Raw genomic sequence first — 72,089 nt, forward strand, 5'->3', positions numbered from 1 at the left:
ACAGATTTCATCGGAAATTAAATAAAATTAAATTTTTAATATTAATTTCCGACAGATTTGGTTGGAAATTTCAAAAAAATAAATAATATTCAATAGTTTTCAACGGATTCTGTCGGAAAATAAATAAAATTTAATTATTAATTATTAATTTTCCTTGTATTATTACGACTGATTCAGTCGGTAAATTCCGACCACTTTAGTCAAAAAGGTGAATTATTTGGTAGTCTGACCTTTTTGAAATTTGCGACCACTTTAGTCGGAAATCACCGACGGATTCGGTCGGAAATTGTTTTCCGACCAACTTTTTTCCGACCGACCAAATTCGGTCGAAAAGTAGTCGGAAATACGTGATTTCCGACCGAATTCCGACCGTTTTGGCCGTCGGAAATCTGCCATTTTCTAGTAGTGAGGAATCTCAATTCTCCATATATAGTTATAACTTGGTAAATTTTGAAATAGGATTTGAATTTATACAATAGGATGCATATATGTTTGCATTTGAATTTATTTATAACGTTAGTGTTCGAGTCATCTTGCACGTATCTCTAACATCCACAACAAATTTATGTAAAATTTTAGGAAACATTCAATGTTAACATAATGTAGTTTAAAATTTTCATCACCTAATAATGGGGGGAAATCATGAATAGCCAGATTTACAACAAGTAATTGAAAAATAGCCGCATGTTCGAATATAATCAAAATTTAGTCACTTTTTCATATAAAGATAAAATCTAAACAAAAAAACCCTAAAAATTCGAAAATTTTCGAGCATAATATGCTGGAATTCAAAATTTTTACATATGAGATTCCAGCATGATATGTTGGAATTTCACGATGTGTTGGAGTTTCAACATAATATGCTAGAAGTTTATACGCAGGAGCTCCATAATCCAGCATATTATTCTAGAACTTTCCGTATTTCAGCAAAATAGTAGCTATTTTTCAATTACCAGTCCGAAAACTGGCTAGCCCGTACTATTCTAACCTTGATAATTTCAATCTTTACCACTAAGTAGAACATAAAAAATAATTTTATTTACGTTGAATAGTTCAACGCTATAAAAGAAAACGCTTCATGTTTTTTCCTCAAAATACTTATCAACTTTTTATTGGTCAAACCAAAATATTATTGCACTAATAGTTGAACTAGTTAGAGAGCCTGCTATGTTTGCTCGCATGCTGGTTTCCACAAAAGGAGGAGTAGCTAGGTTAAGTTGCTTGTTGATACTGGTAAGCTTGGAACATTCCTTTAGCATCCTTTCCTAAATGATACACTACTTGGTTAGCTTTCCGAAAGCTATGCCTGAGCTCTGGGTTCTTCAGCTGGAGCATTAGCCACATACAAGATTTAATGATATGGAGTAATTAAATACCAAATATTTTGTGTTTAAGAGTTTTATTACCTCAATCGCAATCTCAAGTAGCATTAGCTGTTGTTCGTGGGCAAGCTTCACTCCATGCTAAGAAGCCAATAATTTTGAATATGTAAGATTATATACAGACATAATGTCAATAATTTCATATATTTGAGTATTTCAAATATATTTTAAAGTGAAACAAAGGCTTGATCCACTTGGGACATTTAATATTTTAGGCCTAAAATAATTTTATTGGCCAGGCGTGAGCCGGCCTTGTCTAGAACTTTCAATATTTGAATATTATATTTATTAATTTTGAAATAAAAATAAATTATTTAAATTAGATGCTGAAAAAACAGTCTTAATTATGTTAATGTTCATATCCACTACTGAAAAATAGTTCCTTTCCGACCAAAATCGATCGAAGGCTGTCGATTTTGAATGATTACCGACCAAAAGCCGGCCGAATTGGATGGGTCGAAAAAATGCTGGTCACTAGCAAAAATCGACCGATAAAAACTTACAAATTTCTGTCGGACAATTAAATTTTCATACTCGATAAAACAATGCCAAAATTTCTAATCGATTTTAATTATATAATTAAAAAATTCGCCTTCTGGTTCAGCCATTTTTAAAAAAAATTATACAATTCAAAAATACAACTTCTGAAAATTAGACTGAGGTATGTACCATTTCAGGATACCATTAAACCACTAAATGATTTGGTGCTTGTAGTTTAAAGACTTTCATTATTTTTATTGATATTCTTTAATGACATTTTAGCACAAAAATAATCGATCAATTTCAGTCAATTTTTCAAGTATTAATTTTAATTTATTTTAAATAAACAATCGATTGAAGTTGGTCGGTTTCTCGAAAAATATATTTTCCGATATGCATTATCGATTGAATCAGTCGAAAAAATAATTTCTCGCATTTTGGTGCTAATTTCGGTCTGTTTCGTAAAAACTTAGAAAAAGTTCGATCAGTATTGTTAGTTGTTTTCTTTTTGTCTAAAAAACGCTTTTGTTTAATAACGATATCCAAATACAAAATCTCAATATTCGGATGTGTATTTAGATTCGAATATTTTAATCTTAATAAAAAATAAAAGATCTTAGTGTCACGATCCAATTCCCGAACCCGATCGTGATGACGCCTCTCGTGAAGACAAGGCCAGCCAGACCAAAACGGAACACCTCTTTAAGCAGTTAATTATCATAAGCAGTAATAAACATAATATAATATCCATAGAATGCGAAAATTTAACGATCACAACAGTGGAAACCATTCCGACACAGCCCAAACTGGGGTGTCACAAGTCATGAGCAACTAAGAAATCCGGTTACAAGTCTACTGAACACTAATCTGATACAATAGTTCTAAAAACATGAAAATGATAAGATAAGGGAGGCACGGGGCTGCGAACGCCAACAACTACCTCGTAGTCTCCGAATCACTGCCTGGACTGGGAGAATCAACACTCAAGAGCGGATTCTGCGATGCCTGAATCTGCACACATGGTGCAGGGAGTAATGTGAGTACTCCGATTCAGTGAGTAACAATTATATATAATGGCTGAAAGTATGAAAACACGTAAAGGCACAAAGCAATTCCATATCAAGCAGTAAAATCACTTAAAGTAGTAAATCAGTGAAGAAATCAAATGATATTCCTTTTTAAAAACAAGTAAAACAGGTAATTTAACAGGTAAATAACAAGTAGAAATTCGCCTCTCAGGCACAGTATCAATCGCACAAAATAGTATCAGCCCCTCGGGCTCACTCTCAGTACAGTATCAGCCCTCGGGCTCAGTATCAATCACTCAGAACAGTATCAGCCCCTCGGGCTCACTCTCAGATCATAATGGGTACCCGCGCTCACTGTGGGTGTGCAGACTCCAGAGGGGCCCCTTACGGCCCAAGCGCTATATCAAGCCACCTCGTGGCATCATCACTCGACACTCGGCCTCACATCACTCAACATATCCTCACATATGGCCCTCGGCCTCACTCAGTCGAAAAATCATCACAAGCCCCTTGGGCATTAGTAAAACAGTAGTTCTCAGCCCAAAACATGATGTAGAAATATCATTTAAGTTTCAAATATGAGTAAAAGTGGCTGAGTTTGTAAAACAGTAGATATCAACAGGACTGAGTTCAAATAATAAGTCAAGCAGTGAGGAAACAGTGATAAAAATCCTTGAAGGGTTCAAATAGTTGGCATGAAGCCCAAATATGGCAATCAACCCAAATCATGATGATAACAAATGAATTTCAGTCAAATACGCGGTAAAATCATCAATCGGGACGGACCAAGTCGTAATCCCCAGTAGTAAAAGACCTCACGCTCATCATCCAGCGCATATCTTGCCTCAATATAGCACTACGATGTGCAATCCAGGGTTTTAAACCCTCAGTACATCATTTACAATCATTACTCACCTCGAATCGGCAAATTCTCTAGCTCGTGATGCCTTTGCCCCTCGAATTGGCCTCCACGCGCGTCGAATCTATCCAAAATCAAAACGAATATGTCACAATATGCTAAGGGAACAAAGCCCAAGCGAAAACATTCAAAAAATATCAAAAATTCTGAAATTAGCAAAACCCGAGCCCCGGGCCCACGTCTCGGAATCGGGTAAAATTTACATTTTTCAGAATCCTCATACCCTCACGAGTCTAACCATACCAAAATTATCCAATTCTGATACCATTTGGTCCTTCAAATCATCATTTTACATTTTTGAAAGGTTTCACAATTTTCTTCCCAAATTTCATCCCAAATCACGAATTAAATGATGAATTCAGTGATAGATTCATGTATTCTAGCCAAATCTGAGTTAAAATCACTTACCCCGATGAATTTCTTGAAAAACCTTCGAAAAATTGCCAAAATTCGAGCTCTCTAGGTCAAAATATTAAATAAAATCCAAAACCTCGTATTTATAGAGTACCCCTCAGATTTCAGCCTCCGCGGGCCGCACAAGCCAGTGCGGTCCGCGCAAAAACAACCGCGGCCGCACAGGCCTTCCTCTGCAGTAACATGCTTTAGTATTTTGGCCATAACTCTTTTCTACAAATGTCCAAATTGGCGATATCTTTACCTTTCTGGAAACTAGACACGAAGGGCTACGACTTTCGTTTTTGAATCATCTCGAAATTACTTGTAGATCAAAAGATATGAGCTTCCGAAGTAGGACCAGCGAATCGTTCCCCATCGCGGCCGCACTTCTTTTTGTGCGGTCCGCATGACACCTACCGCAACCGCACTTCTTTTTGTGCGGACTGCGCGAGTGGTTTCCAAGGCCTGCAACCCTCATGGACCTGCTACAGCTATGATTTTCGGCCTAAAACATCCCGGAACCTACCTGGGACCCCCGAAACTTCAAACTAATTGTACCAACACATCCCATGACATCGTTCAAACTTGTTCAACACTTTAGATTGCCTACAACAACATCAAATCACCAATTTAACATAAGATTCAAGCCTAAGAACTTCAAGAACTCTTAAATTATGCTTTCGCTCAAAAGGTCTATCAAATCTCGTCCGAATGACCTGAAATTTTGCACACACACCCCAAATGACACAACGAAGCTACTGCAACTCTCGGAATTCTATTCTGACCCTTATATCAAAATCTCGCCTATCAACCAGAAATTGCCAAAATATCAATTTCGCCAATTCAAGCCTAAATCTTCTCTACAACTCCAAAACCCATTCCGATCGCGCTCCTAAGTCATAAATCACCTCCCAAAGCTAACCGAACCATCAGAACTCACATCTGAGCCCTCTAACTCATAAGTCAACATCCGGTTGACTTTTCCAACTTAAGCCTTCTTAAAAGAGACTAAGTGTCTCATTTCTTACCAAAACCACACCAAACGCAAACCAAATCAACTCGACCACATAAAACACGGATAACGAAGCATAAAGAAGCAAAAATGGGGAAACGGAGCGGTAACTCATGAGACGACTGACCGGGTCGTCACACTTAGCCTAACTAGATTATGAATTATGTCATAATACCTTTATTGACTCAGTCCATTTTAATACATCCAAATGTGATCTAATAACATACCTACAAGTAATTTTACATCGTTCATCTACACTATTTAATGGAAAATATTCAAATCTTAGGTCTTTGAGAAGAAATAATTCAATATAATCCTTTATAGTTTGAATAATGACTCTATCAAATTTTGTTGTATTTTATTTTTCGGTGAAAATATAAAACTAAAGAAAATTTATAATGGATCACAAACCGATTGACCTGACATTTGAGCCTCACTAACACTCTGTATAGATCATTGTTCCCCATCGTTTTATAATGTATTGTATCGTATCGTTTTATGAATACAATGTTTTGATAGATTATATTGTTTGTTATTGTTAAATAATTTTTTTGTTGTTTGGTTTGACTGTATCATACTGTACTGTAACTGATAAGTTTACAAAGCCCCATACGGAGCCATCTGAATACTCGACCGGTAGCTATTGTTGTAAGCAAACTCGGCAAGCGGTAGATACTCATACCATGAACCTCCAAAGTCAATAACACAAGCACGCAACATGTCCTCCAATATCTGAATCGTACGCTCGGACTGTCCGTCCGTTTGAGGATGAAATGCTGTGCTCAACTCCACCTGAGTACCCAACTCTCTCTGCACGGCTCTCCAAAACTGCGAAGTAAAATGAGTACCTCTATCTGAGATGATGGAAACCGGCACACCATACAACCGAACAATCTTCCGGATATAAATCCCTGCCTACCGCTCTGAAGAATAGGTAGTACACATAGGAATGAAGTGCGCGGACTTGGTCAGCCGATCCACAATCACCCAAATAGCATCAAACTTCTTCAAAGTCTGAGGAAGTCTAACCACAAAGTCTATAGTGATTCTCTCCCACTTCCACTTGGGATAACCATCTGCTGAAGCAAGCCACCCGGTCTCTGATGCTCATATTTTACCTGCTGACAGTTGAGACACCGAGCTACAAATCCTACAATATCTTTCTTCATTCTTCTCCACCAATAGTGCTGCCTCAAATCCTGGTACATCTTTGCGGCACCCGGATGGATAGAATACCGCGAGCTATGGGCCTCCTCCAGAATCAACTATCTAAGCCCATCCACATTGGGAACACAAATCCGGCCCTGCATCCTCAACACACCATCGTCAGCTATAGTCACATCTCTGGCATCATCATGCTGAACTCTGTCCTTAAGGACAAGCAAATGCGGATCATCATACTGGCGCTCTCTGATGCGATCATATAAGGAAGACCGAGAAACCACACATGCTAACACCCGACTGGGCTCCGAAATATCCAACCTCACGAACCGATTGGCCAAGGCCTGAACATCAACAGCAAGAGGTCTCTCCCCAACTGGGATGTATGCCAAACTCCCATACTCACTGCCTTTCGACTCAAAGCATCGGCCACCACATTGGCCTTTTCCGGATGGTACAATATAGTGATATCATAATCCTTAAGCAACTCTAACCATCTCCGCTGCCTCAAATTAAGATATTTTTGCTTGAACAAATGTTGAAGACCGCGATGATCGGTGAATACCTCAGAAGATACACCATACAAATAATGCCTCCAAATCTTCAATGCATGAACTACGGCAGCCAACTCCAAATCATGAACAGGGTAGTTCTTCTCATGGGGTTTCAATTGACGAGAAGCATAAGCAATAACTCTACCTTCCTACATCAATACATAACCAATCCCAACTCTCGAAGCATCACAATACACGGTATATGAACCTGAAGCTGATGGCAAAACGAACATTGGAGCTATGGTCAAGGCTGTCTTGAGTTTCTGGAAGCTCTCCTCACACTCGTCTGACCATACAAATGGAACACCCTTCTGAGTCAACTTGATCAAGAGAGATGCGATAGATGAGAATACCTAAACAAACCGGCGATAATAGCCTGCCCATCCAAGAAAGCTACGAATCTCTGTGGCTGAGGACGGTCTAGGCCAACTCAGAACCTCCTCTATCTTATTTGGATCAACCTAAATACCCTTGCTGGACACCACGTGCCCCAAGAAAGCCACTGAACTGAGCCAAAACTCACACTTGGAGAATTTTGTATAAAGCTTCTCCTCCCTCAATCTCTGCAACACAACTCTCAAATGCTCCGCGTGCTCCTCCTGACTACGCGAGTACACCATAATATCATCAATAAATATAATAACAAACGAATCCAGATAAGGCCGGAACACGTTGTTTATCAAATGCATGAATGTTGCTAGGGCATTGGTTAGCCCGAAAGACATCACAGGGAACTCATAATGACCATATCTGGTCCTGAAGGCAGTCTTAAGAATATCTGAATCCCTGATCTTCAACTGGTGATAACCAGAATAGAGATCAATCTTGGAGAACACTCTCGCTCCCTGAAGCTGATCAAATAAATCATCAATGCGAGGCAAGGGATAGTTGTTCTTAATTGTTACTTTGTTCAATTGCCTATAATCAATGCACATTCTCATCGTGCCATCCTTTTTCTTCACAAACAAAACTGGTGCACCCTAAGGTGACACACTAGGCCGAATGAACCCCTTATCTTGAGTTCCTGAAGCTGTTCTTTCAATTCCTTCAATTCTGCTGGTGCCATACGATATGGAAGAACAGAAATGAGCTGAGTTCCCGGCACCAGGTCAATACCAAAATCAATATCCCTATTCGGTGGCATGCTCGACAGGTCTGCAGGAAACACAAAAATCCCTCACAACTGGGACAGAATCGATACTAGGAGTCTCAGCTCCAACATCCCTCACAAACGCTAGATATGAAAGACAACCCTTCCCAACCATACGTTGGGCCTTCAAGAAAGATATAACTCTATTAGGAACATAATCAATCACACCATGCCACTCGATCCCCAGTACACCCGGCATAGCCAAAGTGACTGTCTTAGCATGATAGTCTAGAATAGCACAACACGTAGATAGCCAATCCATGCCCAAAATGATATCAAAATCCACCATGTTCAATAGCAATAGATCTACTCGGGTTTCCAGACCCCTAATAGTCACCATACTTGACTGGTACACACGGTCTACAATAACAGTATCGCCCACCGGGGTAGATACATGAACAAGTAAAGCAAGAAACTCATGGGGCGTACCCAAATAACGAGCAAAGTATGATGACACATAAGAAAAGGTGGAACCGGGATCAAATAATACAGAGGCATCTCTATGGCAAACTGAAACAATACCTGTAATGACAACATATGAAGCAATAGCATCTGGCCTGCCTGAAAGTGCATAGAAACGGGCTTGACTGCCCCATGATCGACCTCCCCCTCTGGGGTGACCCCTGGCTGCCTGACCTCCACCTCGAGCTGGCTGAGTGGGTGGTGAGGTAATTGAAGCAGAAGTCGAGGGCTGACCCCTCTGCTGAGATAAAATAGCAATATGACGAGGACACTGCCTCCACACATGTCCAAACTCTCTACACTCAAAACAACTCCCAAGTGCTGGAGAAGGGGACTGAAGGGAACCCCTCGCACCGGAGTGACCAACTGATGCACTCGACATAGAAGAACCTTGAGCTGACGGGGCATGAGATGAACTCTGGGCGGGAACGACACTAAGTGATGACTGGTCCTGCTAAGTACCGTGATAACCATAACCCGAATATGCCCCACGATAACTTGGGCGAGCTAACTGAGCAGGCCTGAAAGAACGGCCTCTACCATGCTAAAACTGACCCCTCAAAGGAGCACCACTGTAACTGCCAGATCCTCGAGGCCTCTTGGCCTCCCTCTCCTCTCGATCCTGACAGCGAACCGTCTCAATCTCGCAAGCGATATCGACCACCTCCTCGAACGTAGCACCCAACACCCTCTCTCGAGTCATAAGAATACGAGATGATAGTTAAGGCCATCAAAAAATCTCCTAATCCTCTCACGATCTGTCGGAACCATCCAAACGGCATGATGATCCAACTTAGAAAACCTTGACTCATACTGTGACATAGTCATATCCCCTTGTCGCAACCACTCAAACTGTCTATGCAGCTCCTCTATGCGGGACTGCGGTACATACTTCTCCAAGAAGAGAGTGGAGAACTCATGCCAAGTAAGGGGCACTGCTCTAACCGGCCTAGGCCTCTCATACGCCTCCCACCAAGTGAAGGCAGCTCCAGTAAACTAAAAGGTGGTAAATGCCACACCACTAGTCTTAAGAATCCCTACTATACGGAGCATCTGCTGACACTTATCAAGAAAGCCCTGGGCATCCTCGCCCTCAGCACCACTGAATGACGGAGGTTGGAGTCTACCAAACCTCTCAAAACGACGCTGCTCATCATACGACATAATTGGCACAACAAACTCCTGAGCTGGTGCAACTGGCTGAGATGGAGGTGCCCCCGGTGTCTGTAGTCCCTGTACTACCTGCTCAGGTGTGCGAGCAGCGGGGATCTGATTGCCTCCCCCGGCCTGTGAAGTAGTTGCTGCTGTAGTGGCTGAAACTGCCTGAGCCAGGCCAGTGCAAACTGATAAGATCTATGCTAAGGCCTCCTGAAGACCCGGAATCACGATGGGCACAGCTGGTGCCTGAACTGGTGCTGCTGGAGCATCCATAGCTGGAGCCTGATCCAGAGCTAAGGCGGATGGTGGATCTACAGGTGCTGCCCTCGCTGCTCTGCCTCTACCACGACCACGACCGCGTCCACGGCCTCTGATGGCCTCAGTGGGTGGTAATAGTGGTCGTCCACCTCGTCCGATAGCTCGTGTCCTCACCATCTATGAGAGAATGGAATAACAGAAGTTTAGTACTCGGACCAACACGTTCACACGACAAGAGTTTCAAGGAAATGAAGTTTTTTCTAAAAAGGTTCTGTAGCCTCTCGAGGATAAATACAGACATCTCCGTACCGATCCGCGAGACTCTACTAAACCCGCTCATGACTCGTGAGACCTATGTAACCTAGGCTCTAATACCAACTTATCACGACCCAATTCCCGAATGCGGTCGTGATGGCGCCTCTCGTGAAGACAAGGCCAGCCAGACCAAAACGGAACACCTCTTTAATCAGTTAATTATCATAAACAGTAATAAACATAATATAATATCCATAGATTGCGAAAATTTAACGATAACAGCAGTGGAAACCATCCCGACATAGCCCAAACCGGGGTGTCACAAGTCATGAGCAACTAAGAAATCCGGTTACAAGTCTACTAAACACTAAATCCGATACAATAGTTCTAAAAACATGAAAATGATAAGATAAGGGAGGCACGGGGCTGCGAACACCAACAGCTACCTCGTAGTCTCCGAATCACTGTCTGGACTGGGAGAATCAGCATTCAAGAGCGGACTTTGCGATGCCTGAATCTGCACACATGGTACAGGGAGTAATGTAGGTACTCCGACTTAGTGAGTAACAATTATATATAATGGTTGAAAGTATGAAAACACGTAAAGGCACAAAGCAATTCCATATCAAGCAGTAAAATCACTTAAAGCAGTAAATCAGTGAAGAAATCAAATGATATTCCTTTTTAAAAACAAGTAAAACAGGTAATTTAACAGGTAAATAACAAGTAGAAATCCGCCCCTCGGGCACAGTATCAATCGCTCAGAACAGTATCAGCCCCTTGGGCTCACTCTCAGTACAGTATCAGCCCCTCGGTCTCACTCTCAGATCATAATGGGTACCCGCGCTCACTGTGGGTGTGCATACTCCGGAGGGGCCCTTTACGGCCCAAGCGCGATATCAAGCCACCTCGTGGCATCATCACTCGGCACTGGACCTCACATCACTCGGCATTCAGCCTCACATCACTCAACATATCCTCACATATGGCCCTCGGCCTCACTCAGTCCAAAAATCATCACAAGCCCCTTGGGCATTAGTAAAAAGTAGTTCTCAGCCCAAAACATGAGTAGATATATCATTTAAGTTTCAAATCTGAGTAAAAGTGGCTGAGTTTGTAAAACAGTAGATATCAAAAGGACTGAGTTCATATAATAAGTCAAGCAGTGAGAAAACAGTGATAAAAATCCCTGAAGGGTTCAAATAGTTGGCACGAAGCCCAAATATGACAATCAGCCCAAATCATGATGATAACAAATGAACTTCAGTCAAATACGCGGTAAAATCATCAATCGGGACGGACCAAGTCACAATCCCCAGTAGTAAAAGACCCCACACTCATCATCCAGCGCGTATCTTGCCTCGATATAGCACTACGATATGCAATTCGGGGTTTCAAACCATCAGAACATCATTTACAATCATTGCTCACCTCGAACCAGCAAATTCTCTAGCTCTCGACGCCTTTGCCCCTCGAATTGGCCTCCGCGTACGTCGAATCTATCCAAAATCAGAACAAATATGTCACAATATACTAAGGGAACAAAGCCCAAGCGAAAACATTCGAAAAATATAAAAAATCCTGAAATTAGCAAAACCCGAGCCTCGGGCCCACGTCTTGGAATTGGGTAAAATTTACATTTTCAGAATCCTCATACCCTCATGAGTCTAACCATACCAAAATTATCCAATTCTGATACCATTTGGTCCTTCAAATCATCATTTTTATTTTTGAAAGGTTTCACAATTTTTTCCCCAAATTCCATCCCAAATCACGAATTAAATGATGAATTCAGTGATAGATTCATGTATTCTAGCCAAATCTGAGTTAAAATCACTTACCCCGATGAATTTCTTGAAAAACCTTTAAAAATCGCCTAAATTCGAGCTCTCTAGGTCAAAATATTAAATAAAACCCAAAACCTCGTATTTATAGAGTACGCCTCAAATTTCAGCCTCCGCGGGCCGCACCAAATTGGCCGCAGTCCGCACAAACTAGTGCGGTCCGCGCAAAAACAACTGCGGCCGCACAGGCCTTCCTCTGCAGTGACAGGCTTTAGTATTTTGGCCATAACGTTTATATACAGATGTCAAATTGCGATATCTTTATCTTTTTGGGAACTAGACACGAAGGGCTACAACTTTCATTTTTGAATCATCTCGAAATTCCTTGTAGATCAAAAGATATGAGCTTCCGAAGTAGGACCAGCGAATCATTCCCCACCGCGACCGCACACCATTTTGTGCGGTCCGCATGACACCTACTGCGGCCGCACTTCTTTTTGTGCGGTCCTCACAACACATACCGCGGCCACACTTCTTTTTGTGCGGACCGCGCGGGTGGTTTCCGAGGCCTGCAACCCTCCTGGACCTGCTACAGCTATGATTTTCGGCCTAAAACATCCCGGAACCTACCCGGGACCCCCGAAACTTCAAACTAATTGTACCAACACATCCCATGACATCGTTCAAACTTGTTCAACACTTCGGAATGCTTACAACAACATCAAATTACCAATTTAACATAGGATTCAAGCCTAAGAACTCCAAGAACTCTTAAATTATGCTTTCGCTCAAAAAGTCTATCAAATCTCGTCCGAATGACCTGAAATTTTGCACACACATCCAAAATGACACAACGAAGCTACTGCAACTCTCGGAATTCCATTCCGACCCTTATATCAAAATCTCTCCTATCAACCAGAAATTGCCAAAATATCAATTTCGCCAATTCAAGGCTAAATCTTCTCTACAACTCCAAAACCCATTCCGATCGCGCTCCTAAGTCACAAATCACCTCCCGAAGCTAACCGAACCATCGGAACTCACATCCGAGCACTCTAACTCATAAGTCATCATCCGGTTGACTTTTCCAACTTAAGCTTTCTTAAAAGAGACTAAGTGTCTCATTTCTTACCAAAACCACACCAAACGCAAACCAAATCAACTCGACCACATAAAACACGGATAACGAAGCATAAAGAAGCAGAAATGGGGAAATAGAGCGGTAACTCATGAGAGGACTGACCGGGTCGTCACACTTAGCCTAACTAGATTATGAATTATGTCATAATACCTTTATTGACTCAGTCCATTTTAACATATCCAAATGTGATCTAATAACATACCTACAAGTAATTTTACATCGTTCATCTACACTATTTAATGGAAAATATTCAAATCTTAGGTCTTTGAGAAGAAATAATTCAATATAATCCTTTATAGTTTGAATAATGACTTTATCAAATTTTGTTGTATTTTATTTTTCGGTGAAAATATAAAACTAAAGAAAATTTATAACGGATCACAAACCGATTGAGCCGACATTTGAGCCTCACTAACACTCTGTTTGGATCATTGTTCCCCATCGTTTTATAATGTATTGTATCGTATCGTTTTATGAATACAATATTTGGATAGATTATATTGTTTGTTATTGTTAAATAATTTTTTGCTGTTTGGTTTGACTGTATCATACTGTACTGTAACTGATAAATTTATTAAAATATCTCAATTGTTTAAATATTAAATTTATCAAAAATTATGCATAAAAATAATTTTAAAAAATAAAATAGAAGAAGGCAAAACACCTTAAGAAAGTAAAACAAAGGAGTGAGACAGAAGAAGGCAAAACAAAGAGCTCATGTAGGCATATAAATTTTATTAGAATTAAATATGTGGCGCGCCAAGTCAAGCGGAAGAGCCAATGGGATCATGCCACGGGTCAAAACGACAAGGCATGCCAAGTCACACTAAAAGGCCAATGAATCGCGCCATGTGTGCAAGTGACATGTTCTGGCCAATCAAATGCGGTCATGTCACACTTCAATTTGATTGATCAGAAAAAGTTTGTTCTTATCATAACTCTTCCCTTACACAACTATAAATAGGGTTCTTCATAACTCATAAAAGGGACCAGAAGTTATAACAAGAAGCAAGAAAGAGCTCGTGGATCAAACGGTGCAAATTCCTCCACAAGTTTCAAGCTTCAAGAAACCAAGTTCAAGTTCAAGAACGAAGAACAAATCAAGTATTCAAGCTCAAGAACAAAGAACAATTCAAGTATTCAAAATCAAGAACAAAGTCAAATCAAATACAAGGAGTTCAAGATCAAGGCTACGTGTTCGTGATACAATTCGTGGCAACAATCAAAGTGTTCGCGATGGTTAAATCAAATTCAAATTCAAGATCAAGCTCAAAGGCCCTTGAATTTATACTAAAAAAGTAGAATTAGAGGAATCATAGATACTGTACACTCATATTATTGAAATCAAATACTACGATTGTTGTGATATTTTCGGTCTTGATTTTATTTTCTCAACGAAATTTATTGTCTACAAATTCTGGCACGCCCAGTGGAACAATCTATACCTCTCATCTCAACTTTTCAATCACCAAAGTCCGAGAACATTGAAATGGCTTCAAAGAAAATCAACTTCGGTTCAACTTCATCCAAGGCTGCTAACTCCAGGTTCTACGCTGATGTGGAAAGCATTCTCGATGTTACCTTTGGAAGCTTCGGACCAGTTACGAAGAGCAAAGCAAGCTCTTTAAGACAACAAGCACCCCAAGTGTCGTCCGTATCAACCCCTATTTTTGGATCTTCATCCTCAAAAGGAGCAAGATCTTCCACAAACGCATCTGAAGGAGGAAGCGATATTGCTGAAAAGATCAAGAAAACTCTTGCTCTGCTTGACCTCTCCGGATCCAAGCACTCTGCTGTGAAGGAAGATGATGATGCTTCAAGTGATGGATCCTACCCATTTACACCACATAGCGTGAGCCAATCAAGGATTAATCTGTGAAAATTCATGCTACTCTCCGTCGTCCACGATAATCATGCAAGCCATGGTGACAAACACTTCATCTATGGAGGAGTAGTTGGAAAACTTGATGGAAGCAATCGCTGGCTTGGCCTAAGGTTGTATTGTGGTCCTGTCCCAAGCCTAAATAGGCTAAACGGGCCTGACTAAACGGTCGGGCCCATAGGCCTAAGTGTTCCGGGCTATTGTTTTTTGAATTTTTTTTTATCTAAGGCAATTTCTTGTAAATTATATTATATAATTGTGACTTAAATCTTCTAATTCAAATTTAAACACAAAAAAATTGTAAAGGAATATTCAAGGGAATGCCTTATAATTTTTATTATTATGACATTAACAAAAAATGACAATATCTTTCTTAGTCTTCCTCCCTACAATGGAATGAGCACAACAAGGTGCTAATACCACCATTAAAAGGAAAAAAACTAATGAAGATGTACCAAAATACAAGTTTCATATTAGTCTATGTATTATCTCTAACAAATTTCATAAATCCTTCAAGGTTCGGAGGAATTTCCATTGGTGGTGGCGGAAAAGAAGCTTGTTCATCACCGCTTCCGGGTGAAACAACATCCTCCGCAAGTTCCGCTAGCATTTCTTCATAAGCTTCGTCTATCTCCAATTGTGATTCAGCAAATCCAAAATTTCTTCTTTCCGAACGGATCCAATCTCTGAAGAGTATTGATTTTTCCAAGCTCTCCCTCATAGACGCTCTATGATCACCGATTTGAACTCGCTTGACTGAAAGCATTCTCCGATGCCACTGTTGAAGCTTGAATACTTAAAATATCTCAAGCCATCCTTGAAAGAATCGGATAGTGTTTTTCTTTGTCCTTCCACCATTCCAAAACATCAAAGGAGCTGTCGAGATTCTCTGATTCAAGTCCCTACGACAAATAAACTTGAAGATCATTTAGTTGTGAACTATCACCAATATTATCACCTTGATAACCCCTGAACTCCGTCCAAGAACTAAGTGCTTTTATGTACGCAGTTCTTTTAGATGATTGCGAACTAGACGATAGAGGAGTTGGAACATTTGGTCTAGTATGATCTAAGGCAAGTTGATAAGCATTATAAATTGTTTGAGCATTTATTTTAATTGAGGCTTTTGCATCTGCAAGTGTAGCAAATTCCTCATCTGAAAGTGATAAAGCCTTATAAATATTTGTATACCAAAAGTGAGGACCTCCTAATTTCATGGTAGGATTTAACATGGCAGCAACACCAAAAATAGGGGGATAGGTAAAAATATTTTTTAAACTTATCTTTCATAGAATTAATAGCAAATTGAAATATAAACTAAACAGTTATAAATTGTCGGATAATATTGCGCAGATAATTCATTTGTAGCAACATGAAATTATTCTAAAAAGTCTACAAGAATTTTAACATTAGTCCAATCCTGATTTATAAGGTGCTCATCATCATCACCACTAACACGAGCATTAAACGTTGTGTTTATTGAGTTTCTATATTCATATGCAACAACTAAATTTTCATACATGTAATTCCATCTAGTCGGACAAGGTTTAAGAATCTTTCTTTCTCTAAGGCCAAATTCATCACATTTTTAAAAATATTCTCTAACTCTACTTCTACGATTTGAATAAATAAGCCAATTAATAGCCATTTTAACCTTTTCAATTTCAACATTTAAATTTTCATACCATCACCGATGATTAAATGGTAAATATAACAAATACATCTAACATGAAAAATATTACTAAATGCAGGATTTAGTGTAGTTGTAAGCAAGTCTATAACATTAGTGTTACTAGTAGCATTATCCATTGAAACTGACATTATTTTATCTTTAATGCAAAAATATCTACAAATATCTACAATTGTGTTAGCAATAAACTTACCTGTGTGACGTGAATTAATTATTCTATAAGCAATAATGCGTTTTTGCATTTTTCATTCCTCATTAATCCAATGAGTGGTAACAATAAGATAATCATAGTCATTACCACTTCTACCAATATCAGTAGTTTGCATCAACGTGACAATTTATATGAGTAAATAAATAGCGCAAATATTGTTCATATTCATATTTATATTTATAAATATCGCTCTTTACGATTGCGCGAGGCCATCCTTTATAAGTAGGATTAAAAACTCTTCTAACATAATGCACAAACTGAGAGTTAGAAGGAAAACTATAGGGTAAGCACATAACAGTAATCATTTTTGTCAATTTTTCACGATCTTTATTTGGATCGTAATATAAAATACCACCGGTAACAGTGTTAATTCCCGGTTGAACTAGATTTGACCCGGTACTAGGGTTAACTTGAGTACCTACACTTGTCCCCTCTTGCGCAGCTTTCATGTGAATAAATCTAGCTTTATCTTTAGGGTGTGTCTTTATGTGTCTAGCCAAAGTACCCGTACCGCTACGGTCTCCAGTAAATTTATGAGCCATCAAATTCCCACAAGTTTTACATTTAGCCTTATTTTGATCTCTTAGTTGAATAAAAAAGTGCCAAACAAGAGATGTTTCGCACCATCTAGAAGGTTGTCTATTAAAAGTAGGGGTTACTACAGGAGGGTCAGGCGGGGCATCATTTGGATTATTATCAGTTGCGTTAACAACATGACTAGTAGGTGTATCTTCTAAATCCGGTTGCGTTTCATCTAAACCATCATTTTCTTCATCATTTTCATCGATATTTTGATTACCATAAAGAGTATTCATATATTCATTATTTAATTATTGCCCTGGTGCAATATCATAGCAAAATTGACTATCGGTAAATTGAAAACAAGGGTTATCACTATCAAGAATAATAGGTGGAGGAGGACGGGTAACAGATCTGGGTCGGGGAGCCGGGGGAGGAGTAGTAGCTTGGCGACTAGATTCACCAATTTTAAATTTTTCCTTACCACCAAATATTTTCATCAAAGAAAAGACCATATTAATTATAATTATACAAACAAAAACAAACAAAACTATAATATTAAAACTTAAGAGTTGGAACGAGTTTACCGAATTGACGAACAACTTCTTGAAAATTGTATATCGTTGGAGACTTGAATACTTCAATTCACCAACTTCACAATTTTTCACAAATTACAATAATAAAGTAAGCAATTATAGAAGAAAATTAGAGAGAGATTGATGATTTTATGGATAAAAATGAAAAAATGAGGGGGTATTTATAGTTGAGAATAGGGAAAAAATATAATTATAAAAAGTTTGGGGTTAAAACAAAATTTGGGGGCAAATGACTATTTTTTAAAAAGCCAAATGGCTAAATTGACAGGCCAACGACTAGTTTTTAAACTTCCAACCGTTGGCCAATTTTTTAAAAAAATTGAAAAATAGTCATTAGGCCTGGTTGAACCGGCCCAGGCCCGCCAGCCGGTCCTGGGCTCGCGGTCTCTACATGCAGGACCGGCCCACAGTGGGCTTCTAGGACTGCTTGGGACCAGACCATACGGGCTAGCCTGTTTATCCCAAAGCCCATGTGGGCTCGCGGTCCCGGGCTGGTCCCGGACCACAATACAGCCTTAGCTTGACCAAATGCATGCAAAATCAAGAGGCCAGAATTGACAAGCTAACAGACAGGGTGGGAATCTTGATGGAAGAAGAATCCACCCATGCACCCGGCAAGCTCCCAGAAGTTCTAGAGAGTGACTCTCCCCCAAGACAAGCAGCATCCACTAAGGCTATCCTTGTCTCATCTGAAGGGATGATTCCAATCGATCAACTGAAGGAGTTAATTGAAGGAACCATTAAGAACAAATATGAAGTTGCTGCCAAATCCTCCCTTACATATGCAAATTCGTATACTTCAAGGGTCGATATGTTGAAGATGCCTTCTGGCTATCAACCTCCAAAGTTTCAACAGTTTGATGGTAAAGGTAACCCAAAGAAACATGTGGCACACTTCGTGGAGACGTGTAACAATACTAGGACTTATGGAGATTACCTCATCAAGTAGTTTGTCCGCTCGCTAAAAGGAAATGCTTTTGATTGGTACACAAACCTCGAGGCTGGATCTATCGATAGTTGGGATCAACTAGAGCAAGAGTTCCTCAATTGCTTTTATAGTACGAGACGTACTGTGAGTATGATAGAACTTACAAATACTCGTCAACAAAAGGGGGAACCAGTTATCGACTTTATCAATCATTGGAGGAATTCAAGCCTCAACTGCAAAGACAGGATCAGTAAAGCTTCAGGCATAGAGATGTGCATCCAAGGCATGCATTGGGGATTGCGCTACATCTTGCAAGGCATCAAACCTAACACATTTGAAGAACTTGCAACTCATGCCCATGGCATGGAATTGAGCATGGCCTCCGCTGGAAATGAGAGGTTGCCCATCTATGAACCTCGCAAAGGGAATGACAAGCAAGAAGTCAGGAAGTGGGGCAAGTTCGTACCCAAGTCTAAAGCAAAGAAGCTATGAATGTCAATACGTCACCTATAAAGTTCACGACGAAGGTGAGCAAAAAGTAGAGTATGAAATCCACTTATTTTCAAGATAAGCCAAGTGGAAAGTTGACTCTAAAAGAAATGCAGGAGAAAGAGTACCCATTTCTGGATTCTGATGTGCCAACCTTTTTTGAAGAACTCCTCGAGTTAAATCTTATTGAGCTTCCGGAGATGAAGCGACCAAATGAAGATGGGAAAACAAATGACCAAATTACTACAAATATCACTGACTTGTTAGCCACCCTCTGGAGAAGTGCTTTGACTTCAAGGATAAAGTCATGGACTTGGCTCGCAAAAAAAAGATCGTGCTTGAAAATGAGAAAGCAAGCGTAAACAAAGTCTCTATCACCTTTGGCTCTTCAGTCCGAATGAATTGTGTGGTTTTAAAGAAAGTAAAGATGAAGAATTACTGGAGAGCGACAAAGCTGAAGTCAATCAACCTGATGATGATGAAGGTTGGACATTGGTGAATCGTAGTAGGCACCACAAAAGGAGCCCACGAAAAGAATCAATAGAACAACCAACAAGGAAAATGATGGTGAAAAGACTAAGGAGATGGAATCTAGTTAAATATTTGAAGAAAGCAAAAGTGGAGCTGCCCTATCCTCAAAAGCCACAACATCCAGTGACCTTGGAGGAGTTCTTACCAAGTTGGTTCCGCACGAAGATTTCCCATGAGGGCATTGATGCCTCTTGTTGCCATGCTGACAAAGGGGAAGAAAAGAGTGATGACCTACCGTTGGCACCCTCTTCGAAAAATCCCATCCAGTCCACTCCTCAAGAAGTTAATGCTTGTGAGGAAAACGTTATGTTCACAAATGACGATCTTTTGCTAGGTGACACTCCTCATAACTGCCCATTGTACCTGGTTGGGTATATGCGCGATGAAAGGGTATATTGAATTTTGGTTGATGGAGGATCCTCAGTGAACATTTTGCCAATCCACATTGTGAAAGAACTTGGTGTTCCCATGAACGAACTCTCAGAAAGTCGTATGATGATCCAAGGATTCAACCAAGGGGCAAAGAGCCATAGGCGTGATCAGGCTGGGAATCACTATTGAATATATGCAATCAAGTGCATGGTTGCATGTGATTGATGCGAAAACTTCATACAATGTTTTTCTTTGAAGGCCTTGGATACGTAAGAATAAAGTAGTTCCATCTACCTACCATCAATGTTTAAAATACTACGAGGGTGAAGTCGAGAAAAAGATAGTTGCTGATGATGAGCCATTCACCGAGGCAGATTCACACTTCGCCGATGCAAAGTTCTACTTGAAGAACTGCATTGTGAAGGAGCTAAAAGTCAATGATGTCATAAAAAGCAAAATTGACGAGCCCACAACTAAAAGAGTCGAAGTGACTACTGGTAGAGTCAAAGATGTTACCGAGGAGGTACAACCCAATGCGAATAAATCTTATAGAGGGGGTATTGCATCTTATCGCAAGAAAGTGAGTCATGCGCTCCAATATGTCCCTAAAAGGAAGAAAGATAAGGGTGAATCATCTAATCTCCAAAATAACACGCTAAAGGAGTTAACTCTTCTGGTAAAATGAATTGAGGCAGTAAAGTTGTCCTCGAAGTCGCTTGCAGGGTTTGTATCCCAAAATCATTTGTAGAATATGGTACTCCCTACAAAGCGAATAGATGAAGGTTTTGACCCTAACACTTACAAGCTATTTGCAAAAGCTAGATACAATCCCAATGAGCTGTCAAAGTTAGGGAAGCTCCCATCAGAAGCTGCAACGAGGCAACCACGTGAAGGTTTGGTATACAAGTAACCGTCACCAGTGCACATCTCTATAAGAAGGGCGAACAACAATTATATCACTGTAGAAGATGAATCAGCTGCTTCTAACAAGCCTTCTGTCTTTGATCGACTAGGAAAATCACCTGTGAGGACCTTTGTGTTTGAAAGATTAGGCCCATTAAAGAAGGGGAACAAGTTTCGGAGAAATTTTCAAAGCATAAGAACACCCGTTTCACCCAAAATCCAGGAGATCTCTAAGGATTTCCAAAGTTTGGTTCCTTCTAGAATGAGGCGACAAACAAAACTTGTGGTTTCATGTAAAGAAGTACTGAAGGTAAAGCCATATAATGTGGTCTACACTAAGGAACGTGATGAAGATGAAGAAAGTGTGGGTTCTTCGTATCATGTTACTGTACAAGTCGAGAATGTCATTCCATATTCAATGGAGGATAATGCGGAATTGAAGGATATTTCACCGTGTTATCACATATCCTTCAATGATAGGGACCCTCAAGAAGATGAAGATGCGAAGGATGCTTCACTCGAACTTGAATAAGGAGTGAAGACAACAATTGATGCCTTAAAAGAAGTTAACCTTGGCACCGATGAACAACCAAGACCCACCTACCTAAGTGTTTTACTAGAAGCTGATGAAGAGAGCACTTATATTGAGTTACTCAATGAGTTCAGGGATGTCTTCGCTTGGATTTACAAAGAGATGCCTGGCTTGGACCCGAAAGTAGCAGTCCATCACCTTGCAGTCAAAAATGGTGCTCGCCCTGTTAAACAAGCTCAAAGGCGTTTTAGGCCGGACTTGGTTCCCTTGATTGAAACCGAAGTTAACAAACTCATCGAAGCTGGCTTTATTCGTGAAGTTAAATACCCAACATGGGTTTCAAGTATTGTCCCTGTAAGGAAGAAAAATGGCCAGATTCGAGTGGGTGTTGACTTTAGGGATCTTAACAATGCATGTCCGAAAGATGAGTTCCCACTTCCCATTCCAGAACTGATGATCGATGCTACTACTGGGTACGAGGCAATGTCATTTATGGACGGTTCATCTATAACCAAATTCACATAGTGCCAAAAGATGAAGAGCTTACTGCATTCCGTACCCCCAAGGATATTTATTGCTAAAAGGTAATGCCTTTTGGCTTGAAAAATGCTAGTGCTACTTACTAAAGGGCTATGCAGAATATTTTTGGCGATCTTCTCTACAAGAATGTCGAATGCTATGTTGACGGCTTGGTGGTAAAATCAAGAGAGAAGGGCGACCACTTGAAAGACTTGAGAATGGTGTTTGAGTTGCTCTGGAGGTACCAACTTAGGATGAACCCATTGAAATGTGCCTTTGCAGTTACTTCCTGAAAGTTCCTTGGTTTCATTGTTCGACATCTAGGGATTGAAATTGATCAAGCTAAAGTAGATGCAATCTTGAAAATGCCTGAGCCTTGGGACATTCACGAATTAAAAAGTCTGCAGGGAAAGTTAGCGTACCTTAGGAGATTCATCTCAAACCTAGCTGGGAGGTGCCAACCATTCAGTCGCCTTATGAAAAAAGGTGTCCTTTTCAAATGGGACCAAGTATGTAGCAATGCCTTTGAGATCATTAAATCCTACTTGATGTAGCCTCCAGTTCTGGCAGCCCCTATACTTGGAAAGCCGCTGATATTATACATTTCAGCACAAGAAAGGTCTGTTGGAGCACTATTGGCCCAAGAAAATATTGAAGGGAAAGAAAACTCCCTTTACTACTTAAGCAATATGATGACACCAAATGAGCTGAATTATTCGCCAATTGAAAAGTTATGTTTGGCGCTAGTCTTCTCAATCCAAAAGTTGAAGCACTACTTTCAAGCTCATGTCGTTCATTTGGTTTCTAGAGCAAATACCAGCAAGTTCGTGATGTCAAAACCTATCCTTAGTGATCGACTAGCAAGGTGGTACCTCCAGTTTCAACAATTTGAAATCGTTTACATCCCTCAAAATTCTATAAAAGGACAAGCGTTAGTGGACTTTTTGGTAGATCACCCTATACATGATGACTGGGAGCTAACTGATGAACTACCTGATGAGGACGCTATGGTCATCAAAGTTCAGCCTCCATAGAAGATGTACTTTGATGGTTCTGCACATCACGGATGAGCGGGTGCTGGTGTAGTATTTGTCACATCTCAAGGTGAAGTTCTGCCCTATTTTTTTACATTGACGCACCTCTGGTCTAACAACATTGTTGAGTATCAAGTACTAATACTTGGACTCGAAATGACTGTCGAAATGAAGCGGTGGCAATTACAAGTCTTTGGTGACTCTCGGTTAGTGGTCAATCCGTTTTTAGGTAGTTACGAGGTCAAAAAGCCTGAACTACGCCCATATCATGATTATGCAAAATAGTTAATGGGGTGGCTCGGTGATGTGACTATTCAGCATGTGCTAAGGAAAGAAAATAAGAAGGCAGATGTTTTAGCTGCCCTAGCTTCATCTTTAACCCTTCCTGATCAAGCGCAAGTTACTGTCTGCCAAAAAAGGGTAGTACCGCTATAGGTGTTAAACGAGTGGGCCGGGCCGGACCGCTTTTTTTTTGGACCCATACGGGTTACGGTCTGGGCCGGTTCCGGGTTGATTCTTAATGGGTTTAACGGGTTCGGATTCATTCGGGTAAAAATTGAACCGTACGGGTTACGGGTTGAGGGGGCCGGGTCGGGTCGGGTTTAGTGTATTTTTTAATTTTTTTTTGTATTTTGTATAACTATTGTAAGTTATATTAATATAAAGAATACAAGTAAGATGGAAAAAATTGCACTTATAAATTTCAAGTGCTACATTTATTTCAAAATTCAAACTTACAAATTGAAAGGTTTACATTTAACAAGTAAATTAACCAAAAAAGAATAAATTCAAAGGTTTTGCATTGCCTTAGTAAGTTCTTCATAATCAATATGAACTGAGTGACCTTCTTCTGGAGTGTTAAATTCGGATGGGTTACCATGTGTTAATATATCTCCAAGTTCCTCGTCTTCTGGGCTATCAACATCTTCACGTCCTTGATTTCTTCGTTCCGATCTAATCCAATCTCTGAAACATACTAAAACTTCCAAAGCATTGCTTCCCAATGAGTGACGGGTGTCTCCAAGTTGTTGTCTTGCTTGGCTAAATGCAGTCTCTGATGCAACAGTTGAAATTGGCACATTCAGCACGTCCTGAGCCATAGCGAAAAAAAACAGGAAATTGCTTTCCATTCTCATGCCACCATCCCAACGGTAAAAATTCCTTTGTGCGAGGCTCTTTTTGCTTCTACAAGTAGAATTGAAGTTCATCAATGTTCCTGCTACTGGTTTGAGTGTTAGAAAATGTAGAAAAAATATTAAAACTATCAAGGCCTTCTTCATCATCCACAGTAGTAGAAGTGGTACAATGCATAGTGGGATTAACATTGCCTACATTAAGAGCAGCATCATCAATTACATTTGCATAATAATTGTATAATTGTTGTAAATATTCATTTAGCTTGTTCATACAAGTATATAAATCTGGGGTTTCAGTTGGTCCAATCTCCATATAAGTATATAAAACATTCATTAATTGGTGACAATCAGACATCTTAATAGAAGGGTTTAAAACGGAACCAATTAAGTAAATCGGAGGAATTGGAAAGAAATATTTTTTGAATTTTGCTTGCATTTTTTCAACAACATCCCTATATTTTTCTTTCTTCTTAAATTCAAAGAGTAGAAAAGAAATTTCAGCTATATGTACTAAAGCCATAGTAACAGTAGGGTAATATGCTCCAGAAAACTCAACAGTAGTTGTATAAAATTTATGTAAAAATTTAACAACATCATTAATGACTTCCCAAGTAGTAGTTGTTAACATACGGTTTGGATCAGTACAATGCGCATTAGCAACTTCAGTTATTGGAAATCTATATTTGTAGCAACATTTTAAAAATATATATGTATAATTCCATCTAGTAACAATTTCGTCTGGCATGAATCTGGGTTTAAGGTTATACTGGACACACTTATTCTTAAATTCCTTTATTCTAGATTGTCTATTATTTCCTTGAATAACACCAACTGCTCTTCTAACATGAGTAATCTCAGTTGAAAATAAATCAAGGCCACTTTTAACAATTAAATTATAAATATGACATGCACACCTAACATGAAAAATTTCATCTAGAGGTGGATGCAAATGCAGTTTTAATATTGAAATTGCGGCATTATTGTTAGAAGCATTATCAAAAGACATACACAATATTTTTTGCTTGAGATTATAAAATTCAACAACTTCACAAATAGTACTACTTATAAACGTAGCAGTATGCCTCTGATCTTCATCATATCTAAAAGCGATAATACGTTTTTGCATACAAGTACTATCATCTATCCAATGACATGTAATTGTCAAATAATCATTTCCATTAACAGCATGACCAATATCAGAAGTTAGAGAAACTCTACAAGGAAGGTGGCTAAACAAATAACGTATGTATGTTTGATATTGTCCATGAAGTCTAAAGATATCAGCTCTACAAGTACTTCTAGGGATACCTTTAAATAAAGGATTGTAAATCCTTTGAATATACATAATAAGATATGATGAAGAAGCAAAAGAAAAAGGGAGACAACCAAAAGCAATCATTTTTTCTAACTCCTCACGATCCTTCATTTTATCATATTTCACAAGACCACTAGTAGTAGGGTTTAGAGTTGATTGATTTCCATCTCCATCAGATCCCCATTTTATAGGATGCTCAATTCTCATATGTCTACTAAGTGTCTCAGTCCCCCCTAATTGACCCCCAGTCTTATGTTTAAAAGTATCATTACAAAGTTTACATTTAACTCTATCAGTACCTTCTATTTCCTCAAAGAATTTCCAAACCTTACTTCTTTTTCTACGATTACTAGTCGGGGCCACAGGTGGTCTACTACTAGCAACACGACCACCATCCTTGCTAGCAGCTCCAACACTACTAGGTGTAAGTGGTATCTCATCTTCCATTTCTAATTCATTATCATCTATACCAAAATCTTCCTGCAATTGTTCATAGTCTATACTATTATCAGGTAATGTTTTAGGAATATTTGGAGAGGTATTTAAATTACTACCAGATGCTGAACTTGAAGTACTACCTCTTTTTTTATTTCCTCGATTAGTAACCTTGTTACAAACTCTTTTTGCAGCATTAAACATATTGTAAAAATTTAACTACTAGCAATAAAACAAATAAATATGCAAGTAAAATAGTAAATAGGAGAAAGAGTTGGAGGGAGTGCACCGAATTCGACAATAAATTGAGCACATGATGATTCCGCAACTCAAATGTTACCACGAAAAAATGTCAATTCTTCCAATTTTGAAGTTCAATTGTTCAAACTTCAAAAAATAAGTACTACGATAAATTAAATTCCAAAACAAAATAGCCAAATAGTTGATTGCACTTTAATAGGTGAAGAATGAAGATTGAAGAATGAGAGAATATGAGAATATGAGAATTGAGATTGAGAATCGAGTGAAAAAATGAGGAAGATGGGGGGTATTTATAGATTTTGAAAGGGGGGTTAATTTTTAAAAAATAAAACCCAAAATTGGGCTATTTGTGCAATTCACCCATTGGGCAACGGCCATTTTCTGAAATGGACCGTTGCCAACGGTCAGATCTGGCCCAAATTTTAAATTTTTTTTTTTTTTTTACCATTAAATCGGGTCGGGCCGTGCCGGTTAACCGGTTTACGGGTACTGTTCACCTAACGGGTTGGACCAGTCTGGGTAACCGGTATTTTAATGGTAAACGGACCAACCCACCTGTCCCCCCTAACCCAGCCCAACCCAGCCCCCTTTAACCGGTCCGGGCTGGGCCGGTCCGGAACCGGGTTGACCCAACCCGTTTAACACCCCTAAGTACCGCTGGCAAATGAGGCGGAAGGTAAAGAAAATGAACTCAAGCATATTGTCGTTGTTTCTGATGTCGTGAAAGAAGAATGGAGACAACTCATTATCGACTACTTGTGCTATGTGATACTTCCAGAAAATTCGCGAAGAAGAACTAAAATCCGTCATCATGTACCTTGCTTCCTTTACTACAAAGATACCCTATACAGAAGATCATTCGAGGGAGTACTCTTGTGATGCTTAGGGGAAGATGAAGCACTCCAAGCTTTGCAAGAAGCACATTCTGGGTATGTGGGTCACACCAGTCTGGACCAAAGTTCCACTTCCATATAAAAAGGATGGGATACTACTGGCCAATGATGGTAAAAGATTGCTTGGACTATGCTCGAAGATGCAAGGCTTGTCAATTCCATGCGAATTTTATTCATCAACCTATTGAAGTGTTGTACCCGACTGTTGCATCCTGGCCATTTGACGCTTGGGGATTGGATATTGTTGGACCACTGCCAAAGTCCTCTGGTGGGCACCTATACATCTTGGCTACAAGTGACTACTTCTCAAAATGGGCTGAAGTTGTTGCTCTTAAGGAACTAAAGAAGGAAAATGTTGCAAGTTGCATCCGAGTAAACATTATTTATCGCTTTGGCATTCCTCGTTACATAATAACGGATAATAGAAAGCCATTCGATAATAGGCTGATAAACAAGATTTGTGATCTCTTTGGCTTTAAGAAACATAACTTTTCGATGTACAATGTTGCCGCCAATGGTCTAGCTGAGGCATTCAACAAGACTCTATGCAACTTGTTAAAGAAAGTCGTCTCCAAATCCATACGAGATTGGAATGACTGTATGGAAGAAGCTCTATGGGCATATAGGATGACTCACCGCACGCCAACACATGCGACTCCTTATTCACTTGTTTATGGAGTCGAAGCTGTCTTGCCACTTGAGCGTCAAATACCTTCGTTACGACTGGTAATTCAAGAAGGGATCATTGATGAAGAAAATGCTCGACTTCGATTAGCAGATTTGGAGGCTCTTGATGAGAAGAGGTTAGAAGCTCAACAGAGTCTTGAATGTTATCAAGCTCGATTATCTCGCACCTTCAATAAAAGAGTTCGCCTGAGATCCTTTCAAGTAGGGGATCAAGTCCTTACCGTACGAAGACCCATAATTACTTCCCATAAACTTGTAGGGAAATTCACTTCAAAATGGGATGGGCCATATGTCGTACAAGAAGCTTACTCAAGTGGGCTTACAAGCCGGTTGATGCAGATGGCATGAGAATCGACCCTATCAATGGAAGGTTTTTGAAGAAGTACTATCTTTGACGTTGCAACGCTCCTTGACGCACAAGCCTAAACTGCATGTTGCTATACTCCTGGCCCGCATGAGTCTAAACTGTGTACGGTCCACCAAAAAAAAAAGAGTCCGCTAGGTTAAAAACTTCGAAAGAGGCGGCCTAGGAAAAAGTTAGGACAAAAAAAATCACCCAGTCTTAACTACGGTATGACTTGAACCTCTTCACCAAGGTACGTAGGCAGCTTAGAGTTTTATTCTAAGTTCAGTCGCATAAGTTCAAATACATATTGCCCCAATTGTTGTCCAAGTGAAATATAAAGGAATGTAAAATCAAGCTGAAACGCCATCCTCCTGTTGAACTTTGATCTCATTTGATATAAAGGGGGCAAGCTTCCATGGTAAATTGGTGTCTTTAATGAAATGATTATAGTCTTTTAGGAGGCTACCAAGTATTTGCGATGAAGCATGGTGATTCGTTATGCCTTCAAGTTCGCTAAACCTTCAAATTTTTGGTCTTCAAGTTGAAGTCTGCAAATCCGCCAGTCGTTAAGTTGAAGTATTCAAGCCCTCCAAGTCCATCGGCCTTCAAGTTGAAATCCTTAAATTCACCAGAATTTAAGTTGAGATATCTAAGCCATCCAGGTCTCCAAGTTGAAGTCTTCAAGTTGAGGTCCTCAAACTCGTTGGTCTTCAAGTGGAAGTATTTAAGCCCTCAAACTTTTCAAATTGAAACATTAAAGTCCGTCGAATCTTCAATTTTGTCGGTCTTCAAGTGAAAGTCTGTAAAGTCCGCCGAATCTTCAATCTTAAGATTCGAAAAGTGCGCCGAATCATCCAAGTTTTCCAAGTGTTCAAGTTGACGTCATCAAGTCCATGAAGTCTTCGAGTTGAAGAATTATAACTTTCCAATCTTAAGGTGGACATATAAGTCCCTTTGCACCTTAAGTCGGCCTCTTCGTGGGTTTGTCCTTAAAAGGAACTTTAATTTCTCAATCTTAAGGTAGACGTTTAAGTCCCCTTGCACCTTAAGTTGTCCTCTTCATGGATTTATCCGTCTATATGTTAATGTGGATTTGTGGGTCTATATGTTGATGTGGATTTGTCCGTCTACATATTGAGGTGGATGTGTCGTATATATGTTGATGTGTCCGTCTATATGTTGATATGAATTTATCCGTCTATATGTTGATGTGGATTTGTCCGTCTATATATTAATGTGGATTTGTCCTTCTATATGTTGATGTGTATTTGTCTGTCTATATGTCGATGTGGATTTGTCTGTCTATATGTTGATATGGATTTATCGGTCTATCTATTGATGTGGATTTATCCGTCTATCTGTTGATGTGGATTGTCTATCTATATGTTGATATGGATTTATCCGTCTATATGTTGACGTGAATTTATCGGTCTATATGTTGCAAGTGATTTGGCTTTCTATATGTTATTGCAGATCTGATCATCTAAAGCCAAGATAAATTGTAGATGCTACAATTCAATGCTTAATAAAAATAAATATGAGCACGAGGTTTATATAGATCTCCTATGAAGCTAATTGGGAAGTGAGATTTTGATTTGGGAATAGCTGAAATCAGCTATTGAAAAGAATTGGGATTGCTAAGGTAGTAGTACAACTGTACATGATCTACTTGGTTAACTCCAATTTTAATATTACTTGGTTCTTCTTCAAGTTCAAGTAGGAATTGAACTTGTCGACGCAAATTCAAGTTCAAGTACGAGACAAATTTATTGTCGACGCAAATTACTTAGCTGTTCATTTGGTTTCAAGTAGGAATCATAGATTTCACAAAATTCAAGTTATAGAGTTCACGGATTGTTGGGTTTTTGAGCATTAATGAGGCTTAAAAGAGGGTGAATGTGAAATGGATGGAAATGAAATTTTTAAGTGAAATTTTAAGCTCCCCCCCCCCTGATGAAGGAACATTGTCTCATATTGGAAGAGGAAGAGGTTTTTTATGGGTATATAAATAATTGCTCTTCTTCTAGCTGTTAAAGAGTTGAGAAGAATGCAAGTCTTGCACCGTCGTCATTGTCGTCGCTCTGCTCGGCTTCGGCTTAATAGTAAAATATTAACAGAAATGTTATTAAATATTTGTTTTTAGTTGTGTAACTGGAAATTAAACTATCCTCTTCAATTTTCCCTCTTTATTTTCCCTCTTTATTGTTGAGTAAATAGCCATTTATGTTATGGCATTTATGATGTGGCCATTTTGCATAAACAATTATTCTGAAGAGTTGCACCTTTTCAGATTTCAGCCCAACTTTGGTTATAAATACAAGACTATTCTGCTCAGAATTTCCATACGAATTTTCTGTGTTCTTCTCCTTCCTTCTGCATATTTTAACTTCAAAGAAAGCAACAGTACGTGTGATTTGCTACCGAACTTTGTGTTCGCTAAAATAATGGGGTTTGAAGTACCACTACACCAGTATATAATTCGTTCTATCCTGGGAGGAAATAATCCATAACCTTGGGTACTAGGAGGGGATTAAATTCCTTAAGGAAACACTGTGAATTCAGTGGGATCGAATTGGTTTTTGTTATTTTGTTTATATTTATGTTTATGTTATTTTATTTTCTCCAGAATTGTTTTACTAATATAGTTTACTAACAAGCTTAAGGAATTTAATATAGTTTCTGTATTTGTACTCACTGTTTCTGGAGAGTAAAACCTTTGTGGTTTTGTATTCTATTGGAGATTAAAATCTACGTGATTTTAACGTTTGTGTCATTTTTTACAGAAATGACTAATGATAACGGAAACCAAGCTGTTCCGATGGTGACTGCCAATGCCTTAATGAGTCGAGCAACACCTGCAGCATTGGCACCGGCGGAGAAATCCGAAAAAAATTTCGGGATTGATTTCAAGCGCTGGCAGCAAAAGACGTTCTTCTACTTGACTACTCTAAGTCTCCAGAAGTTCATCAAGGAAGATGTTCCTGTGTTGTCCGATGAAACTCCAGAAACTGAACACTTTCTCGTGATTGACGCGTGGAAGCATTCAGACTTTTTGTGCAAGAAATATATTCTAAGCGGGTTGGAGGATGTTTTGTATAACGTCTACAGTGGCGTGGAAACGTCAAAAGAACTGTGGACTGCTCTTGAAAAGAAATACAAAACCGAAGATGCCGGGTTGAAGAAGTTCGTTGCTGCAAAGTTTTTGGAGTACAAAATGGTAGATAGCAAATCTATTATTACCCAAGTCCAGGAATTGCAAGTGATTATTCACGATCTCCTTGATGAAAGTATAAATCAATTTAATACTGATGTTGAAAGTAGTAATCTTAGTATTTTTACTAACATAAATTTCATTGAAGGTCTTGTCATCAATGAAGCATTCCAAGTAGTAGCGATGATTGAGAAGTTGCCTCCTTTGTGGAAGGACTTCAAAAACTACTTGAAACACAAACGCAAGGAGATGTCCCTTGAAGATTTCATTGTTCGGTTGAGAAACAAAGAGGACACCAAAGCTGCTAAAAAGAGAGGCCGTGAAAACTCAACAATAATAGGGACAAATATTGTTGAAGAGAACAAAAAGAGGAAGAAGACTTTAGGACCGAAACACAACCCAAGCAAAAAATGATTCAGTGAAAATTTCCTAGTCATATGGGAATATGTGGTATGATGATGTCTTCTACGTGAATTTTCATGCAAGTGTATGAACATGAATTAGGATGTTTAATATATGTTACTAATGTTAAGTAAAGTTTCAAATAATGTAAAAGATCTTGACCTACATGCTTATATTTGTCATTTCATACATATAGTGAAATGCAAATATATCACTTGAATAAGTTTAGGGGAATATTCATTACAAAATAAATATTATGTTAACACTTCAAGCCTCGCCTTTTGGAGTTGGACACGTCTAAACTCATCAAGTCTTGAAATATGAGGCATTTGTAGGCACATAAATTTTATTGGAATTAAATCTGTAAAATATATTTTAAAATTCATGATATATTAGTTCAAATAAATTTATTGGACTAATATAATTGGATTAATTATAAGCCCAATATATATGGGTTAAATAAATAAGTCTTAATCCATTGGGCTAGTCCATTTAATTGGGCTAAAGTGATGAGCCCACTTCATTAGGCCCAAGATGTCATCTTTCTAGAGGCCCAGTTTGGTGTCACATGTCAAATGATGTGGCATGCCAAGTCAAGCGGAAGAGCCAATGAGATCATGCCACGTGTCAAAATGACAAGGCATGCCAACTCACAATAATAGGCCAATGAAATCGCGCCACGTGTGCAAATGATATGTTCTGGCCAATCAAATGCGGTCATGTCACATTTCAATTTGATTGGTCAGAAAAAGTTTGTTCTTATCATAACTCTTCCCTTCCACAACTATAAATAGGGGTCTTCAAAGCCCAAAAAAGGGACCAGAAGTTATAACAAGAAGCAAGAAAGAGCTCGTGGATCAAACGGTGCAAATGCCTCCATAAGTTTCAAGTTTCAAACAATCAAGTTCAAGTTCAAGAAACCAAGTTCAAGTTCAAGAACGAAGAACAAATCAAGTATTCAAGCTCAAGAACAAAGAACAATTCAAGTATTCAAGATCAAGAACGAAGTCAAATCAAATACAAGGCATTCAAGATCAAGGTTACTTGTTCGTGATACAATTCGTGGCAACAATCAAAGTGTCTGCGATGGTTAAATCAAATTCAAATTCAAGATCAAGCTCAAAGGCCCTTGAATTTATACTAGAAAAGTAGGATCAAATGAATCATAGAGATTGTACACTCATATTATTTGAAATCAAATACTACGATTGTTGTAATATTTTTGGTCTTGATTTTATTTTCTCGACGCAATTTATTGTCTACAACACAACTAATTAGAATTGAGTTAAAAGCAAATTAGGAGAAAAAATGAAACAGAAGGCGGCAAAACACCTTTAACATTGGCGGTAAAAGTTGTGAAAAAAATAAAGTAGGTTATAGGTTGGAAATTTGAAGTTAAAATAGTAAGAAAAAAAAGCTAAAGGATAAAATATAATTGCGGAGTAATAAGTTAGGGCATAATTGAAAAGAAAAATAGGAAACAATCTCACCATACCAAATCGATTGTTTTAAAAAAGGGTACTTTTCATTGTTCCGGAATAATGAATTTAACAATACAATGCAATCAATTTGAATGAAACAATGGGGACAATCATCCAAACAACCCTTTAAGAGTGTCGTAGTAACAGAGCAGTACGTTTTGGTGACGAAGAATGTTTAATTACTTTCCTATCCGATGGTTATCTGTACTTAGATTCTGATTAACACAGAATTTGCAGTAATAATTGTAGGACAGCAACAACATCAAGTGAAGTGGTTATCAGCTAGAGTATGGGTAAAAGGGCGAGAACGAACCTCGATTCGGTGTGGAAACGGGAGATCGGCGAACTCTCTACCACTAACTTTTCTCACCGTCTCCGCGCGTCGGAGGTTCTTCTCTCACTTCACATTTTCGGTTAATTATATCGTTATGCATCGTTATTCCCGGAGAACACAGATGTTATGATGTTAATTTAACTTATAGTACTTTTTTCCGTCCCAGTTCAGTGACACTCCTTCCTAGATTATATGTATGATGTTGACATACGCGGTTTGTCGGTTCCCTTTGTACACCCATAATTATGATCATAACATTCAAAACCTATTTTTGATATGTTATACACACCTTTAGACACAAAATACTATTTTCAAGCTTCCATAGCATAGACAATGAAAAGGCATACGAAATGTAGACCATCTAAGTATTCCAGGACTATAAGGCCAGACGTAATATGATCTTACCTCAGAATCACGAGTAAAACTCCATTTTCTCCTACAACAGTGAAAGCTAACCAAGATATTTCGAATCACTCAGCAATCACTGGTAACTTGGGATATCTAGAATTCATACGCCACTTCTGAAGTAACATTAGTTTTTTGTTTTCCCAATCTGATCAGTTTTAAAAAAAAAAAAAAAAATTCAGTACACGTAGCATTCCATTGGGTGAAGGTTTGCACCCCGAGGGAATATGATGTAGGTAACCTGATAATAGGTGAATTTAACTATAATTAGGCCCTAAATAACCACCTTTTTGTATAGTTTGGATGATAAAAGTGATAACAAAATGCTCTTATTAGTGTTTTTCATGTTTTGCAGGTTATATATGACTAGAGAAGGCTATGGAGTACTTTTGGGATCAAATATAGAGAAAAAGAGGCCGATCGTAAAATTCCGTCAAGTAAACCACGCGAAACAGCTCAAGTCAGAACTGAAAGAGGACTACCGCAGTTCCATCGCGATCGCGGCAGAACCACGGTAGAAGATGGCTGCAGACAAAGTGAGAGTCAGAGAGCATGTTTGGCTGCGGTTTGACCGCGACTGCGGCAGAACCGCGGCGGAGGCGGAGAACTTCAGGGACTAAAGTGCAAAACACGGGATTTTTAGCCCAAAACCCTATTTTAAACACTAGACTTCGCCCAAGAGAGGCATGTATTGATTTGGAGAGTATTTTGGCAAGGAAAAACAATTGGGAGAGATCACCCAAAACATCTTTCTTCTTTTCTTTGATTTTTCTTGCAAGTTTCTGATGAATATTGTTTTAGTTTGTTTACCCATAGTTATGAGTAGCTAAATCCTTTGTCTAAGGTTTTGATGGAACCTATTGGGGGATGAACTTCTTGTTTATGTGAATACAAATTGCTAGTCTCAATCTTTATTTGTTCAACTTTGTGCATGTTGTAGTTAATTGACAGGATCCTTAATTAGCTGTACCTATTTAGTGTGCATAACTAGGGAGAGAGTGCATATTTAGGTTATTGTTGAACAACACCACTCCCAAAGTATAAGAGGGATCTATAACTGCGGGTTTAAAGGCGGGATTAGGGATAACGAAGCTTTGAGTGCAATCTAAAGTGAACCGTGTTAATTAGAGCTAGCTAGTGTATCTCAGGAGAGTACATTGAGTATATTACTGTGATTACTCGGGAGAGATTTACGGTAAGATGAGCGTTCATGATTGATAGAGAGGTGTTGGTCGATTTGTATAAAGCATAAACGGAAGGGATTCCATCAATAGGAGAAGTCATTACCTTAGCGTTTTCTCATTATTGTTTACAACCTTAGCATCATTAGTTTACAGCTGTTTATTTACTTGCAATTTTAGTTATTAAAGACATCATCAACTGTGATTCAAACTTTTGGGGAAATTGGTTCTCAAGAGTTTAGTGGGTCTAAAGATAGTGATTGATAGGTTAACTCTCTGTGGATTCGACTCTGGGCAGAATACTCAGGTTATATTTGCAACGTCCGCAGGGTCCTTTTTATAAGGCATAGTTGGGCGTGATCAAATTTTGGCGCCATTGCCAGGGAGTTAACGAAATTATCAATTACCATTGATAGAAATACAAAATTTCTTAGTGTAGTCAGTTTTCTCTACACCAAATTTTTGATTGAAATTTTTGACGGTTGTTGACGTGGTTGCACAGGTGTATGCCTAGAAACTCTATGAGGACTGGAGAACTACTTGAAGGACTCTCAGACCCCGAGAAAACATTCCGGATATTGAACCGTGCCAACAAAAGACTTCAACAACCTCATCAAACACACAAACTCGAAATTGACATGGGTGACGTAGACAACGTCAACGGAAACATCAGAGATATGGCACCTCATGTGCCTGAGACTGCACTATATGACTCGGCACAACCCACAGCTGACAATCTGGCCACTGCCATTGTTGTGCCCGCGATACAAGCTGAATCGTTCCATATCACGAACAACATGTTGCACTTGCTGCAAAATAAGGGACTATTTTTTGGGACACCAGCCGAAGATCCTCAGCAGCACTTGAAGAACTTCCTGTCGATTTGCAAAACTCAAAGGCGACCCAACGTAACTCCGGAAGCAATCAGGCTGTTATTATTTCCATTCTCGGTGACAGGAGCTGCTCAGGTCTGGCTAAACTCACTCCCCATAAACTCTATAGAAACTTGGGATGAGTTAGTCAAGCAATTTCACATCAAGTTCCACCCGCCCAACAAAACAGCTCAACAAATTGATGAGATCGTGAGCTTTAAACAGAAACCAATGGAGACACTGCATGAGACACGGAGCCGGTTTAAAGGAATGTTGGTTATATGTCCATACCATGGTATTCCAGATCAGATGTTGGGACAACGGTTTTACATGGGACTGTCAGATAGCATGAAGAACATTGTAGATGCCTCAGCTGGTGGGGCATTTTTGAGCAAAACTTGGAGAGAAGGTCAGAGTCTGCTTGACAAAATGGCTCAGAATTCGGGGTGGACGACGAGGAATGCACCTATCACTCCAGTGGTGCACTCAGTGCCTTTTGACCCATCAAATTCCATGGCTGAAAATATGGCGGCCCTCTTGACACATATGAGCATACTCACCAAAAAGGTGGATGAATCAGGGCAGAAACAGCAAGTGCACATTGTAGATACTACCAATGGGGGCTTGTGCACATCTTGCATTAGTCAGCCAGTTGGTAATCCTTGGAATGCAGATCATGATGATCATCATCAGCACCCTGAAGACATGAACCATGTGTCAAACTATGGAGGCTAGAGACAGGGCAATCAGAACTGGGGTCAGCAAACTCAGCAGCCATACGGACCAACTCAGCCACAGTACAACGCTGGAAGCATGGGAGGTATGAGACCTCCCAACAATATGACACCTTATCCAAGTTCACAGGGGTACAACAATCAGTAGAAAGGGTATCCCCCACCTCAGCAACAACATGGTGGAAGGCAAGAAGATGAGTTCACGAGACTTGAAGCAATGATGCAGCATGTTATTGGGTCTAATGCAAAAATAAATGAAAGAGTAGATGCACATGACGCAGCAATCAAAATATTGAAGTGCAATTGGGCCAAATTTCAATGTCTCTGAACAATCATCCTCAGGGGACATTACCTGCAGACACCCAGATTAATCCAAAAGATCAGGGCCCAAAGCAGCTGATGGCGGTGAGTCTCCGTAATGGCAGGGATCTAGATGTAGAACAAGAGAGAGCTCGAGAAAATATACAGGCTGAGACATTCATTCCAGTGCCCATTGAGCTGGATGAGTCTACGATACTGACAGAGGTGACAGTCCAGCCTGCTCAGGAAGAAAAGAACATTCAGCAAGAGACCAAGAAAGTTGCTGAGCCAGTTGAAGAGCCAGTAGTTGAAATAGTAGCTGATAAAGAGAAGTCCCAAGTGATTGGGAAGAAGAGACCTCTTGCACCCTTTCCATAGGGGCTGGCCAAGCATCAAAAGGAGGAGCGGTATAAAAAGTTCTTTGAAATGCTCAAACAAATCCAGGTAAATATTCCACTGATTGAAGCTTTAAAGGAGATGCCTGGGTACGCAAAAATAATGAAGGACTTGATGTCCCCCGGAAATTTGATTTTCTAGACTTGGCTACGGTTACACTTACTCAGACCTGTAGTGCAGTGGTGACGAGACCTATTGCTGAAAAGCTGTCTGATCCAGGTAGCTTTATAATTCCATGCACTATTGGGAATTTTGCCTTTGCTAAGGCGCTCTGTGATTTAGGGGCCAACATTAATCTTATGCCCCTGGCTATCTATAAGAGGTTGGGCATTGAGAGAGCTAGACCCACCTCCATGTTGTTGTAGCTGGCTGACAGGACTGTGAAGCGTCTATTCGGTATCCTTGATGATGTGCTTATTCAGGTGGGGAAATTTGTGTTCACTGCATATTTTGTGATCTTGGATTGCAAAGTGGATGAAGAGATTCCTATAATCTTAGGAAGACCATTCTTGGCCACGGGGAGAGCTCTGATTGACTGTGAGACTAGGGAGCTCAAAATGAGACTCAATGATGAGGAAATAACATTCAATGTGTAGAAGTCTATGAGGAGACCAAGCGAGTTCGCCAATTGCTCTCTTATTGATGCCGTGGATGTAATTGTAGAGTCTGATGATGAGGTGTTGACAATTGAGGACCCCCTTGCTGCATGTTTGATGAACTTAGATGAAGTGAATGGTGAGGATTTGGCGGAATGGGTGTTGGCATTGGAAGGTAGAGGGTTCTGGGAGAGCAATCTAGAGTTTGAGCCCTTGCACTTAGAAAAGAGAGAAACTCCTCCAGCTAAGCCATCCATTGAAGAACCACCAAAGCTGGAGTTAAAGCCATTGCCAGCCCACCTCAGGTATGAATTTCTGGGACCTGACTCCACATTACCTGTTATTATCTCATCTAGTTTGTTAGATGTGCAGGTTCAAAAACTTTTACAGGTACTAAAGGAGTGCAAAACTGCCATGGGGTGGACCATGGCAGACATCAGGGGGATCAACCCCGCCTACTGCATGCACAAGATTCTGCTGGAAGAGGGGCACAAACCTTCCAGGGAACATCAGAGGAGGCTGAACCCCAACATGAAGAAAGTGGTGAAGAAGGAGGTGATAAAGTGGTTGGATGCGGGAATTATTTTCCCAATCTCTGACAGTAGCTGGGTGAGCCCAGTGCAATGTGTTCCTAAAAAGGGTGGCATGACGGTTGTGACAAATGACAACAATGAATTGATCTCAACAAGAACTGTCACAGGCTGGAGAATTTGTATGGACTATCGAAAGTTGAATCTAGCCACCCGGAAAGACCACTTCCCACTTCCCTTCATTGATCAGATGTTGGACAGATTGGCAGGGAGGTTACACTTTTGTTTTCTGGATGGGTACTCAAGGTACAATCAGATCTCCATTGCACCGGAGGACAGAGAGAAGACCTCCTTCACATGGCCGTATGACATTTATGCCTTTAGACGGATGCCCTTTGGCCTATGCAACGCACCTGCCACATTCCAACGGTGCATGATGGCCATATTCACTGACATGGTTGAGGACATAATGGAGGTGTTCATGGATGACTTCTCAGTGGTGGGGAATTCATTTGATGAGTGCCTGATAAATCTGACGCGTGTGTTGAAACGGTGCATCGAGACTAACTTGGTTATGAACTGGGAGAAGTGTCATTTCATGGTACAAGAAGGCATAGTCTTGGGGCACCGGGTGTCAAGCAATGGAATAGAGGTGGTTCGCGCGAAAGTTGATTTAATAGCAAAGCTGCCTCCACCAACTTTAGTTAAAGCCATCAGAAGCTTCCTTGGACATGCCGGTTTTTACCGGAGGTTCATAAAAGACTTCTCCAAAATCACCAACCCTCTCTGTAAGTTGTTAGAAAAAGATCACCCGTTTTTTTCTGATAATTGCAGGGTAGCATTTGAGGAGTTGAAAAAGAGATTGGTCACAACACCCATCATTGTTGCCCCCAACTGGGAGCAACCATTCGAACTAATGTATGATGCTAGTGACTATGCAGTGGGAGCAGTGTTGGGCCAGCGGAAAGACAAACTGATGCACCCAATCTACTATGCTAGTAGAACGCTGAGTGGAGCCCAATTGAACTACACTGTGACTGAACAGGAGATGTTGGCTGTAGTGTTCGCGTTTGACAAGTTCCGATCCTACCTGATAGGGTCCAAGGTAATTGTATATACTGACCATGCAGCTCTCAGGTACTTAATAGAAAAGAAAGAATCTAAGCCACGCCTGATTCGTTGGGTGTTGCTATTGCAAGAGTTTTATCTTCAGATTCGTGACCGTAAGGGCACTGAGAATCAAGTTGCTGAATATCTATCACGACTTGAGGGAGCTAAAAATGTAGTTGAGGTTGAGGAAATACTGGAAACTTTTCCAGACGAGCAGCTGTTCGCCACCACTCATCAGGAAGTGCCATGGTATGCAGACTTTGCTAATTACCTGGCCACTAGTATAGTTCCTCACGACCTTTCATCGGTCCAAAGAAAATGATTTTTTCGTGAAAGCCGCCAGTATTACTGGGATGAACCTTATCTGTTTAGAATATGCCTTGATAATATGATCCGGAGATGCATCCCCGAGATAGAGAAATTTTCTGTTTTGCAGGCTTGTCACGCATCGGCGTATGGTGGACACTTTGGAGGGGTTAGGATAGCGGCAAAGGTGCTAGAGGCTGGATTCTTCTGGACGACAGTGTTTAAAGATTCGCACCTATGGGTGAAGGGCTGCAATGAATGTCAGCGGACCGGGAACATTTCCTGACGCCACGAGATGCCCATGAACCCAATTCAAGAGGTGGAAGTGTTTGACGTCTGGGGGATTGACTTCATGGGTCCCTTCGTCAGCTCCTATGGCAATAAGTACATTATTGTTGTTGTAGACTATGTGTCCAAATGGGTGGAAGTTGCGGCGTTACCCACCAATGATGCAAAAGTGGAGGTGAGATTTCTAAAGAAGAACATATTCACCCGCTTTGGGACACCACGAGCAATTATCAGTGATGAAGGCACTCATTTCTGCAACAGGGCCTTTGAAAAGTTGCTTGCTAAGTACGATGTGCGCCACAAGGTGGCTACTCCTTACCACCTGCAAACTAGTGGACAGGTTGAAGTGTCCAACAGAGAAATCAAGAGTGTGTTAACCAAAACTGTGAACGCCACAAGAACTGATTGGGCGAGGAAGCTAGATGATGCACTCTGGGCTTACAGAACTACCTTCAAAACTCCAATTGGTATGTCACCATACAAGTTGGTGTTTGGGAAGGCCTGCCACCTGCCAGTGGAACTTGAACATAAAGCGTGGTGGGCATTGAAACAGCTGAACTTAGACATGGAAGTTGCGGGCACGTCAAGAGTCACTGAATTGTATGAGCTCGAGGAGTTCAGATATCTTGCTTTTGAGAGCACAAAATTGTACAAGGAGAGAATGAAGAGGCTGCACGACCAGAACATTGTTGAGAGAAATTTCAAACTCGGGGACATGGTATTGCTATACAACTCAAGACTACATCTGTTCCCAGGTAAACTTAAGTCATGATGGTCTGGACCATTTCGAGTAGTTGAAGTTTTCCCTTTAGGAGTTGTTGAGATTGCCACAGAGAATAACTCTCGTACATTCAGAGTCAATGGTCAAAGATTGAAGCCATATATGGGCATGAGCGAGAAAAAGGAAGTGTCTGAGATGCACCTGACTGAACCACAGAGGTCGAGCGAGCCTTAAATGCGCTCATCCTGCGTCGTGCCGCGACGTTAAATTAGGCGCTGCGTGGGAGGCAACCCACGAAATTGTTGTAAGTGTAACACATTATATGAAAAAAAAACAGACAACTGCCCAGACCGCGGTCAAACCGCGATCAGAGACCCCCTCTGAACTTCGTTCACCGCGTTTCCACCTCGACCGTGGTAGAAACGTGGTGGGAACCCCTCTCTGAACTTCGTCTACCGCGGTTCAACCGCGACCGCGACCGCGGCAGAACCGCAGCAGACCCCGTCGGGCCCAGGTATGTAGAATTTTTTTAATTCACCCCCCCTTTCTAATTCACCTAACCCTGCACCCACACCAACACAATTATTCCCCCTCCCTATTCAGAACAGAACGCCCCCCCCCCAAAATAAAACCCAAATCCTCTCTTCTCTTTCTCTCTCAAATCCCTCCCTCACTCCCAAAAACCGCCATTGTCATCTTCTCCACACCTCCTCTCACCACTACCCACCCTTTCCAACCTTCATCAAGTAAGTGTTCTCTTCTTTTTGATTCTATTTCTTCTTCTAATTAGTGTAATTTAGTCTAAACTAGTTTAGTTAAACCCTAGGTAGGAATAATGTAGATTTTCTTTTAATTTTTGCTTCTTCTCTGTTTTTATTGTTGTAATTGTTTCATGTGGATTTGTTTGGTGCTAAAATGGTTGGGTCTTTCTTATACTTCGATTGTGGGGGTTGTTTAGATGATTTGGAGGCCTAGAAGTAATTTTTGCGGTGTAGTTTGGTGGAGGGCCCTTTTTGGCTGAAAATTTGGGGCTTGTGGTGCTATTTTGAGGTATTTTGTGCCTATCCTAGGTTGTGGTGGTGTTGTATTTGGTGAATGGTGGTGTTATATTTAACGTGAATCACTTGAGAGAGTAAGTGTGGGGTGTTGTATGCCAGAATTTGTAAGAAAGTTGTGGGGCCATTGTGGAGGTTGTAACCTGGAACACCTCACTAGTTGTGGGTTTGGCATAATGTATGAATGGAATAAATGGGGGATATTATTTGGTGCCATCGGGTGGTGAAGTCTGAGTAACCATCCGGCTGGCACATGTAGGATATATTTGATGGTTCTCTTGTATTCTTTGCAGGTCATATGGATCGTAAGAAGCAAAAGAGATCGGCAGGCACGTCCCAACAACCTACATATGATGCCTCAAGGTTCCATAGTTGCCATAATTTTTAAGTGTGGGGTGGGAGACTTGCTCGGGTAATGTATTGTAGTGTATATAGACATGGTGTATGTTGTAGTATATGATTGGTGTTGTTGTGTATAATTGACTGTACTCACATTAGAAGTAACTGACTTGGCCCAACGACAGACACTTGTCGACGGGTCTCTTGAGGGTCAAAGTCGGATTTAAAAAAAATGTAGAGGACTCTTCCCGAGGACGGACCACTTGGACAGTACTCTTGAGGGAAGTAGTCCATGTAGTTTCTTTATTTTATTTTTTTTCTTTTTTAGGTAGTGTAGTAATTTTTCCTTGGTTTTTCTTTTGACCACGGTTCTTTTCCAAGGGCTTTCCTTGAACCGCGTTAGGTAGATTTTTCGTTTGTAGTTTTAGGACCAAAATGGGTGAAGGCTAGAATGCAACCCTTGATGTACACACCTGAGAATAACAAAAACGAACATGAGGGTGCGACGTCTAGGCTCGCTTGTAGACTCGTAAATCTATGCCTTAATTTTGCACATCTTGTCTTGCTTGAACGCTCGTATGAGTGTGTTGATAAACTGATTCGGAATGAATTACATGCCAAGTATGTGTGAGCTATTACTTGTATTCTGTGCTTGCATGTGATACCTAGAACTTGCCCTGTGTGTTTGCAAAGCGAAATAGAAGTTGTTTTGTTTTAGAGATGATTGAGGCATTTCTTTGAGTAGCCTGTATATTTGTGAATCCACCTGTATATATTGTCATAGTTAACCCCTTTGAGCCTGAAGCCTGTTCTTTAATAACCCTATAATGACCTATATCCCTGTATTTGAATAGTTTGACTGTTTGAACCTGTACCTCTTAGAAGCACTTGAATTACTAAAGAACATACAAAAGTCAAAATGTGGGGTGGTAAGGAAGTAGGAAAAACGGGAATCAGGAAATAAATACTTGAATGGTGCAATGAATTTGTAAAGGGAAAAAAACAGTTGCACCTAAAGAAAAGTGGGGGTCACCTATGAACTAAAATGTGGAAAAACGAGTGGGCTGAGCATGGAAATTGAAATAAAAGGAAGTGTGTATTAAAAGTGGTTAGGGAGGTTAGTCACTATATCCAAATATATCCTACCCGTCCCTTAGCCTACATTACAACCAAATAAAGACATCTTGATCTTTGACTGAATAGCTCGATTAGTAGAGTACTACACTAGGGGCAAGCTTATGGTGTGTCTGTGTGGCATGTGAATGTTCTTTGTTGATAGTGAGTGAATTCTTCCTATATTTGGTTCCTTGTTGATTGAATTTTATGTGTGTGGAACTTCTCTCAGAATTATGATGTGAGGGCATGTGACTCAGGAAGAAAAAGTGAGTTTTCATCTCTGTTAGAGTAACTAGAGTGAGCATGAGTGTGTCATGGTGTTAGAGTCTTCATCTGAAGCGTGACTGTTGCACTGCTTAGGTTGTTCCTTCATAATGGCGGGTGTGGCATAAAAATAAATTGGGTAATGCATCGAACGATTAGGCCTAGAAGTGTGGTTTAACTTGCTCAAGAACGAGCAAAGGTTTAAGTGTGGGGTGTTGATAATAGGTGAATTTAATTATAATTAGGCCCTAAATAACCATCTTCTTGTATAGTTTGGATGATAAAAGTGATAACAAAATGCTCTTATTAGTGTTTTTCATGCTTTGCACGTTATATATGACCAGAGAAGGCTATGGAGTACTTTTGGGATCAAATATGGAGAAAAAGAGGCCGATCGTAAAATTCCGTCAAGTAAACCATGCGAAACAGCTCAAGTCAGAACTGAAAGAGGACTGTCGCGGTTCCACCGCGACCGCGGCAGAACCGCGGTAGAAGATGGTTGTAGACAAAGTGAGAATCAGAGAGCATGTTTGGCCGCGGTTTGATCGCGACCGCGGCATAACCGCGGCGGAGGCGGAGAACTTCAGGGACTAAAGTGCAAAACACGGGATTTTTAGTCCAAACCCCTATTTTAAATACTAGACTTCGCCCAAGAGAGGCATGTATTGATTTGGAGAGTATTTTGGCAAGGAAAAACAATTGGGAGAGATCACCCAAAACATCTTTCTTCTTTTCTTTGATTTTTCTTGCAAGTTTCTGATGAATATTGTTTTAGTTTGTTTACCCATAGTTATGAGTAGCTAAATCCTTTGTCTAAGGTTTTGATGGAACCTATTGGGGGATGAACTTCTTGTTTATGTGAATACAAATTGCTAGTCTCAATCTTTATTTGTTCAACTTTGTGCATGTTGTAGTTAATTGACAGGATCCTCAATTAGTTGTGCCTATTTAGTGTGCATAACTCGGGAGAGAATGCATATTTAGGTTATTGTTGAACAACACCACTCCCAAAGTATAAGAGGGATCTATAACTGCGGGTTTAAAGGCGGGATTAGGGATAACGAAGCCTTGAGTGCAATCTAAAGTGAACCGTGTTAATTAGAGCTAGCTAGTGTATCTCGGGAGAGTGCATTGAGTATATTACTGTGATTACTCGGGAGAGATTTACGGTAAGATGAGCGTTCATGATTGATAGAGAGGTGTTGGTCGATTTGTATGAAGCATAAACATAAGGGATTCCATCAATAGGGGAAGTCATTACCTTAGCGTTTTCTCATTATTGTTTACAACCTTAGCATCCTTAGTTTACAGCTGTTTATTTACTTGCAATTTTAGTTATTGAAGACACCATCAACTGTGATTCAAACGTTTGGGGAAATTGGTTCTCAAGAGTTTAGTGGGTCTAAAGATAGTGATTGATAGGTTAACTCTCTGTGGATTCGACTCTGGGCAGAATACTCAGGTTATATTTGCAACATCTGCAGGGTCCTTTTTATAAGGCATAGTTGGGCGTGATCATAACCTACCCTAATACAAATATCAATGGCTAATTCCACAGCTCGAACCCGCGATCATCGGTGAAAATTAAAAAGTGAAGGAGGGACTCTCACAATAACACAAAAAATAGGTGGTGTGTGAATACTTTAAGCTGTTTTATAGTGTTTAAAAGACGCCAAAGGGGGAAAACCAGAGAAACATCATAATGTTCCTTTTTTATGGCAATTGCATCAGGAATAGAGAAAGGATCACAAATATTTGAAAGCTCAGGTCCTCATTGCCTCATACTGTGGGGATGCACCTGACCAGAATCCCTTGCTCCGCCAGTGGACATGGTTTTCCACTTGATTCACAAAACATTGAATCACTTATCTTCAAGTAATTCATATGTACACCGAAAACCGTCAGCAACATTTTACAGACCTAGCAAGTTGTTTAGATCACTGATTGCCAAACACACATTATTGTATGGGTCAAAATCTGCCCTAAAATATTTAAGATAAGATAACACTAAAGAAAGAGTTATCGAGCCGTCGTTAGTCGAGGTGGAGCAGGAAGCAACAAGACTCATAGCCGAAGAGTTGACGAGAGCCATGGTTGAGGTGCTGATAAGGGTTGAAGTCGAGCATCGCTGATGAAGTTGTAACGACTGATTTTCAAAATAGGATATGTAAGAGAATATTCTAGTGTATATTCTCTGCACTTGTACTATTACTAGGAAAATGTCTCATAAGGCAATGATATGAGGCATGTGATATTCATTTGTAAGAACATACTTTGACAAAATATTCTCTCTTTCTTACTAAGATACAAACACTACATTTTCATCAAGATTTATTTCATACTTTTTCATTTGATCCGAGAATAATTCGAACATTCAAGGATTTGTCTGTCACTCATCATTATCAGGAGGAACAACAATCTAGTTCATCCTTTATTGGGTGAATCACTCCTCCTATTTACATAAATGTCATTTATTGTTATTCATTGTTATTTAAATGCTACATTATTGCTCATACTTTTTGGAATAGTTATTGCATGTTGTGATCACTTTTCTACCAAATCTATTCGATGCTAATCACGCTTTCGGAAGTCACATCTAGAAATATTATTAGTACCTAGGTTTAACCCATTATCACATAAATTTAATTATTTGAACCAAGAATTATATTTTTTGGTCAAACAATTATGTCCTGCTACAAGGGCTGGTTATAGCATGGCCTTTCATTCGAAATGGCTTGATCTTCTCCAACCAACTTTCACTTTTATATGTATCTTTAGGATCATAGAGCAGTGTTTCACTGAGATATTTGTACTAACAGAAAGAGAAGTCTTAATTCCGGCAAGAAGATTTGAACAAAAACATGAGCTGTACAAACAGCACCCAAACATTTGGCACTAATTGGAAAATATGTAGGTGCTCTAGATTTGTTAAAAAAACAGAAAGTACATCTAATTTGTAGAAAAAGCTTTTTCCACTCCTTCAAACGTTCTTCTATTCTGTTTCCTCCTGAAAGTGCACATGAGCGCCAAAGGTGGTTGAAATAACGTATTTGGAAGTTTTATGTCGAGGCGTGCCATTAATCAGCTTGTCTGATTTGGGTAAAAATAGCACGGGCTAGCCAGTTTTCGAATTGGTCATTCAAAAATAGTCAGCATTTGCAAAGTCATTGAAAAATAGCCACTATTTTGCTGCAACACGAAAAGTTCTAGCATAATATACTTGAGATCAGTGCACCTATATATGAATTTCCAGCATATTATGCTGGAACTCTAACACGCGGAAAGTTCTAGTATAATATACTGGCGTGCTCCAATCTCCATTATATTATGCTGGATCGATATATTATACTGGAACTCCAGTATATTATACTGGAGTATTTTTCCGGATTTTGAACAGTATCTTCGTGCAAATTTATCTTTACATGAAAAGTGACTAAATTTCGATTACTTTTAAAATTCTGGCTATTTTTGAATTTCTCCCCTGTTTTGGTCGAGCAATCCCGTAAAATCCATAGGCCTAGGAAAGAATGCCGACATCTCTTCATGCGGAGAAACGATTTCATTCAAATAGTCCCTTACTTTAGGTCTCTGCAGGAAACAGAAAGTGCAAATTGTCGGCACTTAAGAGGAATTAAGATCTTCAACAAGAATTAACATCATATTCATATTCTTCCAACTCATCTTCCACTTCATTCTCATCGTTGGTGCTGTCATGATAATTTGTCACTTCCATCATAAAGAATCAAATTCCAGGAACTTATTTTCTATAACCGTGGTGTCGGGGCCGGTCTGTTCGCACTTCCTACCTCCCACCAACGCTTGAACAAATGGGAAGCAATCACCTAGTGTTATTTGTCGCCGCTGAGATTTGAACCTGAGACCTCATGGTTCTCAACCCACTTCATTGACCATTAGGCCACACCCCGTGTGCTAAATTCCAGGATCTTCACCATTGCCATTACCAAATGAATGAAATCGACGAGGTAGAGAACCCTAGATTTTAGGGAGAATTGGCAGAGAAAAGAGCACCCTCTACTTCCAGCATACCAGTAGCAAGGTTTTGGGAGGTAAAAGCATCATTTATTTGGAAGTCATATGTAACATGGTTACTACATGTATGACCTTAATAGAAACAGAAAAGTTGCAGGATTCTAACGGAAAGTGAAGTAGTGAACTATGGTCAGGAATAGAAGTGGCAAGCGGTCGGGTCGGGTCGGGTCGGATATGGTTCGGGTCGAAAACGAGTAATGAAAAAACAGATCAATTATCTGATCCGACCCATATTTAATACGGCTAAAAAACGGGTTAACCGACGGATAATATGGTTACCCATATTATCCATGACTTCTTGCATATGATCACTTTTGGGAGAATTCTTAGTCTCCTTAACTTGAGGAACCCCCAATTTGAGGCTTTACAAATATAAAAGTTAGACCCATTGATTATCCATTGGTAATCCATTTTCTAAATGAATAATATGGTTCTTATCCATATTTGACCCATTTTTAAAAAGTTCATTATCAAACCCATTTTTTAGTGGATAATATGAGTGATTAACTATTTTCTTTTAACCATTTTGTCACCCCTAGTCGGGAACACCGTCTTTATTTCTAGTTCTTGCATAAGAGAAAGACTTTGCATTTATTAGATATTTGCACATATGTAATTTTGATGTGAAAGAGATCAACATTTTACCAAAAATACTTGTTCCAACATATTTTACATCAATAGTAGTGTGTCACAATAAAATATGGGGAACATGGAACAAAGAGAGAATAATAAAAAGTAAAAGGTTCTTGACATAGTGAAAATGGCAGTAATGAGCAAGTGTATTAGTAAAAGCAAGCTAAAAAAAAATAGAATACAGTAGAAATTGGAATATAACAGTTTTATAAAGTCTTGTTCTCAGCTCAACTAGACAAAACCTCGAGAAGCAAATACTCCCTCCGTTCCAATTTGGAGGGGTACTTTCCATATTAGACCGTTCCAAAAAGAATAATACATTTATATATTTAAAAATAATTTAGTTTTAAAACGTACGTTTCCTTTTACCCATTTTACCCTTAATGAAAAGGTCACGACCCACAAAGCTTTTAGGATCACAAGTTTCAAATTTTTTTTTTCTTAAATTCCGTATCGAGTCAAACTAACTTATCTAAATTGATATGGAGGGAATACCAAATACTGAGTTCTCAATCTCCTCTTACTAGAATTCACCTTTCTTCTTTCTCAATATTTCATTTTGGGGTTTTCTGGACAACTAATGCCGTGAAAATTTGAATGATAAACTAAAACAACCATCCTAGTGACCATAAACAAGAACCAGCCCTGGGGTGGATACTCATTCACCTCTTAATAGACATTTATGTGGCTTCTAGTAACAATGATAAAAGAATAACTCATCTTTTGTAAAAATGACAAATGAATAACTCCTTTTTTACAGGGCATCCCAGTGCATTAGCAAGAACAATGGAAGCAACAACAACAACAACAACCCAGTATAATCCTACTTAGTGGGGTCTGGGGAGGGTAGTGTGTACGAAGACCTTACCCCTACCCTGAGGTAGAGAGGTTGTTTCCAAATGGACCCCCGGCATCCTTCCCTTCAAGAACTTCTCACCTTGCTCTTGGGGAGACTCGAACTCACAACCTCTTGGTTGGAAGTGGAGGTTGCTTACCATCAGAGCAACCCCTCTTGTCAGAGCAAGAACAATGGAAGCAAAAATTACAAAGATAAAAGTCAATGCTTAACATCTTTGATACTGAACCTTTTGGAAAGATTTAATACTCCAAAACTCGTAGTACTTAATTTCCCCGGAGTATTATGAATCTTTCCATATTAATAATAGATAGTTAAAATGGGGTGCAACTTGCACAAACACAATCCAGAAGATGACAGTGCAAATATTTTGGATATAAAGTTCGATTTTGTACAAGAAATCAAGAGCAACCAAGATACATAATTGAACCTATTTGGTCAATGATTTAGTAGTATAGTTAATCAAGCAGGTAAGCTGAAGTCCTACTAAAAGCTTCCCTATACTTTTTCTTGGCCAAATACATTGGAACCCCTTAAAGTTGTCCTCACTTTTCACTTAAACACCCTATTTTAAGTCTGTTTCATTTGAACACTCCAACCATATCTCAAATGTGTCATTTAAACACAAAATTCATAAGTAGCCAACCATATAAGACGCGTGTAATTCACTCGCCAAAGTGACGAATAAAAAGGGGACATGTGGATTTAACTTGGACAAATTTTAAAAAAAAAACTTTTTTACAAGAACCCTACGCCAACCTTAGTCATCTTCCCCCAATCCTCCCCCCTTCTATAAGGGTCCAAATTTGATCGACCACGACCAACGACGAGTACGATAAACGACAGGGTCTCTTTGAGTCGACGTCCCGAGGGAGACGACCTTAAGGCAAAGAAGAGATTGTACGACCCTTGTAATAGTGTAAGCCCATTATGGGACATTAGGAATATTCCGTCAAATATTTCTTATATTTTGTCTTTGGCAATTTAGAAGAGTTTCTCTCTTAGTATAAAAGGGGGACAATAACCTTGTAACAGGGTATCTGGACTCGGGGAGATTATTATTCTTGAACGAAAATAAACTTAACGATCATCTTCTCTTTATCTATTATTCTTTCTAGAGATTATTATATTCAGCTAAGATTTACCCCTTCATCTTCAATTTATTTGTTCAAAAAGGTTTTAATATCTTTTGAGTCAAACAATTTGGCGCCGTCTGTGGGGATTTCTATAGCTGAAATCGTAGTTTTCATCTAGATTCTTGAAGGAAATAATCATCTTTCTCCAGCTCCATAAAAGCTAACGATGGCGGGAAAGGGAGAAGCAAGGCTAAAAGCAATAGAGGGTATCACAAATAACCTCCTGAATTCCCTCAACGAGGCCAGTGGAGAAGACAATTAGAATGCAACACCAAGTGTTACACATGAGGGTGAGATTTCACCTCCTCCGCACGGGAATCTAACGACCTTGCGCGAGAGAGGAACCTCAACATCTTCAGTAGCAGAAGCGCCACCAGCAGTCAAAAGGCTACTAGAAGAATGGTTAACGAGTGCCTTGAGCAACATGCTCAAGAAATCCATTCAGGGAGGTGTCGAAGACGCGCAACCCACAGAAATCGCAGATACTGCCCATGAGCCAAGCGCTACGCGAACAGGTAACACTGCACTATTACTGATGCAGGTGACGATGCACTTATAGCCATCTTAAAGAAAATTGAAGAGATGGAAAATGAGAACAAAACACTCCGCGATTAGATGAAGGAACATCAGGAAAGGGTCGATAAAATACCAGGCGCTCCGAAGCTATTACCAAAACGCGATGTGGGCCGATTCGTCGAACAACCATATAGCGAAGGGGCAGCTCCCCATTCTATTCCAAAAACCTTCAAAATGCCGCCATATTTGAAAATATATGATGGCACCACAGACCCGAAAGATCACCTAATCCATTACATTACCGTAGTAAAGGGTAACGATTTATCAAAGGAACATGTGTCGTCTGTACTGGTGAAAAAGTTCGGCGAAACTCTGACAGGGGGAGCGCTGAAGTGGTATTCCTAACTACCAGCACGGTCGATATCCACGTTCGAAGAGATAGCAGACAAGTTCATCACCGTGCATGCAGGAGCGAAAAAGGCAGAAGCTAGGGTCAATGATATCTTCACCGTCAGGCAAACGACTGGCGAGGGACTTCGGTATTTCCTAGCATAATTCAACAGAGTAAGGATGAGCCTGCCAAACGTGTTAGAAGGGATGGCAGTAGCATCCTTTCAAAATGGGCTAAATAGAAACAGGTCAAAAACAACCAAAAAGCTACTCAGTACACTCATGAAGTACCCCCTACCACGTAGGAAGAGATCCGCAATGCTTATTGCGCCGAAGTGAGGGTAGACGAGGATGACCTGAATGGTCCGCTTCAGCGATTAACATCAGTCCAGACCGAGACAAGGAGAGATTGCCGCCATGACGGGCGGAAGGGATCAACTACTACGTTTCAATCGAGAAAGACACCAGCCTTACATCCGAACATCCAATATCTACCTCCACGACATGCAGACGCCTCGCCTCGCCATACCACGCCCTCCCAAAATGAAATAGGTATGCCTCCACTACTATTTGCTCATAATTTTTGTGTTTCCCCCTCAGAAATAGTGTACGCACTGGAGAAGCTCGGCACGAAGGTGTAGTGGCCGCAAAAGATGAAGTCGGACCCAAGCACAAGGAGGTCAAACGTCCTGTGTGAGTTCCACTAGGAAAGAGGACACAAGACCGAGGATTACATAGGTCTACGACAGGAAGTAGTAAGAATGTTAAATCAGGGATACCTGAAAGAACTGCTAAGCGACAAAGGTCGAGCCAACTTCGCTCGAGGGCGCGATCAACCTCAAGGACTTCCAAATCCACCATCATCTGTTCATACCATACAAATGATCATTGGCGGTGGTGGTGACACAATAATCAACCATGTGAAATTCACCACCACACATAAACTCAAACGGATAGTCGCCCACGATCGGTATGACGACCTCGAAGATAGTATCATCTTCAATAAGTCAGATACCGATTGTTTGTCTTTCCCTCACTATGATGCTTTGGTTATAACTTTACGCATTGCAGATACCGATGTAAAAAGAATAATGGTGGATGACGGAAGCGGCGCGTGTATTGTTCACAGATAGTAGGCGATATAATTGATATTTATACCTTAATATGACCATACTTTGTTGTTGTTTTATAGATAAATTGCCAACAAAATGCTCTAAATAGTGTTCTTTTGTTTAGCAGGAAATATTATATGAGAGGAAGCAACATGGAGTGTTTTGGAGGCGATAATATGAAGAAAAACACCCACTCGAGAAGTACCCGAACACAAAGAAGCATAAATGGCCTGAGCAAAAAGGCCACCACGACCGCGGTGAACCGCGGAAGGTTACTGAAGTGAGGCAGAAAGGTCAGCTTTCACCGCGGTTGGCCGCGACCGCGGTGCACTATTCATGCAGCTGGAAGTTTGAGGACTAAAGTGTAATTTCGGGAAAACTTTTGTAAAACCTTATAAGCTTTAGAAACTCGCCCAACTGAAGGGGGAAGCTAAATTTAGACTACTTTTGGAGGAAGAACAAGTGTGAGAAGATCAACAAAACATTAGAGTTTTTCTATCTCCTTTTAAGTCTTGTAATTTTATATTATGAACAATTTGTAGTTTTCTCTTGTTTTGTTATGAGTAGCTAAATACTTATCTAGGGCTGATGTAACCAATTGTTGGTTGAAGTTTTGACTCAAGTTGTTATAATCGAGCTGGATTTATGATATGATTGTTCAACTACGTTTTGTATGGTGATTAATTGAATGGGCCCTTGATTAATCGTGTCTAATTACCTTATATTGCTTGAGAAAGAATATTAGGTTAGACAGCGGTTGAACAACACCACTTTTGGGTAATTGAAGAGATTCATTACTTGAACTTAAAAGTGGGTTTAGAGATAACAAAACTTTGGTGTGATACTTTAGAGTTGCATAACTATTGTCAGCTAGAGTAGTTCAAGAGAATGCTCTAGTAAATTATTGTAGTTGATCGAGAGATAATTACGATAACTCATAGCTCTTAATCCTCATAGAGTATTATGGCGAGATTATAGCGGAGGAGTCAGGACCTAAACTAGCAATTGGGGAAATCACTGCCCTAGACCTTCTTACCATTGAATTATCTTTATTTTAGCTTACCGTTGTTTTTAATAGTAGTCAAAGTAGTTAAACAAAAACCCAATCGTTATTGATCAAAAATATTGCATCTAGAGATTGATTGAGTTGATAATAACATAGCCGAAGATGGTAATAGATAAGTTAGTTCCCTGAGGATTCGATTTCGGACTTAAAAATCGGATTATATTTGCTGCGACCGCTTTGTCCTTTTAAAGGCATAGTTGGGCGTTATCAAATTTGGCGTCATTACCGGGGAACTAACGGTGTTATTTATTACAACTTAAAAGTAGTGTTAAAATTATTAGTTCAAATCAAATTTCAAAGGTGTTAAACAATTTTCATTGAAATTCTAACGTTTGAACTCTTGTGGAATTCAGGTGTATGCCTAGAAATTCTTCGAGGACTGGAGAACTGCTTGAAGGACTTTCAGACCCTGAGAAAACATTCAGGGCATTGAACCGTGCCAACAGGAGGATCCAACAAACACAACAACCATACCAGCTTGAATTTGACATGGGTGACGTAGAGAACGTCAACAGAAACATCAGGGATGAGCCAGCTGACCCAAACGTCAGAGTGGTGGCGCCTCTTGTGCTAGAAGCTGCACTTTATGATTGGGCTCAACCCACAGCTGACAACCTGGCAACTGCTATAGCTGTGCCCACAATTCAAGCGGAGACATTCTAGATTACCAACAACATGTTGCATCTGCTGCAGAATAAGGGATTGTTCTCCGGGTCACACATTGAAGACCCTCAGCAACATTTGAAAAATTTTCTGTCAATTTGTGTGACTCAAAGGCAGCCAAATGTGACCCCAGAAGCTATCAAGCTATTACTGTTCCCGTTCTCTATGACTGGGGAAGCTCAGACTTGGCTGAATTCGCTCTCAATCAATTCCATTGTCACCTAGGAGGAATTAGTAAAGCAGTTCCTGAATAAGTTCTACCCGCCTAACAAGACTGCAAGGCAGATTGATGAAATATTGCAATATAAGCAGCAACCGACTGAGACCTTGCAAGAAACTTGGGAAATATTTAAAGGGATGCTGGTGAAGTGTCCTCACCATGGCATTCCAGACCAGATGCATGGCCAGAGATTCTACATGGGGTTAGCTGACAATCTAAAGGCCAAAGTGGATGCTTCAGCTGGAGGTGCATTTTTTAGTAAGACATTCACCGAGTGCAAAGTCCTTCTTGACAAGATATCTTAGAATTAACGATGGATGACTAGAGGGACAACACAGGCACTTATAGTGCATTCGGTTCCTCTTGACCCAAATAATTCGCATGCAGAGAACATGGCCACACTCATGACTCAGATGAGTATTTTAACAAAGAAGATAGATGAGATGGGTACCAAACAGATGCATATTATTGACACGACAAATGGAGGACTGTGTACACCATGTGTTAATCAGTCTTATGTGTGTTCATGGAGCGAAGAAGGTGAAAATCAAGGGGCAAGGGAAGATATAAATTATGTTAACAACTTTGGGGGTCAGAGACAAGGAGGACAGCAGTGGAGACCGGCACCAAATCAGCAATACAAACCTAACATGCCTCAACCTGGGGGGCATGCAAGTTCAAGGCCAAATGGTTCCATACCACCAGAGACAACAGGGCTACCCACAGCAGAACCAACAATAGTTGACATATCAGCCACCTCCTCAGCAACAAGATAACAACATGGTAGAGATCAGGGGGATGCTCCAGCAACTCATTGGGACAAATGGTAAGATGCAAGAAAAGTTGCCAGTACATGATTCAGCTATAAAGAACATTGAAACTCAGTTGGGCCAGTTGTCTATGGCTTTAAACAACCGCCCCCAGGGAACATTGCCAGCGGACACAAATATTAACCCCAAGGAGCCAAACCCGAATCAACTGATGGCAGTAAGTTTCCGGAATATGAGAGATTTAGACAAAGAGCAGGAGGTTGCACAAGCCAGCAAAGAGACTACGCCAACTACTCCAATTCCACTAGAGGTATATGAACCATCAAATTTGACTGAAGTGGTGGTTGAACAGGTCAAGATGAAAAGGGTAAGGCTAAGGTAAATGAACAAGCTGCAGAGCAGGTGGTGCCTCTTATGCCACAGAACCCCAATAGAGAGAAGCCAACAAACAGTGCACAAAGGGTGATACTGGCACCATTCCCTCAGAGATTGGTAAAACAAAAGAAGGAAGATCAATACAAGAAATTCATGAAGATGATGCGTCAAATTCAGTTGAATATTCCTTTTATGGATGCCTTGAGGGAGATGCTAGGTTATGCGAAGATGATGAAAGACCTAATGTCACGGAAGTTTGATTTTCAGGACCTATCCACATTGACTCTAAAGCAGACCTGCAGCGCAGTAGTGACCAAACCGATGGCTCAAAAGATGTCAGACCCAGGTAGCTTCACTATTACATGCACTATTAGGAGTTATGCCTTTGCAAAGGCATTATATGATTTGGGAGCCAGCATAAATTTGATGCCTCCGGTTGTATACACCAAACTGGGCATTGGCAGAGCTAGACCGACTCCGATGCTGTTGTAGCTGGCTGACCGCACAGTAAAAAGGCCTACTGGGATTCTTGATGATGTGTTGGTGCAAGTGGGGAAGTTCGTGTTCCCTGCAGACTTTGTTATTCTGGACTGTTAGGTAGATGAGGAGATACCTATCATTTTAGGTAGGCCATTTTTGGCCACTAGGAGAGCACTGATCGATTGTGAGACTAGGGAATTAAAAATGAGACTGAATGATGAAGAAGTCATATTTAATGTCCAGCAATCTATGAGGAGACCCAGTGAATATGCTAATTGCCCTCTAGTGGAGGCAGTGGATATGATTCTGCAAAAAGATGATATGACCCTGACTGCTAAAGATCCATTGGAGGCATGTTTGACAAATTTAGAAGAGATGGATGGTGAAGGGTTAGCTGAGTGGGTCATGGCACTTGAAGGCCAAGGATTTAGGAAAAGGGACCCTCAGTTCGAGTCCCTGGAGTTAGAAAAAAGGGCTACACCTCCAGCAAAGCCATCAGTAGAGGAACCACCCAAGCTGGAGCTGAAGCCGCTCCCATCTCACCTCAGGTACGTTTTCTTAGGCCCTGATTCTACTTTGCATGTTATTATATCATCCGATTTGCTATATGTGTAGGTAGAACAGCTCTTACAGGTACTGCAGGGAAGTAAGACTGCCATTGGCTGGACTATGGCAGACATAAATGGTATCAGCCTAGCCTTCTGTATGCACAAGATTCTCTTGGAAGAAGGGCACAAACCTTCTAGAGAGCATCAACGAAGGTTGAACCCGAACATGAAAGAGGTATTAAAGAAGGAAGTGATCAAATGGTTAGATGCGGGAATCATCTTCCCCATCTCTGATAGCAATTGGGTCAGCCCTGTCTAATGTGTGCCGAAAAAGGGGGGATGACTGTTGTGCAAAATGAGAACAATGAGTTGATCTCAACTCGCACAGTCACGGGATGACGGATTTGCATGGATTACCGAAAATTGAATACATCCACCCGGAAGGACCACTTCCCTTTTCCTTTCATTGACCAAATGTTGGACAGGCTGGTCGGGCGCTCGCACTTCTATTTCTTGGATGGTTATTCGGGGTACAATCAGATAACAATATCCCCCGAAGATAGAGATAAAACATCGTTCACTTGTCTTTATGGCATCTTCGCCTTTCGGAGAATGCCTTTTGGGCTTTGCAATGCACCGGCGATATTTCAACGGTGCATGTCAGTTATTTTCACAAACATGGTGGAGGATATTATGGAGGTCTTTATGGATGATTTCTCCGTGGTGGGAGATTCATTCGAGGACTGTCTTCACAACTTAAGAAGAGCTCAAAAGATGTGTGGAGACAAATTTAGTGTTGAACTAGGAGAAGTGCCATTTTATGGTACAAGAAGGGATAGTCCTGGGACATCGAGTGTCCAGTAAAGGAATTTAGGTCGACCATGCTAAGGTTGACGTGATTGAAAAACTACCACCGTCCACTTCGATCAAGGCGGTGAGAAGCTTCCTTGGGCACGTAGGGTTCTACAGGCAATTCATAAAAGATTTCTCCAAAATTGCTAACCCATTATGCAAACTCCTTGAAAAGGATCACCCCTTTGTGTTTTCTAATGATTGCGGGTTGGCATTTGAGGAGCTGAAGAAGAGATTGGTGACTGCACCCATCATTGTTGCACCCAACTGGGAGCAACCATTTGAGCTCATGTGCGACGCAAATGGCTATGCCATAGGAGCAGTCTTGGGGCAGCGACAGGGTAAACTGATGCACCCGATTTATTATGCAAGCAGAACGCTGAGCGATGCATAACTCAATTACACTGTGACGGAAAAGGAGATGTTGGCTATTGTTTTTGCATTTGACAAATTCAGGCCATACTTGATTGGCTCAAAAGTTATTGTTTACACTGACCATGCAGCAATTAGGTACCTGATAGAAAAGAAGGAGTCAAAGCCACGCTTGATTCGCTGGGTTCTTCTGTTACAAGAATTTGATCTGGAAATACGTGACCAAAAAGGGACAAAGAACCAAGTAGTTGACCACCTCTCAAGGTTGGAAGGAGCTGAAAAGAAGGTAGAGGTTGAGGATATAACAGAGACATTCCCGGATGAACAATTACTGGCAATGACAATGGAGGAGGCACCTTGGTATGCTGATATTGCTAATTATTTAGCAAGTGGTATTGTACCTTATGAACTATCCTCAATTCAAAATAAAAAGTTCTTTCGTGATTGTTGATATTATTATTGGGATGAACCTCTATTGTTTAAAATATGTGTAGATAACATGATCCGACGGTGTATCCCCGAGGAAGATCAACATTCTGTTTTGCTGGCTTGCCATGCTTTATCATATGGTGGACACTTTAGAGGAATTCAGACAGCAGCTAAGGTGTTGGAGTCAGTCTTGTACTGGCCTACTCTGTTCAAGGATTCTCATGCTTGGGTTAAAAGCTGCGATGATTGCCAAAGGACTGGCAATATATCTCGTAGACACGAGATGCCAATGACCACAATTCAAGAGGTGGAGATTTTTGACATGTGGGGGATTGACTTCATGGGGCCATTCGTCAGCTCGTATGGTAATTAGTACATATTGGTAGCAGTTGACTATGTCTCCAAGTGGGTCGAAACGGTGGCTCTCCCGACCAATGATGCTAAAGGGGTACTAGGTTTTCTGAAGAAGAACATTTTCACGTGTTTTGGTACCCCAAGAGCTATACTCAGTGATGGCGGAACCCATTTCTGCAATAGAGCATTCACATGCTGTAGAAAAAATATGGAGTTCGTCATAAAGTGACCACCCCGTACCACCCACAATTGAGCGGGCAAGTTGAAGTGTTCAACAGGGAGATTAAAAGTGTCCTCACAAAAATAGTGAATGCAACAAGGACTGACTGGGCAAAGAAATTGGATGATGCATTGTGGGTGTACCGCACAACCTTCAAAACCCCAATTGGTATCTCACCGTACAAGTTGTTGTTTGGCAAGGCATGCCATCTCCCAGTTGAGCTAGAGCATAAAGCACTTTGGGCATTGCGGCAGTTAAACTTAGACATGGAGACAGCAGGTACTAACAGAATCACTGGGTTACATGAGCTAGAGGAATTCAGGTTCCAGGCCTTTGAAAGTGCTAGATTATACAAAGAAAGGATGAAATTAATGCATGATAAGCACATCTTGGATCGAAACTTCAAACTCGGAGATCTAGTGTTGTTATACAACTCGAGATTGAGATTGTTCCTAGGTAAGTTAAAGTCTCGATGGTTAGGACCCTTCAGAGTGGTGCAATTGTTCTTTAGTGGAGCTGTAAAGATTGAATCAGAAGATGGAACAAACAAGTTCACAGTAAATGGGCAAATGTTGAAACATTACCTTGGAATGGCTGAAGAAAAAAGGGATAAGAGTGGTGATCACTTTGGAAGAGCCACAGTACGCGGATGAGGAATGATAATTAAATGCTTGCGTCGTGCCGCGACGTTAAATCAAGCGCTGCATGGGAGGCAACCCACGAGTGTGTTGGTAGAGTGTTTATGTAACTTCATATATATATAAAAAAACAGCGCTTGCACCGCGACCGCGGTGAACCGCGGTGGAAGGCAAACATTCTGCCTCAGATTTTTCACCTCACCGCGACCGCGTGGATCGCGGTAAATCGTGGTGAAGCGTGAACTTTCTGCCTCGAATTTTTAAACCCACCGCGGTCGACCGCGGTGGGTCCCAGGTAATTTTAATTTTTTTTATTTTTCTGTTTTTCTTATTTCTTTTCCTCCTCTTTTAATTCTACAGCCCAAACTCCCCCCTTTTAAACCCAACATACCCGATACCCTCCCCCATATTTCTAATTTCTCTCTCTCTAAACCCTAACCCCTCAAATACTCTCTTCTTCTTCTTTTTCCCTCATACTAACATCCCCCACCTCCATTCCTCTCCCCATTCTTCAACTACGGTATGTTCCTCACATCTTCTTTCTCTTTTATTTAGTATTGTGTTGTATTGTGTTGTAGTTTATGTAATTTTATATTGTGTTGGGATGTAATTGTTGGCATATTCTTTTTCTTCTTGTTTTTACTTTTAAATTTCGTTTTTGAGTTTGATTGGTGAAGGGGTTGTGCATTGCATGTTTGAACGGTGTTATTGGTGGGTGATTGAATAAAGTAAGTGTGGGTTGTGTTGGTGTGGTAGTATACTTGATTGGGGAGGAGATTTGATGTACCCATGGGGGCTATATGTGTCTGGATAGTGACCTGCTCACAAGGTGTTTGGGAAATTGCCTCAATGGAGATATAAGGAGCTATTGTGACATGGTTATGGTAAAGTCTGAGTAACCATCCATAGTCATATATTTTGCGCACTCACTAATAGGAGTTTCGTTGTATGACGGGTACAATGAGTTCTTCTAGGAAGCGACAAAACACCGGACCCTCCACTAGTGGACCGGGAGGCTCCTCACGAGCTAGGAGCCAAACCAGTGCACCTCAGTTCGATAGCACTCGGTTTGTATCCAGAGCAGCGGAGGATAGGTACAACCAGAAAGCAACTAAGAAGTTACAACCTGAGGTGCACATTGATCGAACGGCTTTGGAGGTGGAATTCCCCAACATGTTTAATGAGCTGAGGTGGTGTTAGCTGGACATCTTCTTCGAGGTACCGAAGGAGGCTAATGTTCAACTAGTAAGGGAGTTCTATGCAAACTTGCCAGAACATGAGAATGGGGTTGTGATGGTGCACAATACCCCGGTAAATGCATCTCTTGACACCATCCACAAGGTATACAGGCTGCCTGTGTTTCGGGGTGAATTTGATCCTTATCGTACTTTTAGCGGAACACGGGCCTTGTGGGGCACTCTTCTTTATACTATCTGTGTGTCGGATGGAGAACACCTATGGATCAAGCACAGGATTACTCTCAACTCCCACTGTCTAAACTGGGAGGCTAAGTGTTGGCTCACCATTGTCAACAGTTGATTATTGCCATCCAGCAACACGACAGATGTTAATCTACGACGAGCATCCGCAATCCACTGTTTCATGTCCCACAGTGATTTTGATATGGCCCGGCTCATCCATGAAGAGATGCTCATTAGATCACCTGAGCTAACCAAGGGCCACTACTTCCCTTCGCTGATCACCCGGTTGTGTCGTATTGCTCGAGTCCCTGAAGACCCTCGGGTTGATGGGATATTTACACTAAAAGCCCCGTTCTGGGCAAACAAATTGGAATTGGACGAGAGCCGGTGGTGAATGTTGATGACTCTGATAATGATTCATCTGATGATGATGATGTTGTTGAGGAAGCTAAGGTTCCCCCTCCTCCGAGAGCTGATGTGGCAGGCCCAGCACAGCCCCGCCGGAGCACCCGTTTGACTACTTTGGAGCAGGATATGGCTAGGTTGCGTACCTCAGTCACTGATTTGGGTGTCCGTGTTGATGAGGTGGCTGAGAGGCAAGTGAAATCGGAGAAGAAATTCTTGGGCTGGTTTAGAGCGCTGGGACGTGCGTGCAACGTGAACCCAGACACTGTCTCCGATCAGAAGTGTGCCTTCAGGGAAGTTCCTTAACCTCAATGTTCTTTAAATTTTAAGCCATGGGGACATGTCTTCATTTTAAGTGTGGGGTGGGGATATTTCATTGTATGTTTGTAATTGTAATAATTGACTATTTAATTTTGCTTGTTTTGTCTTGCCTTGATTGTTTTGATGTAAAGTAATAGTTCATTAGGAAAGCTAAATTAGTAAGTGACTTGTCTCGACGACGGATCTCTTTCGGCGGGGTTCTTGAGGGATTAAGTCGAAGAAAAAAATAATAATTAGAATATGGAGACTCTTCCTGATGACGGATCCTTTAGACAATTTTCTTGAGGGAAGTAGTCTAGAGAAAAGAACAAAAAGATTTTTTATTTTATTTTTAGGTAGTGTAGTAACTCCCCCTTGGTTTTTCTTTGGGCCACGGTTCTTTTCCAAGGGTTTAGCTTGAACCGGGTATGGGTAATTCTTGTTTTTGTTCTTTTTAGTTTTAGGTTAGGATTAATGGGCTACGAGCGAAAATCGATTTTTTTACACCTGAACACAATAGACACTAGAGTCTAACGCCTAACTTCATTGGTTAAATCCTGTTAGAGTGCCTTAAAGTTGTACGTTTGTGTCTAACTTGAACACTCAAAAGAGAATGTCTTGATAAACCAATCCGGAGTGAGTCACGTGCCATGTGTGTGTGAGTTTTACTATGTTCCATGTTTCATATTTAATGCCTAGAACTTGCCATGTGTGTTTGCAAAGTGAAATAGTAGTTTCTTTCAATTTTAGAAGTGATATAGGCATTTCTTTATTGAGCCAGATATATAAAGTAAACCCACCTGAATGCAATATATCGTATTTAACCCCGTTGAGCCTATAAGCATATTCTTTGGCAACTACATTGCGAACCTTACCCAATTATTGGAATAGCTTGCGGTTTGAACCCTTTTACCTCCCAATAAGCACTTGAAAGGTAATGGAAATATGCAAAAGTAAAAGTGTGGGGTGGTGATTTGGTTTTTGAGTGGAACCATTGAGATAGAGAAAAGGTTTGGAATTTGAAACATAAAAGAAAAAGCACCATGAAAAAAAAGAAAAAGAAAAATATGGGTCATAAACAATTATAATGGTTGATAAGTGGTGGCTTTTACAAATTGCACCTAATGGATGGGGATGTTTTAAACAAATGAGGTGGAGTGTTTGGTTGGCACAACTATGATCTTTAAGTTTAATGTAATTGTATTAAAAGTGCTTAGGGAGGTTAGTCACTATATCTAAATATATCCTACCCGTCCCTTAGCTTACACTACAACCAAGTAAAGTCATATTGATCTTAGACTGAATGGGCTCAATCAGTAAAGTATCACACTAAGGGCAAGCCTATGGCGCATCTTTGTGGCATGTGAACGTTCTTTCTGAGAGTGAGCAAATTTTGTCTATCTTAGTTCCTACTTGTTCTAATTATCGTTATATGTGGAACTACTCTCTTGTGTGATGTGAGGGCATGTGATCCACAAAGGAAAGGTAAGTCTTGACTCTTGTATAGAGTAGTTTGAGTAAGTACAAATGTTGCATGGTACAAAAGGTTTGATTCTTGAGGTAAAGGTTGTTCACTACTAGGTGCAAATTTTTGTAAAATGTTCATGGTGTTAGTCGTTAAAGGAAAGGCTTAGGGAAGAAATTTTGATGAAGTGTGGTGGATTGCTCGAGGACTAGCAATGATTTAAGTGTGGGGTATTGATAGTAGGCGATATAGTTGATATTTACACCTTAATATGACCATACTTTGTTGTTGTTTTATAGATAAATTGCCAATAAAAAACTCTAAATAGTGTTCTTTTGTTTAGCAGGGAATATTATATGAGAGAAAGCAACATGGAGTGTTTTGGAGGCGATAATGTGAAGAAAAACACCCACTCGAGAAGTACCCGAACACAAAGAAGCATAAATGGCCTGGGCAAGAAGGCCACCGCGACCGCGGTGGCACCGTGGTGAACCGTGGCAGGTTACTGAAATGAGACAGAAAGGTCAGCTTTCACAGCAGTCGACCGCGGCTGGTGATCGCCTTATCGGACTCAACCTGAGGAAGAGTGGGCACTAATACTTTTACCCAATAGCGGTATCGAGGTCAATTTTCCACAGGGAACTTCAATTTGGAGTTGCGTGTTTGTATAGTCTAGGACTATGTTTTAGCTCCTAATTGATCTTCTAACATTTTTGGTTTTCTTTTTGATTAATAGCTACAATTTATCAACTACAATTGTAAAACTACGTTATGCTAAAATTATGATTCTAAGTTGTGTGCAATATAGAGAAAGGCACTAGGGTCGTGGCATGTACATAGGTGGTCAACTAACGGGTAGAGATTCCTAATGCAAGAATGATGACTATGGGACTTATGCTATAACCGTTGCACTTTTGCACTCACTCTCACACCTCTCGATAGAGAAAGTGATTTTGCCCAATTGACTCTCTCGAGACTAATTGGGTAGGCCAATTTGCCCAAGCAACTTATGGTTCAAGTTGGGTAATTACTCTCTCGAGGTTTAACCCGTTAATTGGGATTACCATTCTCATGGATCCATCCCAATTCCTTGTTAGAATTAATCTTGGGGTCATAGACTCTCTTTCTCAAGAAGAGTCAAAACTCATTAAGCTAGACTTAGTGTTTGCAACCACCAAATCTTAATGAAAACATAAGATTAATTCAAATAACAAATACCCAACATCATTCATGCACTAAACAATCACACCCATTAATTACTGACACTAGGGTTGAGCCACAACCCTAGCTAATGGGTTTAGCTAGCCATAATAGGAATAGAAATTGAGGAATTAATAGATGAAATTTACATAACAATTAACTACAATGTTAATCTACTCAAATCCACGTTAATACTAGAAGAAATTGCCCAAAATAGGCTAAAATCATGAAATCCCAAGTTCAGCTGCTCTATGCTCTCAAAAATAGATCTCCAAAGAAAAATAATTGCTGATAAAAAGTCAAATGTTCTATTTATACTACACAGGAGAAACCGGACAAAAATACCTCTGAGGGTCTGGCGCGGACCGCGCACAAATGACGCTCGGCCGCGTAGGGTTTTGGGCCTTCATATCTTGCTTCTGGCATTGGGGGGCGCGGACCGCACAAAAGTGACGCGCGGCCGCGTGAACTTCACCACACGGACCGCACTGATTAGGTGCGCGGCCGCGTGGGTTTTTGCCTTGAATGACTGAGTCTGATACTCTTAGGCGCGGACCGCGCAGCTTGACTTGAAGATATCATGGTTTCTGAACTTTTCTGCACAGCCGAGTGGCAGAACAGTACGGACCGCACAGGTTGAACTTGAAGATGTCCAGCTTCTGAACTCTCTTGCGCGGCCACGTGACAAAACAGTGCGGACCACGCAGGTCCTTTTGATCCCCCCTTTCAGTTGTCTTCTGACACGTGGCTGATTTCACTCCTTTTTTAATCGATCTTTAGTATTTGTTATCTTGTCGCTCAAACCTGCAATCAAGCGCAACTTGTAAGCATTTTGGGACTAATTTCTGGCAGTTAATGCACAAAGCTTAGGTAAGAATGGGTATACAACATGTAGAAATCACAGTTATCAACTCCCCCAAACTTAAACCTTGGCTTGTCCTCAAGCAAATAAAATGAGACCTACCCCTCAATGGACAACATTCGATAAATTCCTGTTTATCCTAAAATAACCTCAACAAGCCTCAATTGGGACTAACATTTGCCCTCAATGCGAATGCATCATTAACACATTTAAACTTTGCAAACTTGTGGATCAAGTGCGACGCAAGAGCATCAAGAGTTGACACATTTCATCAAGGAACCTTTCTCAATTTCTTTGGTCATTGTGGAACCCAAACTCACACATCCTCGACTTTCCCTGAGTGAACCTCACCTTTTAGAGTATTTGCACACAAATCGAGGTGAATGGACTTCTCTCTCATCTCTCACAAAGAAAAGGCCCTAAGTCCGGCTCTAAGTACCATATGCTTGCCCCTTATGTAAGTATCCACTAATGTAGGCTTCCCTCAACTCAAGATCATATAGGGCTTTTGAGGAGTCATTGTGAAGGCTTTGGGTAAAGGTAGGACGTGTTTTTGTTCAAATCTTCCCTCAAGCACTTCTTTTGATTTATTTTGGCATACTTTCTTGACTCAATTGAGTAATTCACTTCTCTCAAGGGGTTAGAGAGACGCATTGTCACTCTTTCTTTTGCAATTCAAATCCGTTCTCCTTTTTTTATCCCTTTTCCACACCTTTTTCACTTTTTTTTTCTTGGATTCCCTTTTTGGTTCTTATTCATTTTTGTCTTTCTTTTTGTCTTTTTCTCTTTTTCATTGCCTTCCTTTTCTTTTGCTTTTGCGCCGTTTTACCACATTGATGCCTTTCTTGTCTCTCCCCCCAAACTTAGATATTTGCCATTTACTCGAGGGAAAATTTTGGTGCCAAGAGAGGGTTTCGTTAAGAACGGGTGTAGGCTTGTAGCTTGGTTCATGAACGAAAAAGGTTTAAGGCTCAAAAGGGTTGATTTAGGAATTATTTCATTGGTAGGTCATGGAAATTTTTCAAATTTTGCCTTTTTGATCAAGGAGAGCCTATAATCACGTCTCAAGTCAAGTTCCACCTATGATTTCGCCTCAACAAACATTCAGGCAAGTTCTAGACCATCGGTTCGGTACTTGGGCTCACGATTCAAATTCTCACTACACACACTCAAGGATTTCCTAAGACGGAATCGAGGGCCCACAACAACCTTAGATATGATTCAAGCGCACAATGGCCCAAAATGACCACATGATGATTGTTTGGTCAACACAAGAGTCTCAAGGCCACAACTTTCACCATCCTAAACACAACATAATGTCTTAGACCATAGGATCAAAGGCAAATGTGCTAGGTCCAAGTGAGGCTTTGCCTGAGGTACTCTTAATTATAAAAACTTGAAAATCAAAAAAGAGAAATCAAAAACGGACTCAAACCCTTAAGAAGGTTGTCACGCCATTTATCATTGGGAAGAGCCACCCGGTTCGTACAATATCTACCCTTGGAAATAACCGTGGCGTTAAGAAAACCAAGGGCTTATTGCAAACGCCAAAACAAGACAAAAAGGCTACGAGCCTAACTTTGCAACTAAGACAAAGAATTTTATCGAAAAATAAAACAAAATGAAAATACAACCAGGGGGAATGCATATATACATAGAGTCTGAAGAGCATCTGGAATGAACAGTTATATACAAACCATCTACCAATTACTAATGTCAACAAGCTAAATGTAAAGATAATATGTACAGTAATCTAGCAGTTAATCAAAATAGTAGGGCCACACCCCCACGAATAAAAGCTAGCATTATCCCCAATGCTAACTACCAAATAAAACATCAAAAATTAGCAAAGGATATAGAACAACCCCTCAAGCCTCATCAAACTGGTCCCCAGCCTGCTGCTGCTATGCTGCTGGGACAGGTGTCTGCTCCTGATCCGGCTCATCAACTGGTGGAACTGAAGAGGGCTCAACATCTGCAGTACTAGACGGGCCCACCTGAGCTGGAGCCACCTCGATCACTATTCCCTCTGTTCTAGGGAGCTTTCTCTTTTTCCTTGGCCTATCCTCCTCTGCCTGTGGCTGCATTGCTGCTGGCTCTCCAGCTGGATCTCCAAATAGTAAGTCGAGTGGCATCTGATCCGCTAGCACCTTGTCCACATCCACTCTCAACTGTGCAACTGACTCCTTGGAAGCTTTCTACTTCCTTAGCTTCTTGTGCTCCTGAGCCAACTTTTCCAATGCCTTTCCATGTGCCCCAACCGCCTTAGTCAAGGCATCCTGCGTCGCCATCATCTTTTCCTGGTTGGCCAGGATCTTCTTCAATGCATCCTCAATGGAGGAGGGAATCTCAAAAGTAGCTAGTGCTCCCTATGCCTGCACAACAGTGGTCAAAGTGGACAACTTGGATGTCGCAACTGACATCCAGTTGTTTAAACTGGCAAGGGAGTGAGTGAGCTGGTTGGAAGTGAACCGGTGAGTCTTTGATGAAGGAATCACCGGATCAGTTGCGACAGATGGACCAGCTGTGGAGGAAGGGCCTGGGGGCAGTGCCTCATCAATAGTAGGCTTAGGGGGCTGCTCAGTAGCAACTGGCTCTTCAGACTGGCCAGGTGCGGGGGAGGTAGAAGCTTGAGTCTTTTTGCCTCTCTTTGGGTTGTCCGGACCCAACTGATCATACCACGAGTAGGGGGCCATTGGAGGTACCGTAACATCATATCGTTTCTTCTTCACTTTCAACTCTCTGAAGTAAAGGGAGAGTGTGTTCGGAAAGGGGTAGTTTGTTTTGGTCTCATTACCGACAGTAGAAATCACTCTCGACATTATATTACCTACATTCAGAAGGAAACCCGCCATGATAGATGCTACCAAGACAACCCGAGGAGGGGGAACGGAGTGATCGTGTGTAGACGAGTCAAGTCGACTACATACGAAGGTCAACCACCCTTTTCCTTCAAAGTTGAGGGTGTTTCGAAAAATCTTTTCCTGTGCCTTCAACCACACAGGGACTGTACCTAGAGCTGCTAAATGCTCGGCCAACCACGGACGAACCTCCTCTTTCATTGCCAGCTTCTCAAGATACTGAGACTCATCCTCTTCTTCAAACCCCAAGAAGTCATTCAGCGATTTCCCATCAAATATCACGATCTTGTCCCTCACTTTCGTTGCTTTGGAATCCCGAACTGTGTGGTGGAAATTGCAATAAAACTCCTTCACCATTTGCTCGTTTGCAATTTCAACTCGCTCTTTGAAGAATCCCCAATCCCCTCTAGTGCGGAATTGTGCTTGCCATGAGGGTTGAGTGGGACAAGATCGGCATCTATGAACCGCCTTTCCGGAATCAACTTTCTCTTGGGCCACCATTCCCTGAATTTGTAGAAAGCGACCTCACTGACAAACCTATCTTCCCATGCCTCCGGCCTCCTGGTCCTCTCTATACCCCCAACCTGTGGTGCACCTCCTTCGGCATATCCTCCACTTTCCCCTGATAGTGAATCTGTGGGAGAAGTGGAGTAGGTGTTATCACTTGCTTTTTCTGCTCCGTACTCATCAGAAGAGTCCGAGATGACATTTACCAGCTTTTTGGAAGTGGCTACATCAGCACGACCGGGAGATGGGGAATCCCGTAGCTGAAAAGATGTAGACATGTGTGTGGGGGCAAACTCTGAAGTGACACTCCTTGAAGGTGTATACTCACTCCCCGTGGAGTGAGATGCAGCTCTATCAGCTTCCCGGATTATCTTCCGGTTTTTCTTTATCGCTTCCCTGGTTTGAGGATTCAACTTTACAATTCTTTTTCCTTTTCCCCCACGGGAGGAACCACCTCTCCCTGGTTGTATTTGTTTGCTCGCTCGTCTTTTAGCCACTTGCTTTTGAACCATTGTATGCAAGGAATACGTGTCCATCATTGTTAGTAGAAGCACATAATATGAAATAAACAGTTCAGTTGCAGACATAGTTACACAGACAGAAGGGCGCGGACCGCAATAAAAGGCACGTTGTCCGTGCAATATACTACCCACACACGTTTCTCTGAATAAGCCGACGCGGTCCGCACTGTTTTGGACCGCGGTCGCGTGGCTTCAGCGCGGACCGCATAGAAACGGCACGCGGACCGCGCTGAGAATGTTCGTCATTACATACAAGGGGCCACACGGACCGCGTAAGAATGTTGCGCGGCCGCGTAGGGCAAATATAACTAAACTGGGATATTTTTCTATTAAGTCCTATTTTTGTTCACAATTTGAGTCCTAAGTGTCCCTACTCAATTAATTAACATGCATTTATGCCCCATGAATCAACCAAAACAATAAAAATCTAAACTAACAGTTAACTAAGAAGAAAAAGGACGAAAATAAGAAGTTATACTAGTAGGGAGTGATTAAAAGAGACAAAAATTAGTCTATGAATGAAATAAACAAGAGTTGTTACCAGGGATTAATGAGAAATCAACTAACTGAGCAAGAGATGCAGATGTACAGTGAAAATTAAAGCTCCAGATGAAAATTTGCGAAAAGGTTCAAATGAGGCCCAAGGCTTCTATTTATAGAAAAACCTTGGGGACTCACAACTTACCTACCAGTGCTGCCACACAAAAATGGCTGCGGTCCGCACTGGTTTTCATTCCTTCACATTTGACTGCTCAGCCCACGCGGACCGCACTGTTTTGGTGCGCGGCCGCGTGGAAGTTATCAGAGACTTGGTGATTTCAGCTTTTCCCACGCGGACCGCACTGCTTTGGTGCGCGGCCGCGTATGCCATTTTCAGGGACTGACCATTTTTTGCACTTTTGCCCTGCACTAGTTCAACATTATTCCCTGCAACACTTCACAAGTTATCAGCTCAAAAACCCTACTCTACAACAGAAAAACAAAGAAAAGGAAAAGACATGGGTTGCCTCCCAAGAAGCGCCTGATTTAACGTCGCGGCACGACGCATGTTACCATCACAGTCATTTCAAATGAATGCGTGCCACCACGTGGCTGTCATCATTCTTTCCCAAATAGTGCTTGACACGATGCCCATTGACTCGGAAAACTTCACCATTTTTATTTTTAAGATCAATGGCACCAAAGGGAGTTATACCAACCACTTCAAAAGGGCCGCTCCATTTAGACTTCAGCTTGCCCGGAAATAACCTCAACCGGGAATTGAAAAGAAGAACCATGTCACCAACTTTGAATTCTTTCCCTCGGGCATACTTGTACTTCATCTTGTCCTTATACAAGGACGAGCTAGAGTAAGTATGAAACCTAAACTCATCAAGTTCATTCAATTGCTAAACCTAGAGATTTGCAGCTACATCTCATTCTAAGTTCAAATTTTTCAGAGCCCACATAGCCTTATGTTCCAATTCTACCGGAAGATAACAAGCCTTCCCAAACACCAAACAATATGGCGACATACCAATCGGAGTTTTGAAAGCTGTACGATAAGCCCAAAGAGCATCATCCAATTTCTTCGACTAGTCGGTCCTATTTGCATTGACAGTCTTGGACAAAATACTCTTGATCTCACGGTTGGACGCTTCAACTTGGCCACTCGCTTGAGGATGATAAGGAGTGGTCACCTTGTGATTTACCCCATACTTGGCTAGCAAAGAGTCAAAAGCCCGGTTGCAAAAATGAGAACCCCCGTCACTGATGATAGCACGTGGAGTGCCAAACCTCGTGAAGATACTCTTTTTCAAGAACGCCACCACACTTCGAGCTTCATTATTTGGCAAAGCTATGGCCTCAACCCATTTCGACACATAATCAACCGCTACCAAGATGTAAGTGTTTCCACAAGAACTTACGAATGGTCCCATAAAGTCTATCCCCCAAACATCAAAAATGTCAACCTCTAGAATAGTGTTAAGGGGCATTTCATCTTTCTTCGAAATCCCTCCGGCACGTTGGCATTCATCACATCTTTTCACAAAGTCACCGGCATCCTTGAACAACGACGGCCAATAGAAACCACAACTCAACACTTTAGACGTCGTCCTTGCCCCGCCATGATGGCCACCATAGGGCGAAGAGTGACAAGCTTCCACAATACTCAATTGCTCTTCTTCAGAAACACACCGGCGAATTAAACCATCGGTGCAAATTTTGAAAAGATACGGCTCATCCCAATAGTAGTCCAAGCAATCCCGCTTGAGCTTCTTCCTTTGGTTAGAAGAGAGCTCATACGGAACCACACCGGTGACAAGATAATTGGCAATGTCGTCAAAGCATGGCATGTCTAGCATTGAAACCGAGAGGAGTTGTTCATCCGGAAAAGCATCATTTATCTCAAGGCCATCCAAAGGCCTCCCTTCCTCCTCCAATCGAGACAAGTGGTTCGCCACTTGATTTTCACTACCCTTTCTATCAACAATCTCCAAATCAAATTCTTGAAGAAGAAGCACCCATCTCATTAACCTAGATTTAGAATCTTTCTTTGTCATCAAATACCTAAAGGCGGCGTGATCGGTATGAATAATCACTTTGGCCCTCATAAGGTATGGGTGAAACTTCTCCATGGCAAAAACAATGGCAAGCAATTCCTTCTCGGTGACCGTGTAGTTCCTTTGAGCTTCATTCATTGTCTTACTTGCGTAGTACACCGGATGGAACATTTTGTTGATTCTTTGGCCCAAGACCGCCCCCACCGCAACATCACTAGCGTCGCACATGAGCTCAAATGGCAAACTCCAATTTGGTGCAGTAAT

The sequence above is a fragment of the Nicotiana sylvestris genome, chromosome 12 (assembly GCF_000393655.2).
Source record: "Nicotiana sylvestris chromosome 12, ASM39365v2, whole genome shotgun sequence".
Classification (NCBI taxonomy): domain Eukaryota; kingdom Viridiplantae; phylum Streptophyta; class Magnoliopsida; order Solanales; family Solanaceae; genus Nicotiana; species Nicotiana sylvestris.